This window comes from Bufo gargarizans, chromosome 2 (assembly GCF_014858855.1).
Source record: "Bufo gargarizans isolate SCDJY-AF-19 chromosome 2, ASM1485885v1, whole genome shotgun sequence".
NCBI classification, from domain to species: domain Eukaryota; kingdom Metazoa; phylum Chordata; class Amphibia; order Anura; family Bufonidae; genus Bufo; species Bufo gargarizans.
Window position 1 is genome coordinate 209,472,892 of NC_058081.1, and position 61,129 is coordinate 209,534,020.

At 43.1% G+C, this 61,129-nt stretch overlaps 1 protein-coding gene across 2 annotated transcripts; it reads right to left on the bottom strand.

Annotated features, from left to right (window-relative positions):
* Positions 1-10,122: 10,122 nt before the first annotated feature.
* Positions 10,123-47,649, bottom strand: RBM28 (RNA binding motif protein 28). 2 transcript variants are annotated; one of them, XM_044283422.1, is made up of 19 exons: positions 47,550-47,649; positions 41,415-41,573; positions 41,230-41,321; positions 40,212-40,287; positions 37,893-37,985; positions 36,764-36,832; positions 36,470-36,671; positions 35,485-35,666; positions 34,548-34,614; positions 33,425-33,534; positions 29,100-29,173; positions 25,399-25,534; positions 22,976-23,040; positions 22,535-22,693; positions 22,138-22,287; positions 20,748-20,822; positions 17,993-18,417; positions 15,432-15,531; positions 10,123-11,332 (listed from the first exon to the last, which is right to left on the bottom strand). In XM_044283422.1, exons 1-19 carry the CDS (start codon positions 47,584-47,586, stop codon positions 11,192-11,194), a joined length of 2,412 nt encoding a protein of 803 aa, XP_044139357.1. In that variant the 5' UTR covers positions 47,587-47,649; the 3' UTR covers positions 10,123-11,191. The 2 variants fall into 2 exon arrangements, with proteins under 2 accessions (XP_044139357.1, XP_044139356.1); XM_044283421.1 differs by lacking the exon at positions 47,550-47,649 and adding an exon at positions 42,899-43,074.
* Between the last annotated feature and the right edge of the window lie 13,480 nt (positions 47,650-61,129).

The following is a 61,129-nucleotide window of genomic DNA, read 5'->3' on the forward strand; positions in this document are numbered from 1 at the left end:
TGGACCCTATCCGCTATTCAGCTACACGATTCCCTATTACTATCTAACACTAACTATCAGGATTATATATTTCAGCTAACTATCTCTATAACCTACACTACACCCTGCACTGGACCCTATCCGCTATTCAGCTACGATTCCCTATTACTATCTAACACTAACTATCTGGATTATATATTTCAGCTATCTCTATAACTTACACTACACCCTGCACTGGACCCTATCCGCTATTCAGCTACGATTCCCTATTACTATCTAACACTAACTATCTGGATTATATATTTCAGCTAACTATCTCTATAACCTACACTACACCCTGCACTGGACCCTATCCGCTATTCAGCTACACGATTCCCTATTACTATCTAACACTAACTATATGGATTATATATTTCAGCTAACTATCTCTATAACCTACACCACACCCTGCACTGGACTCTATCCGCTATTCAGCTACACGATTCCCTATTACTATCTAACACTAACTATCTGGATTATATATTTCAGCTAACTATCTCTATAACCTACACTACACCCTGCACTGGACCTCTATCCGCTATTCAGCTACACGATTCCCTATTACTATCTAACACTAACTATCTGGATTATATATTTCAGCTAGCTATCTCTATAACCTACACTACACCCTGCACTGGACCCTATCCGCTATTCAGCTACACGATTCCCTATTACTATCTAACACTAACTATCTGGATTATATATTTCAGCTAACTATCTCTATAACCTACACTACACCCTGCACTGGACCCTATCCGCTATTCAGCTACGATTCCCTATTACTATCTAACACTAACTATCTGGATTATATATTTCAGCTAACTATCTCTATAACCTACACTACACCCTGCACTGGACCCTATCCGCTATTCAGCTACACGATTCCCTATTACTATCTAACACTAACTATCTGGATTATATATTTCAGCTAACTATCTCTATAACCTACACTACACCCTGCACTGGACCCTATCCGCTATTCAGCTACACGATTCCCTATTACTATCTAACACTAACTATCAGGATTATATATTTCAGCTAACTATCTCTATAACCTACACTACACCCTGCACTGGACCCTATCCGCTATTCAGCTACAATTCCCTATTACTATCTAACACTAACTATCAGGATTATATATTTCAGCTAACTATCTCTATAACCTACACTACACCCTGCACTGGACCCTATCCGCTATTCAGCTACACGATTCCCTATTACTATCTAACACTAACTATCTGGATTATATATTTCAGCTAACTATCTCTATAACTTACACTACACCCTGCACTGGACCCTATCCGCTATTCAGCTACAATTCCCTATTACTATCTAACACTAACTATCTGGATTATATATTTCAGCTAACTATCTCTATAACCTACACTACACCCTGCACTGGACCCTATCCGCTATTCAGCTACACGATTCCCTATTACTATCTAACACTAACTATATAGATTATATATTTCAGCTAACTATCTCTATAACCTACACTGCACCCTGCACTGGACCCTATCCGCTATTCAGCTACGATTCCATATTACTATCTAACACTAACAATATGGATTATATATTTCAGCTAACTATCTCTATAACCTACACTACACCCTGCACTGGACCCTATCCGCTATTCAGCTACGATTCCCTATTACTATCTAACACTAACTATCTGGATTATATATTTCAGCTATCTCTATAACTTACACTACACCCTGCACTGGACCCTATCCGCTATTCAGCTACGATTCCCTATTACTATCTAACACTAACTATCTGGATTATATATTTCAGCTAACTATCTCTATAACCTACACTACACCCTGCACTGGACCCTATCCGCTATTCAGATACACGATTCCCTATTACTATCTAACACTAACTATATGGATTATATATTTCAGCTAACTATCTCTATAACCTACACCACACCCTGCACTGGACTCTATCCGCTATTCAGCTACACGATTCCCTATTACTATCTAACACTAACTATCTCTATAACCTACACTACACCCTGCACTGGACCCTATCAGCTATTCACCTACACGATTCCCTATTACTATCTAACACTAACTATCTGGATTATATATTTCAGCTAACTATCTCTATAACCTACACTACACCCTGCACTGGACCCTATCCGCTATTCAGCTACACGATTCCCTATTACTATCTAACACTAACTATATGGATTATATATTTCAGCTAACTATCTCTATAACCTACACCACACCCTGCACTGGACTCTATCCGCTATTCAGCTACACGATTCCCTATTACTATCTAACACTAACTATCTGGATTATATATTTCAGCTAACTATCTCTATAACCTACACTACACCCTGCACTGGACCCTATCCGCTATTCAGCTACACGATTCCCTATTACTATCTAACACTAACTATCTGGATTATATATTTCAGCTAACTATCTCTATAACCTACACTACACCCTGCACTGGACCCTATCCGCTATTCAGCTACACGATTCCCTATTACTATCTAACACTAACTATCTGGATTATATATTTCAGCTAACTATCTCTATAACCTACACCACACCCTGCACTGGACCCTATCCGCTATTCAGCTACACGATTCCCTATTACTATCTAACACTAACTATCAGGATTATATATTTCAGCTAACTATCTCTATAACCTACACTACACCCTGCACTGGACCCTATCCGCTATTCAGCTACACGATTCCCTATTACTATCTAACACTAACTATCAGGATTATATATTTCAGCTAACTATCTCTATAACCTACACTACACCCTGCACTGGACCCTATCCGCTATTCAGCTACACGATTCCCTATTACTATCTAACACTAACTATCAGGATTATATATTTCAGCTAACTATCTCTATAACCTACACTGCACCCTGCACTGGACCCTATCCGCTATTCAGCTACAATTCCCTATTACTATCTAACACTAACTATATGGATTATATATTTCAGCTAACTATCTCTATAACCTACACCTACACCCTGCACTGGACTCTATCCGCTATTCAGCTACACGATTCCCTATTACTATCTAACACTAACTATCTCTATAACCTACACTACACCCTGCACTGGACCCTATCAGCTATTCACCTACACGATTCCCTATTACTATCTAACACTAACTATCTGGATTATATATTTCAGCTAACTATCTCTATAACCTACACTACACCCTGCACTGGACCCTATCCGCTATTCAGCTACACGATTCCCTATTACTATCTAACACTAACTATATGGATTATATATTTCAGCTAACTATCTCTATAACCTACACCACACCCTGCACTGGACTCTATCCGCTATTCAGCTACACGATTCCCTATTACTATCTAACACTAACTATCTGGATTATATATTTCAGCTAACTATCTCTATAACCTACACTACACCCTGCACTGGACCCTATCCGCTATTCAGCTACACGATTCCCTATTACTATCTAACACTAACTATCTGGATTATATATTTCAGCTAACTATCTCTATAACCTACACTACACCCTGCACTGGACCCTATCCGCTATTCAGCTACACGATTCCCTATTACTATCTAACACTAACTATCTGGATTATATATTTCAGCTAACTATCTCTATAACCTACACCACACCCTGCACTGGACCCTATCCGCTATTCAGCTACACGATTCCCTATTACTATCTAACACTAACTATCAGGATTATATATTTCAGCTAACTATCTCTATAACCTACACTACACCCTGCACTGGACCCTATCCGCTATTCAGCTACACGATTCCCTATTACTATCTAACACTAACTATCAGGATTATATATTTCAGCTATCTCTATAACCTACACTACACCCTGCACTGGACCCTATCCGCTATTCAGCTACACGATTCCCTATTACTATCTAACACTAACTATCAGGATTATATATTTCAGCTAACTATCTCTATAACCTACACTGCACCCTGCACTGGACCCTATCCGCTATTCAGCTACAATTCCCTATTACTATCTAACACTAACTATCTCTATAACCTACACTACACCCTGCACTGGACCCTATCCGCTATTCAGCTACACGATTCCCTATGACTATCTAACACTAACTATCTGGATTATATATTTCAGCTAACTATCTCTATAACCTACACTACACCCTGCACTGGACCCTATCCGCTATTCAGCTACACGATTCCCTATTACTATCTAACACTAACTATCTGGATTATATATTTCAGCTAACTATCTCTATAACCTACACTACACCCTGCACTGGACCCTATCCGCTATTCAGCTACACGATTCCCTATTACTATCTAACACTAACTATCTGGATTATATATTTCAGCTAACTATCTCTATAACCTACACTACACCCTGCACTGGACCCTATCCGCTATTCAGCTACACGATTCCCTATTACTATCTAACACTAACTATCAGGATTATATATTTCAGCTAACTATCTCTATAACCTACACTACACCCTGCACTGGACCCTATCCGCTATTCAGCTACACGATTCCCTATTACTATCTAACACTAACTATCAGGATTATATATTTCAGCTATCTCTATAACCTACACTACACCCTGCACTGGACCCTATCCGCTATTCAGCTACAATTCCCTATTACTATCTAACACTAACTATCTCTATAACCTACACTACACCCTGCACTGGACCCTATCCGCTATTCAGCTACACGATTCCCTATGACTATCTAACACTAACTATCTGGATTATATATTTCAGCTAACTATCTCTATAACCTACACTACACCCTGCACTGGACCCTATCAGCTATTCAGCTACGATTCCCTATTACTATCTAACACTAACTATCTCTATAACCTACACTACACCCTGCACTGGACCCTATCCGCTATTCAGCTACGATTCCCTATTACTATCTAACACTAACTATCTCTATAACCTACACTACACCCTGCACTGGACCCTATCAGCTATTCAGCTACGATTCCCTATTACTATCTAACACTAACTATCTGGATTATATATTTCAGCTAACTATCTCTATAACCTACACTACACCCTGCACTGGACCCTATCAGCTATTCAGCTACACGATTCCCTATGACTATCTAACACTAACTATATAGATTATATATTTCAGCTAACTATCTCTATAACCTACACTACACCCTGCACTGGACCTTATCCGCTATTCAGCTACACGATTCCCTATGACTATCTAACACTAACTATATAGATTATATATTTCAGCTAACTATCTCTATAACCTACACTACACCCTGCACTGGACCCTATCCGCTATTCAGCTACGATTCCCTATTACTATCTACCACTAACTATCTGGATTATATATTTCAGCTAACTGTCTCTATAACCTACACTACACCCTGCACTGGACCCTATCAGCTATTCAGCTACGATTCCCTATTACTATCTAACACTAACTATCAGGAATATTATGGTCATTTATATATGCGATTTGGAATGTAATTGGAAAAAGCACAACACAGTATTCCAGATCCTCTCTCTCACATGAAGCTCCACAAAATGGGGAGTGTCGTAACTTATATAGTGAAGGGGTAGGAAACTTTTCTATTGGTTGCTAGGGATGTTGCTAAGCTGTGACAAAGCCTTCTCATTGGCCCACAAGCTAGAAAAAGGGAGGAATGATCACCTGATGTGTACTGTGTTAAAAAAACAAAATAAAAAAAATGAATGTGTGTCATTACGAATCTATAGCACTATATTCTAAACATTCGCGAATTCTCGAAGTGCCGATATTCGCGCTCAACACTAATAATAATGTGACTTGACTGTGCATATACATGAAGGGGGATTGATAAAACCCTGCACTCCAGAGTCTGGCTTCAAAAAGGTTATAAAAGAGGGCTTTGCGACTTTTTGTGATTTCATACGACTCACTCCAGCTTTGAAAGTAGGCATGATCAACTAAGAAATAAAAAAAGTCTTACAAATGTTGCAAGTTCTCACCAAGGGGTGGGGGTGGCATAAAAACTGGAGTAACATCTCTAAACATATATAAAGCGGCACTGGATTTATCAAACTTGCAATGTTTGATAGAATTTGGTGTAAATAGTGTCTATGACTTCAAAATTTTCCTTTGTGATAAATTCAGAAAGTAAGTGGGCCGATAACCTTAATAGCCTGGCCCTGGGGGGACTCAATCAAGAAATAGAACGGTTTGCCTTCTAGATATGGATACATTTATGCCGAAATGATTTATTGGATAAAGATATAAAGGTTCAACATATAGGACAAGCCAGTAAGCGCCTGTTCCATGCAGGTCGCAGTAGAATGCAAGCGCTGGCAGGGGCCATTCACTTGTTGAGTGGAGCTGAAGACTTTACTTAGGATCTCTGGAATCTGTTTGACACATCGGGATACCGCTCTGTTAACTGAACTACGTGCAGGTAACTCAATCCGGTACTCCTAGTCGGCACACAGTGATTTTTTTTCTCCTTTTGTGTAATAATACTGGTTTGACCAGAGATATAGTAACTTATAGGCTATTGTGCAAAATAACTACTGATTATTTTATCATCAAAAATACTTTTAAAACATGCTAAAAATAAAAACGTGATAGGTCTATTTCTGATTACACGTTCCCTTTAACTTTTATTATATTGTTTGGGGATCTTTATGAGAGCTGTGTAGTACATGTGCTATATAGTGGTACATACAACTTTTTGATAATTTTTTATACCTTTATTTTCTGTAAACTGGATTTTTTTTTTTTTTTATGACTCTAGAGTGGTCCGTATGAATCAATTCACTCATCTCTAAATGGGAGTACTCTGGGATCCTGAATTTGTGAGCCCAACACTAGTGAGTTGTTGATGACTCCAGAGGCCATGAGGTTCACATTCCCCCCATTTGGTGCGGAAGTCACCAAAAACATCAGGATGAAGACACTGCTGTGCCGAGTTGACCTGATTCCTACTGAGGATGTTCACCATTCAACTGCCCAGACCTGGAATGTGGGGAGTTGGCATATGATCTTTTGCACACCTGAAGATGTGGGTAGTCTCCAGTATGGCCACAAGACTGCAAGTTTTACCATGAAGATTCAGGTAAGTGTCTACTGATGCACTGTCCATTTGGACTCCGAAAGACCAACTACCAAAGAGCCCAGTGGCTACAGGAAAGAAGTATAACCTGAAGTTCCAGAGTATTAGTTGGAAGGAAAGACACAAGGCGGGGTACATACACCCTGAACTTTTAGGTTCCAGGAGACGACTCCTTAGTACAGAAAACTGGTATCCATTTTTACAATGAGCCAGTGGAGAGGAAGAAAGGATCTTCTTATGGATACCATGCGGGCGCTTAGCCACCAGTTCAAGGGGTTATCCCACGCGTAATGTAACAAATGAAAATCAGACATCATATAGTACATGGCAATCGCTTTGACATAAATATAACCAGTCCCATATTTCAAAATGGCAGCTCAGGGGGCATGTCCTTTCTGCTGTAGCTCTCACACCTTTTAACAGAAGATATGGCTGGTGGCAGTTGAAGTTGGACCAACAGTTAGAGAAGAAGACCATTTATAATGGAATTTGGGCCTTAAAAACATATCATTCAGGGAAATTCCATTCTTTGGATATCTTCAGACAAAAAATTCTACAACGGAGCAGAGGTTAGAGAACTGCTTACCAACCAGGGCTAAATCAGAGACCTCTGCTCTTCTCCACATACATCCAATATAAGGTTCTCCTTATCAGAGGAATGTTCAGACCATATAGGACAGGGGTCAGCAATCTTAAGCCCTCCAGGTACTGTGAAACTACAACTCCCATCATGTACACTTACTCCGCTGTTCTTGTAACTCCTATAAAAGTAAAAGGAGGAGTCTGGAAGTTGTAGTTTCAGAACAGCTGGAGTCCCGGAGGTTGCTGATCCCTGATATAGGAGATGGTGGTGTAAAGGGAGAAGATACTGGGGATACAGAGGGTACCATAGGAACGTGAGGATCTGGTCCACTTGCAAATTCTGGTGAGTAGAGGGGGTGTTTAAGAGGACTCCAAAGTCTGAGGGTTCAGGAAGAGTCTAAAGTGATATGCAACCTAGTGATTCCAAAATGGATTTGGACTTATTGGTGATGTCAGAAACCTTGTTCAGGACCTAGTGGAAACTACGCTGATAGAACAGACTTGCTAACATGTTGTGTTGCTCCAAGACATGCATTTCAGAGAGGATCTGACTGCACCGAAATGTGGTTTTACAATGTAAGTGAGCAAAGTGTCTGACTATGGAGGGATCCAGGTTGGGAGCATGCTTTCTGGTATTCAATGACCTGGCTCACAGGAATGCCTCTGTATGTAGAGGTATTTAGGTAGGAAAGAAAAAAAACTGGAGAGAAAAGCTAGGCTGTAGGACAGTAGAGGTGCAGGAGCAATCCTGCCCAGGGTAGAGCTTACCACAGATCAGATATTCTGTGTGAACCCTGTGGGAAGAGAAGTTGATTGTGGCAGTGAACCAGTCATGATGCAAGTGTCTCCTGGAGCTGCTGTGCATCTCAAAGCAAGAGCAAAGAAGTCAAGGAGAAGCTGTGAGGTCACTACTGAGCATTCCCCTGCAGAACGGCACATTCAGGTGTTATTGGCTAAACTGATGGAGGTGATGAACAAGCACTGGAGCACACCCATAGAAAACAGTGTTCTGAATTTCAGCCAGGTGGATGCGGGAGACAGTGGTGGTGTCTTAGTGTTCAGGAGATGCAATGTATAAGGTACGTTGCCACTAAACTACTTGTACCACCAGTTGGATGGAAGAGGCTGTCTATGGGGAAGTTAAAACACTCGCACAGAATGCTGTAGCAATGCTCCCCACGGCTGACAACAGCAATAGCATGGGAAGTAAGATGTGTGACATAAACTGAGGATACAGGTAATGAAATAAAAAAACTAGTGCTCTTGTACGATGATAGGTGCACTAGGGAAAAAACACACCAGGCTCTGATGCACGGACAAGGACTGGGGGAGCATGGATTGGAAGGGAATAGAGTATGTATATACTTGACCTCCTTGGTCTTCTGTAAATGTCTAGGGCCCCTTCAGCATATGTTCCCTTGCGGTGGAAGATAAAGCTGGTATGGATGGATAGGTGAATGGATCACTGGTGGGTATAAGAAGAGGGAGGTTCTGCTGTGCCATCTTTTCTGCTGGCAGAAGACTACAGTAGGGCCGCCGCCTCGCTGTGTTCTCTTCTCGGGTTGATATAAGTCTACTTTCACACTGGCGTTTTGGCTTTTCGTTTGTGAGATCCATTCAAGGCTCTCACAAGCGGTCCAAAACGGATCCGCTCAGAATGCATCAGTTTGCCTCCGTTCCGTCTCCATTCTGCTTTGGAGGCGGACACCAAAAACGCTGCTTGCAGCGTATTGGTGTCTGTCTTCTGAAACTGGGCTAAACGGATCAGTTCGGACACACAATGTAAGTCAATGGGGACGGATCCATTTTCTATGACACAATCTGGCACAATAGAAAACGGATCCGTCCCCTATTGGCTATGTTAAAGATAATACAAACGGATCTGTTCTGAACAGATGCAAATGGTTGTATTAGCTGAACGTCTGTGTAGATCCATGACGGATCTGCACCAAAAGCGAGTGTGAAAATAGTGTGATTTTGATTACTCTGTATTTCCTGAAGACAACTGGTGCCGTGAAATGATGGGTCTGTCTCCTACAGATTCTAAATTGCAACTGATTTGGCTCAGAGCGCTGATATAGCTGTAGGAGGGGCTAACACCTTTTTCAAATCAGTACTGCTACGCTGTGGAAGTAGCAGTACCCACAGTCAAGCCTGTGTCACCCAATTCCATGAACAAGAAAATCTATGAAAGGGGTTGTCCAAGATATTTTTATTGATGACCTATCCTCAGGATAGGTCATCAATATCAGATTGGTGAGGGTCCGACAGCAGACACACCCGCCGATCAGCTGGTTGAAGAGAAGACCACGTGCTGTGCCACGACAGCCTTCCCTTCATTGTTTACCTGCTCGCCGTCTACATCGCAGCAGTGAGCAGGTGAAATTACGAGAAACCATCCCATTCACCGTTTAAATAAAAGATCACAGAAGGTGTGATGGTCAAGTGGCGGTTTGTATAATGGACAAATTACATACTGTATCACAATGTAATACATCAAAAGTTTCAATATAGATATGGTCATTAAAAACTGTATAAAACAATTAAAAATTAATCTTACATTGCTGTAAAACAAAAAAAATGAATTGACATAAACAGCTTCCTAAGCTTTGTACAGTCTCAAACAGTCTGCATACAACTAGTCAGGCATATACACGGGCCCACATGTACTAATCCTCTAATCTGTAGGCAGATTTATCATGATGGCTGATGATAGATTTGGTTCATCGTTAGACTCTCTGGTCACCTATTTGTTGGCTTAGCTCATGCCTATACATTTCTAAATACCCTGTCCAATGTGCCAAAATTCTGTGCCCCTGAAGCCCAAGGCACCAATATTCTGTCCACTAAGAACTTATCTGTACCACTTTTATGCACAGAATCATTGATTTCAGCTTCGTAAATGTATCAAAAGCTGGCCTCACCCACATTCTAGTTTAAAACCAAGAAATGTCAAGGATGTGAGGAAAAGTCATTCTTTTTGGCACATCTGAATAAAAAAATGTATCTAAAATAAGGTGCGCCACAATTTTGGCACAAACAATGCCAACAATAAAAAGTGGCCTTTTTATCCTACTAAATGTGGGCCAGTGTACCATAAACATCCGGCATGTGGAGGTCAGTCTGCCAGGACCCTTACGAATCCCAAGAATAGGCATTCTTTAGAAAAACATGGAAAAAAAAACAGTTCTCCCTCTCATTCTCTATAGACTTTTATGTGTGGTCACTTTTCCATCAAGACAGATACTGGGCCCTCCAGTTGTGACATTGGTGGGGATTCTCAGAAGTCACAACCCCGCTGGCTAGATCTTTGTGGCATATCGGGGGCATCTGCCAAGAGTTCTTAGCTGGAAACTCTCCATGTCAGGAGTACAGCAAGGAAAGACTCCACGTTCTTTTATTAAATAAGGATGTCACATAGATGTTCATGTTCTTATGAAGTCTTTACATCGAACTCCAAAGGACAACAATGTATAGATGTGATGTCCCCCACAGCAGTCAGACTCAGTCCTCGAACCACTTGCTTTTTTTCACAGGAGCAGTACTATTGGGCTTCCCAAGGATCTTGCGCTTGTACTGTTCTACTAGCTGATTGAAGTGAGTCTCTTGCTGGCTTCTTTGTGGTTTCCTCTTCTTTGCAGGTTCCTGAAATGGAGACAATATTTTAGATGAATGAAAATATACAGCGCTGCCATCTTCTCCTAGAACAAAAGCCAACCTCACCTCTCAATATTCATTAACTAATTCTGAATAAAACAAGCAGTCCGACATCCATTCGACTTGCTCCGATCAGTAGTCTCTTAGCAGGTCTTGGTTATAGTGAAAAATGTGCTAAACCTTCCTGGCAAGGAACTGATCTCTTTTAAAAAATTATGTTAATTTTAAAGCGTTTACATAATGACTGTGCCTCCTGCACGATCATAACTGTGAAGGAACACTTATGTTTGGGCTTCCCTACAGTTTTTTCAGCTAAACAGCTAGATGCATTTCACTCAGAAGCAGGGCAGGGGGAAGGGGGGGGGGGGTCCTTTCTGATAGCATTGTATTGTACTGCTCTGACATTTTTTTTCCTTACTTCCCACTATGTAGAACAGGATGGGGAAATCACACTTACAGACACAAAGAAGGGTCCTGATGTTCAGAAGCCGCGTAGAAGCGGTTCTTTTATCAGGTAGCTCTGACCACATCCCCCCTTCCTTTCTTTCTTTAAGCCATCTTCTGAGTCCCTGTTACTAGGGAGGGATCTTGCTTGACAACAGGCAGTGTACTGCAACGTAGGTGGAAGCAAGACCCCTAGTGGCCATGACTTTACAGCTTTTTTTTCAGATGGATGAAGGCATATTTTTTAAATGACGTGATTCAGAGATATCTTAGTTACACCATTCTCTTTTAAACCCCTTCATGACAGCCGCCCTACATGTATGGTGGATGTTCGGTCTGTAACCGCCTCCGGACCGCCTAAAGCAGGATCGCGGTCCGGAGGCGGGAGTCTTACGCAGAGTCACGCATATATGAGTCATCTCGCGAGACGTGAGATGACACTCACAGCCGGCCCGCGCATGCGCATCGCGGGCCAGAAATAGTTTGAGGGGGGTTGTTGTGCTCCTCTGCTGGTCCTTTTCGTCGGTTGGTCTCAGCAGAGGAGCACAGTTCACAGTGAGTACACCAAACACCACACTTAGCCCCCAGATCACCCCCATCACCCCAATTAACCCCTTGATCACCCCTGTCAATCACCTAGTGAAAGGGGAAAAAAGTGATCAGTGTAAACTGTAAATTATTTTTTTTTACTGGTATTGACTGATAGGTGTTAGGATAGTTTAGGCCCCTCGGTTAGGTAGTTCGCAATCGGTTAGCGCCCAGCTCACCACAGTCACTGATTCACTGATTAGCGTATTGCTAATCAGCATTTGTACTTTTATAGTATCTGTAAGTGATCAAAACTGATCACAGTCAGATCTATAATAGTATTAGTGCCACCTTAGCTCGCCCTCCACCCAAAACGCAGTGTTTGCCCGATCAGGCCTGATTGGTCGCCCACACGTGCGTTCACCCACGCCCGCCCCGTCGCAGTGACAATTTTTTTTTTATCACTGCGGCGATTAAAAAAAAATCCGTTTTGATATTTTTTTCAATCGCAGCGGCCTCCGGTACTTCGCTAGCCTCCCATTTGTAAGACAGGCTTTCTTTCTTTTCTTGGGTAGTCTTAGGGAATACCCCCTAAATTTAGTAGTCCAAATGTCAAACAAGGGGTATTCTTCTGAAGAGGCCTACAGGATTCTGACCCAGTCGGATGAGGAATGGGAACCCTCATTTGACAAATCCAGCGGGTCAGAATATGAACCTGTAGAAAGCAGTGGCTCTCTGACCCAAAGTTCGGACGAGGAGGTTGAGGTCCCTGAAACCTACAGGCGTACCCAGCCCCGTGTTGCTACACCACAGGTTGCGCAGGATCCGCTTCAAAGGCAGCAGAGTGGGGCTGGCGCTGTCGGATTACGTGGTGAGGCATACACCAGCAGCGCAGCCCACCCTGGACCTAGTACCAGCACTGCCGTACAACATGGTGAAGTGGCGAGCACCAGAAGGGCAGTTGAAGCTGGTACGGTGGCACATGCAATAGTTACCCCGTCGCAGCCACCGCACAGACAGGCCCGTAGATCCCCTAGAGTCCCTGAGGTGCTGGCAAACCCTGATTGGCAGTCCCCAACTTCAGCCGCACTATTAGTTCCCCCTTTCACCGCCCAGTCTGGAGTTCGGGTTGAGACAGCTCAGATCGGTTCGGCCCTGGGATTTTTTTTAGCTGTTCTTGACTGCGAAGACCCCTCAATGATCCCTCTAAGTGGGAGAACTTACAAAATCGCAGGGTGTTCAAATACTTCTGTTCGTCACTGCATCCTCTTGGTATGAAAGTACTAGAATATATTGATTATCTAGCTCCTGCAGTATCTCGTCTGTAGTCACGTTTTAATGCCAATATTAATAAGGCATATGTAGAGTATTCATACATGGTAACAGAAATATTGGTTATTTTACCACTCCTGGAACAGCAGAGATCTCACTGTGTCATATTGTAGCGGAGCAGCATCAGCCGCTCAATTCAGCTGGCTTGTGATTGTGGCGTCCCACATGATCATGGGACGGCTGCTTTGATCTTGCTGTGTTTAGGCCGAAGTATACAGAGCGCTTGAATCCCACATTGCAGGTACACAGCTGGAAGCGGACAGCCGAATTGCTGGGAATTCATTCGCTGGAGACTCAATATAGATGAATATATACTCCTGAGTTGACAGACAGAGGGGCGCTTTAAAGACTGACTGTAGTCAACTCGGGACGCCACGATCACAAGCCAGCTGAATTGCCGCTGCTACTCCGCTACAATATGACACAGTGAGATCTCTGCTGTTCCAGGAGTGGTAAAATACCAATATTTCTGTTACCATATATGAATACTCTACATATGCCTTATTAATATCGGCATTAAAACGTGACTACAGACGAGATACTGCAGGAGCTAGATAATATATAATAGTCCTTTTATACCAAGAGGATATATTTAATACTGAACTGTTTGGCCAATGTTATTCCAAGAGATTTTGAACATTATATGAATTTCTCTGGATAATCGAGCCGTGTCTACGCATCAATTATATATGAGAGTTATAATCAAATTGATTTATCACTATGTGTTTATGGTGAACATGATGTCCATTTTAGTGTCGCCTCCTTTAAGTGTCGCCTCCTTTAAGTGTCGCCTCCTTTAAGTGTCGCCTCCTTTAAGTGTCGCCTCCTTACAGGCAGTGTTTTATATAAAATCTGGAGTTCTCATATGAAATACAGGGGCAACGACTGATATATTATTGGTCTAACAGTACTAACACAACAACCAAGTGCCCTGGATATCTCATCGAACCCATTCCGATTTATTTACAGTTTTTAAACATTATTTGTTTTTGTTTTTAACATTATTTGTTTTTAACCTCATTTATTTTTAATTTGTGTGATTCAGAATGTAATGTGCATCGATCTACTGGTTTAATGGTATTCACAGCGATATGGGCAATTTGGATGCAGTTATATACCATATGACTGTGAATTTAGCAAATTAACCATTCGGTGGACCTAGGTCCATTTATGTCTTCTTTGTATTAATAAATTATTGTTTTTGAACCAACAATCTTGTCACCGGATAAGTGAGTGCCCTCCACCACATCTATTTTGTTATGTTAGCAAAAACTACACATCTCCATAGACATAACTATTAAAATGCAAGAAAACTATACAATTGTGGTATCACCGTAATCGTACTGACCCGGAGAATAAAGAGCACAAGTCAGTTTTACCATATAGTGAATGCTGTAAAAACAAAACCCATAAACGGTGGAGGAAAATGTATTTTCCAATTCCACCCCATCTGGAATTTCCAGCTTCCCTTTACATCGTATGCCATATTAAATGCTGGAATTAGAAAGTACAATGTGTCCCGCAAAAAACAAGCCCTCATACAGAAAGAAAAATAAAAAAATAAAAAAAAAAAAAGTTATGGCTCCAGGAAAACAGGGGGTGAAAAATGAAAAGGCAAAACAGAAAATAGCTGCGTCAGGAAGGGATTAAATGAAACATGTTAAGCATGTGTATGGGACAAGAGGAAAAGCCAGTGCCAGACACCTTTGGGGAGCAGCCCATTTCCCCAAGAACAAAGAAGCCTAAGGTGAAACGCTGTCTGCAACCTGTAAAGACCCCGCACCTGTTTTAGTGTGGACATCTGCCTTTGATGCTTTCGGGTCTGCTCCTGGGATTTGGGTCTCTTCGGTGGTAGCTGTTGAACTTTACCCTTGTCGCGTGCCCTGGGAGAAGAGAGGGGTTGTCAGTGAGAACATTTAACGACATTAGAGCACATGTACAGTATAAAATAAATATTAAACATACCAGCCCGCATTTACTAATCATGTCAGACAGCGTGAACTTAGAGCAGGAAACCCCGACAAGATCACATCTATCACAGTGCCACACGCTGTGTAATAGTTTTGACACTTTTCCCATTTTTAGTTGGCTTACTTTATCCTATGTTGTGCCAAAAAAAATGGTGCATGCCAAGCTGACTCGACAAATCCACAGCCCCTTTTCTAGACAGCTTAGCCATCTTTTCTTTTTGGCTCAATAAAAAAATTGGTCTAAACTGATCCATGCCAAAAGGGCACAACTTTAATTATGCTGGAATTCTGGAGTAAGGACCTTAACAAATGTGGGCCATTATATCTGAAGGTAAGGGCCTGCAATCCATGGAGTAAACCAACATTCAGACACTTTTTGTACTACAGTAATGATTATTTGCAAAAGATATCAGAATGGAAAAAAAAACTTTTTTAGCATAAAATTTCAATAGGTTAATATGTGAAATGAAAGCTGCACTGTGTCCAATTGTTATGGTTAAAGTCTCTCTTTTCAACAGATTCATAAATTCCAACATTGGCTGATTGGAACCAGCTTTGCTCGAATGTGTGGTAGGGTACAGCACAGGCTGTTTCCATTTAAAGACATAACTCCAGTAGAATTCCTGTCCCATCATGTTCAACCTTCCCACATCACCCCTATTAAAAGAAACTGCCATGGGGCAGCTTCTGGTGGGGTACCGCTATGTCCTAGTTCTTTCCAGATCATGGACTAGTCAATAATATTTTAAACTGGTATTATATGCCCGTACTCTGTCATCAACCGCCAAGTCTCTTTCCTAGTCCTCTTTATTTTGAGTGCTTTGGCCAAGTGAGCAACTAAACTAATCTTAGACAGAAGCCCTAAAAGAGGCTTTATGAGAAGGATGTAAAATGGGCGCCAGAAACCTGTCCTAGAATGTGAGGAGGACTGGTTGCCTCCACTTGTAGAGCTGCGTAGGAGATGGGGTCTCACTACATGCTACACTCTGGCACTGGCGTATACTACACATTGGTGAACGCTCCTGTCGGGCTGCTCAGTCATGATGACACACTGTATCATTGGCAGGATCAGATCATTAACATCTATTGTAGAGCAATGTAGTGAGGCCCTGTCCCCTCATCCCCTAGGCAGCTCTGCAGTCCCGGTAACATTCTAGAACAGGTTGCTGGTGTCCATTTTAAATAATTCCCAGAGAACCCATTAAAATTTTCCATACCCTGAGGGGTTGTTAAACAATTGTAATACATTTTTATTTTATTAAATTGGCAATAGTATGCAACACGTATTTAGATGTTCAATTTCTCTCTGACTTCCCAGACCTAAATGCCCTTAATTTTCTTCCTCTATTGCAGTGTACACTGATGTGCCTGAAAGGTGTGACTGGCATCTCTAGTTTGAGCCTTTATTAACTGGCCTTTCTGCTTGGACACATAGTCAACTGGTTACATCACAACACTAACCAGCAATGGATGAGTATGGAAGGATCTTTTATTCCCATGCCATTAAAATCTTTGAAGTGGGTGATGCTGAAAAAAAGACCACTTGGTTCTCCAACCTCACCCTTTGACACATTTTTGTTCTTCAAGATGTAAATAAGACTATTTTTATAAAATCTTGTATAATAATCACTCTCATTTGGTAACCCACACTTTCTGCCTGAAATCAGAAAATACCCATTTTTGGCATGGGAAGCATAAGGTGGGACAAGGTTGTGCCCAACGTTGACTGATACATCTTAACTTTCTTCTCTTGCCACAGTTCAGTAGACCCATTATGACAAATGCTCATGGCTGGAATTGCAAGCATCTCTCAGATCAGTTCTGCCATTGGAAAGTACGAATACTTTACCTACCAGATTCAATTCTTGTCAAGTTACAGAAGCCAGGTGGCATTACATCATTTTTACTCAGGGCAAGTTGTGGTGGCATTGGAACACAGAGGCTAGAATCATTTTACACAATTGGTGTATCTGCTTGGCTTTGTGAGGATTTTAGAAAGCCATGCTTGAGATATTTCACCAAGTCTCTAGGACCTAGGTGACTACCAGCCATCAGGTTACCGTTCTGCCTTTGATGCCTGGTTAGGAAGGATTCTTAGACAGAAGAACGTACAGTAATACCCAGATGCCAGACAATGGAAGACTCACCCTTGAGAGTGCTAACATTCATAACGCACTTTCCTGTATAAACCTCCTTTTCACATTTGTCAAAATTTCACAATTCTTTAAAAGGAAATTCAGCCAGGTAACCAAAATTCTTACTGATGGATGAAGCTACTCTATGGACTACTGATGGACTCAGAGCAGCTCTATTACATTAAAACAGTAAGACTAAAGAAAGATTTTCAAGGAATGGCTTTCCTGAGAAGTCCTACCTTATCTTGGAACCTGTATGAGAAGGCAGGGGTAGAACTTTCCTCCTCTTCTTGCCATCTGGGAGCTCTTGGTGCTCTATTTCTTCCTTAGTTTGGAAACCTAACCACTGAGGCTTAGCATTCAACCCCAAGTTTCCTTCTGTTTTTACAACTGCAGCATTAGCTGGATGCGGTCTTTTCACCGCTTTCGGAGGAGCTAAATCTGTTGGTTGAGACTTAATTGATGTTCCCTGCACTGTTGCTGCTGCTTTCTGTGCCTCCGTGCCCTTTTGAGTATTTGGGTCTATCTTTTTATCTGTGGCAGTCTGCATTGGTGGAGCGTTGGCTTTCTTGTTCTTAGATTTCTTTTTTGCATTAGTCAGTGAAGGCTGTGCCACACTGGTATCGGCAGCTTGCTCTTTAGCCTGCTTCTGTTTCAAGACCTCCTGCAAATTGAATGCATGAAAATGACTTACTGATACCATTTGGATTCATCAATGCATCACTACAGCATTTGTAACACAGAGACATAACAAGGGCTATCTTTTATGGATGAGAATTTATGTTAAGATTGTCTATACCGGGGATCAGCAACCTTCGGCACACCAGCTGCTGTGAAACTACAACTCCCAGCAAGCAAAACATGCTTGGCTGTTCTTCTAACTCCCACAGAAGTGAATGAAGCATTCTGGGAGTTTCTGAGCAGCTGGAGGTTGCTGATCCCCTGGTCTATACACATCATTTCAGTCTATCACAAAACAAGGGGAAATATACATCCAGCAAAAAGGATATTTAGTACTTGGTTACAGAAATGTCAAAATATAAATTGCCAGGAGATACATTTTTTTCACACCATTTAAGGACAGAAAGAACGTCTGTTGTACTCTTTAAAGAGGACTAGAGATGAGTGAATCCATTTGTCTCATCAAGCAGCGTTCCAAACCTGAGGACACTCTCCCCGCCGCTTGATTGACAAGGCCAGACATCCAAGCAGTGGTGTAAGAGCAGAGGGTCTACTTCTAGTTGCTACCCTTATGGGTTGTGGCACGTGAACAGTCACTGCTCCAGACGTGGAAGAAGAACCTGTGTGCTTGGCCTGCTTTTTGGAGCAACCAAAGCGGCAGTGGGAGCATCCTCACCCTCGGGGAAAGCCCATCGCAGGTGCAGAACTCTGCTTGACTAGACAAATCGATTTATACAAATCAGTTTGCTCCTCTCTAAAGAGGACCTGTCACCTCTCCTGACATGTCTGCTTTATCAGCTTCATGCATCCACATGTAATAATTCTGGAGCATCTATCCTTATGACTGTATGGTGTGTCATTCCTCTTTCATTTTAATGAAAAGTTGCAGCCTTTTGTCATATGGGTGGGTCCCTCCCTGGATGCAGTAGTTCCGGTGTGTCTATGTACAGCTGTCTCTTTCCATAGCCAATGTGAGATCGCCTTCTCCTAATGCTATCTGCCATGGGAACCCTCGGACCAGAAAAAGTTGTACAACCCTGCTTTAGTCCTATTCAACTCAAACTGAAAGCAAGTGAGAAATTACAAAGAAACTTAAAGAAAAAGATGTCAATTACCCAAATGTCCACAAAGCAATATATATCATCATAATATTGATTACATTTTAATCATATGGGAACCTGGCCTCACATTACACACAGGTCAAATCACAGCAAAATCATTGCTGTGTCTTTTAAAGCCCTCAGCCTCGGCATTTTGATGTAAATCCACTTGAAAATGTACCTTTCCATAGGAAAAATGTGGGTCATGGAGTCATCAGGACATCTTCCACTGCCCGAGTCACAGAGTCTTTGCCACAAGCTCGTCCATCTCAGAGTGACCGGCGTTCCGCTAACATCCTAGTGCATGTGCCATACTCTCTTCCTTCTCCGACATACATATACATGTCATCTTACTGTGCATGTCATGAGAATTATGGCGCAGCCTACTGGTGAATGTCAGTATAGCACTGACAAAATAGATTGCCGTACATGGACAGTGCAATATATTATAGAAGCGATCAAATGATCGCCTATTATAGTCCCTTCTCCACTTATTAGGCATCATCGCGTCTGTAACGGCCCGTACTACACAATTATCATAATTTTTCCCATCCAGTGAATGTAGTAAGAAAGAAAAAAAAATGCCAGAATTGGTGCTTTTTGCTTATTCGCCACCAAAAAAACGGAATAAAAAATTATAAAGTGTTACATGCCTCAAAATGATACCAATGAAAACTACAAGGCACTCTGCAAAAATCAAGCCCTCACAAAGAAAGAAAGAAAAAAAAAAAGTTCTGGGTCTCGGAATGCAAAAACATCTTTATTTTGCAAAAGTAGTAAAAAAATTTTTAAAAAAAAATATATATGTATTTGGTATCGCTGTAATCATACTGTCCCGGAGAGTAAAGTTATTATGTTATTTATGCCAAAAAATTAACACCAGAATTTTTTTAATGTAAATTCTCAGTGGCAGTGTTGCTGTTTTTTCCCATCCCCCTCCCAGAAAGATTTCATAAAAGTTAAGTAAGTTATGTGCACCTGAAAATGGCACCATTAAAACTACAACTTGTCCCCAAAAGAAACAAGCCCTCATACAACTACATAGATGGAAAAATAAATGGCACAGCAATAATTTGGCTTTTATGCAACCTACAGCTCCATACCTGTGCATATGGCAAATGTAAAGACAGGTTCCCTATAACAGTAGCAGAAATACTGAACCTGGGCAAACAGTAACGGTGCAAAACCAGAAACCTAAGAAATTGTTGCTTACTAGACTGCGTTGTGCTCTTCTCTCCTTAATCTTCAGTTTATTCAGATCCTCCAAGGAGAATTCCACAATTGGCCTCTGAAAATTTCAAAAATAAAATCTAAAGCTTAAGATGCACGTGACTTATGTAACAGACAAAATGCCATGTAAAATGATTGAGGTAGACATGGGCATCACAAAGGAACATGATTGCAAATTATGTCCTGTCTACACCTATCAGTCTAAAGACATCACTTTTGGTTTCGGTGACAAACTAACGGTTGTGGTCACAGACAAGGTTGCTAAATGTAGGTCTGAAGGAGATGAGGGCATGGATACTCTATCCATAAAGCCGGAAGTAGTTATGGAAGATGGCTTACAGTTAGAAAAGAGATAAAACAGGCATAGAACATGGAGTTGGGTTAGATTGTGGTTATATCTGCGGGGGTCTTAAACTTGAAGTTTATGGCGGTGTAACACTGTGGGCAAGCTCCCGCATAAATGCATGTTTTTCACGTGGTCAGCATGGGTTTCTAGAAGCAGAATTCTTGAGGTTATATACTACATCCAGTGTTTTTCTGAAAAAGGACACGTGGTTGGCACATTGTGAGGAAAACTCATTTAAGCTGATTTCACATGCGTTTAAAAACACACTAAAAATATTAGACATGTATTTGGACAGGAACTCTCAAATTCCTGCTGCAAATCCAACTGCCATGTTTTCTGCATGGAAAAAAAGAGGACATGTCATGTAAGGAGGCAAATTTAAAATCTGCAAGGAAAAAATCTGGGGCGTACGAATCGTAACACAAATTCCCCATAGAAACAATGGCACGTGGATACCCAACTAATTCCAAAACTTTGTGAACATATCATTTGACTCTCTTACAATTGACAATTTATATTACATGAATGAATGTTAAAGGGGTATTCAGGTTACAGAAAGTTACCTATCAGATGGTTGGGAGTCCTACCGCTGGGACCTTCCCATATCATGAGAACGAGGGCCCTATAGAGCCCCCCAAAATGGATGGAGCATTTGGTTGGAAAAGCACACCACTGCGCCATTCATTTCTATGCGAGTTCTAGACATGCTATCTCCAGATCTCCCATAGAAGAAGTGAATGGAGCAGCAGTGCACCTTTCTGACCAGCCGCTCCATCCATTTCAGGGAGCTCCACCGAGTACGGTAGGACTCCCATCAATCTGATAGGGGATAACCTTCTATACCCCTGTCATACTCAGCCTACACATCCTAGGTTAGTTCTATGCCACTAGCTATATGTCTGTACTAGAGAACTCCATTCCTGTACAAACATTACATTTGGCGCAAGTTCTATATTTTTACATTAATACCAAATGGCTTTTATGATAATCTGTGAGCATTAAGACATTATAATGGAGAAAATCTCACCTTTTTTGGCCCAAACAGATCTGGATTGTTGTTCACCTGCCTCAGTGCTGTCAGTGCATGTTCATGTTCGGCAAATTCCAGAAAGGCATAGCCCAGAGACTGGCCCTTAATGTTTCCTCCCACGCCCTTCATGTCTCTCATTACACGACACTGTATAGGAAACCACAATATGAGCTAAATCTGAGTAGCTAAAGGTCATCTCTGACTTACCCCATTATCTGCAGTCTTAGATCAATGGGGGACATTTGGCCGAGTGAAGCCATTCTATAAGACATGCACAAACTCAAAGAAAAACTGCTCATCTGCCAACATACACCGACTATCAGACATCACATTGCTGAGGCTCTCTTCTTGTTTGGGGCATGTCCTTGTTGTACAGGGTCATGGATCTTCTTACCTCTTTGATTTTTACTGAGCGACCCCCACCGGCTGCATTCAAAAACACCTGGCGTAATTTTTTGTCATCCACCGATTTTGGGATGTTGTGAACACACAGACGAGTCCTGGAGACAAAAATGTTCTGATTCTTCAACTTTAGTCGTTTTAGCTCTAAAAACTGGAGAGAAAAAAAAAAAAATCAAACAAAATATGAGGCCCTCATCTAATGAAGCTACTGAACATTGGACAGCCACCCCTACAAAATTATGTTCTGCGCATGGGGTGGGGCAAAGGATTTCAGTGTATTACAGCTCGATTCTTGTTGGGATACAAATACAAATTTAAATAAGTGATATTTAACCATGGAAACATACAATATGCAGCAGGAAAGCAGAATTTAGTTTCATAGTTTTCCTCTAGCAACCCCGATAGTTCCCAACTATAATTACAGTATAGTTACCCGAGCTCTTTTTGCCAAATCTTCCGGACTCAGTCCTTCCGCAGGTTTTGTTCCTTCCCGAATGACTATGGCAAGACAGAGGAAATCAATAAAACTAGCTCAAATATGTATACAGATGACAAATGAATACTTCAGAAACTTCAACCTGTTTGATAAAAAAAAAAAAAATGCCAAATGCAACATGGCGATAGTCCTTCAGTAGGATGGCATTCGTGTATCTGCATGTGGGGGAACCACACAAACACTGCTGCTCTTAACAGAAAACAGCCAATGGGCCTATACATACTCAAGGAGGGTGAATGTTTTTAGGTTTGAAGCTTTGACACAAAATTTTTGGCAGTGTCAGCCAGTTTCATAGCTACAAATCTGCTGACAAATGCCATTTAAAAAGTTATTTTTCTTGAGGCTTTTACATATATACCCTATCTTTGGGATATGCCATCAATGTACTAGAAACCATGAGACCCTGGTAAATGTGTGGCTATATGCGCTGCATTTATTTACAATTAGCCTTCTGGCTATTAGTCGGCCATTTTCCCATTCGCCACTATTGTAGCTTAAAACTCAACTTTTATTACAATATACAAATGTAAAATTCAAGGGGATCAGTTTAAAAGTACTGAGCGTCTAGTGTTCTAGCTACTTAGTTATGTACTTTATCTATCTGCACTCTCACCTTAAACTTCACTCTTTTATTAGCTATGTACCGTCAGATTTGTATTGCTCTATTATTTATTAATAAAGCACCAATCAATCAATGGCGCTGTACATATAATAAGGGGTGTACATACAGAATACAAACAATTGCAATAAGCATGACGAGTTACAGACTGGTACAGCAGGAGAGAGGACCGTGCTCGCGAGGGCTTACAATCTACAAGAATATTGCGTTATAGCTCACTTAAAAACCGCACACACTCACTCTCTGCCCCTATGTATAAATTTAGGATACCTGCATTTTATTGTATACATAACTCCAGTAGTTTGACAGTTAATATACTGAATAATCCTGTAGTTTTTCCCTTCAAATAGACTAGTGAACTCCTTTGTCACTGACATATGTACAAAAACGGCATAGATATTGATCCTTTTCATGGTTACAAAGGTTAGTTTGATTTATTTTATTACTTTGAAAATGGCTGTGTACCAATTCCTCTCAGAATTTTCTGGCCCTTCTATATTGTTGTTTTTTCTTTAATTACTTCTCTACAAGACCATTGTCCATTTTTAGCCCATGCCAGTGGCATTGTAAAATTGGTTGTACTAATTTACGTTGGACATCAAATGTTTTTATACATGTTATGATTTCTAAGACCATTGTCCATTTTTAGCCCATGCCAGTGGCATTGTAAAATTGGTTGTACTAATTTACGTTGGACATCAAATGTTTTTATACATGTTATGATTTCTAAATTCTCTATTCTGTCCTCTCAGCTGCCCAGGCCCTGGCATAGTTCTGTGTAATTATTTTATTTTATTTTTAGGGTTTCCTCTTGCAGTTAATCTCCTGTACAGTAAATGTTGCTCGACTAGAAGAGTTTCTCAAAAGTCAATGCTCGACCCTTTAAAGAGGCCTTGAGACATGACTTGGATAATAAAAAAAAAGCCAGCATCTCATCTGCAGACAGCTGTTTCAGGGTGATTGCCCCTCATCAGTGCAGAGCAGAGAATACTGGCTTAACTGGGTGAGAGGCCTAAGGCATAATGCACACATCCGTGGAGCATGGTCCATAAAATCCCGGCCTGCCGTCCTGTTGAGTGCATGAGCACACGGCGTCATTGGTTGCTAAGATGCCGTGCACTTCATGGACTCAGCAGGCCGGGATCTCACGGACCGTGTTCCACGGATGTGTGCATGACGCCCAAGTCAGGATTTGGGGGGGGGTTAGACCAGTACTCTTTGCTCTGCACCTCAGTGAGGTCAACATAAAGTTGATGACAGGTTCCCTTTTATGACCGACGTTTTAGATGCCAGTCTTATTAAAGCCCTAAACTGGAGGTGGATCTGCCGTAGTTATGATGAGGTACCGGCCTCTCCATAACGTTAGCGCATCTAGTGCCAGTTGTAAATGTAAGACAGCTTTCTTGCTGTCTTACATTTAGACTTTTTTTGATGCCTAAAACAGGCGTAGGAAATGGTGAATAAGACAGGCCCTGCCTACTCCACGCCCACAATTTTAGACCTGGCGTGAGGGGGAAAAAGTTGCAGATAGCGGCGCAACCTAACCTAATTTAGGCTTATTTCTGCTAGTAAATGACCCCAAGTCTCTTTTATTAACCTGCAATGTAAAACATAGATTTTCATGGACTAAACACCACAAAAGATCAAACAACCCAGTTCTAAAGGAAAACCTGAAGACAACTGAATAAATAAATTCAATATAGGTATGTGTACTTTGATACACCCATAGTACTATACTCACATCCTTCCCTCGCTAGGTACAGGTTTCTGGTTCCTGTAGGCTTCTTTACTTTCTTTTGGCATAGCTTTCCAGCTTCCTCCCGACTCACGGCCAGGTCCACAAACAGCTTCCTTCCAGCAAGTTTTAAACCACCATTCTACACCAAAAATGAAATGGGTTAGGAGTTAAAATGGTCCTCGAGGAACTATTTTAAATTACTGCAAGCAACCTGTCCTAGAATGTGACCAGGATTGGCTGCCACCACTTGCAGAGCTGCCTAGGGAGTGAGAGAGCGGTGTCTCACTACACTGCCCTACAATGGAAGGCAATGATGAGATCCTGACTACAATATGCCATTATGGCTGAGCAGCCTGAAAGGAACGCTCACCAATGTGTAGTATACTCAAGTGCCAGAGCGTAGTTTGTCATGAGGCCCTGCACATCGTACCTTAGACAGCTAAGCAAGTGGATGAAACTATTCCTGCTCACATTCAAGGACAGGATGCTTGTGTCCATTTTAAATCATTCCTAAAGATCCCCTTTCAGTAAAGGCAAATCTCTAAACCTAGGGATTATCACTGCAAGACTGGCCTACATTACAATAATGGGTCTCCAAGATATTTTACAAATAGCTAACATAGTATGAATGGAAGAAAAACTTAAAATAATTTGAATAAAAGCTCTGAAGGAGAAAGGGCAGTTGTACAGGTAGGCAATGAAAAGGTATGGCCAACTGTATGTATGCACGCACATCACTATTAAAAAGGAAAACCAAGCACCACATGTGATCCACCTGCAATAAAGAATAGATTTACCCGACAGCTCCCACACCGGTCCTCCCAGCATGGCTCAGTTCACCTAGATGCAACGGTGACATCACATCAACAACATGCTACAGCCAGGTAAAAGGAGCCCTGCCGGGCAACCCAGAGCGATGGCGCAGGATCTGTTGGGTAGGTAAAGGTCTATTCTTTACTACAGGTGGATCAAATGAGCTGTCCAGTTTCATCCTGAAACAAGACAAAACCTTTAAACGGACTCAGTCACTGAAAAATGTAATGCAATATCGGGGCAGGCAGCGTGTTATACAGCAGTAGGAGGAGAGCGGAGTGATACGGAGTGGCAAAAGATTCAATAAAACTTTTTAACTTAGGGTACTTTCACACTAGCGTGGCTGGATTCCGTCGCCGAAACTGCCTGCCGGATCCAGCAATCTGTATGCAAACGGATAGCATTTGTAGACTGATCCGGATGCGGATCCGGATCCGTCTCACAAATGTATTGCAATACTGGATCAGTCTCTCCGCTTGACATCCAGAAAAACGGATCCGGTATTTATCTTTTTCACATTTTTAAAGGTCTGCGCATGCGCAGAATGCAAAACCGGATCCGTTTTTTCCAGAACACATAGGGCCGGATCGGCATTAATGCATTGCAATGTAAAATAATGACGGATCCGGCTTGTGTTCCGGAATTTTGGACGGAGAAAATACTGCAGCATGCTGCGGTATTTTCTCCATCCAAAAACCGTACAGTGACTGAACTGAAGACATCCTGATGCATCCTGAACGGATTTCGCTCCATTCAGAATGCATTAGGATAAAACTGATCAGGATTCTTCCGGCATAGAGCCCCGACGACGGAACTCAATACTGGAAAAGAAAAAAGCTAGTGTGAAAGCACCCTTATGCACTTAAATCTCTGCTCTGAGCTCAAGAGGGGCCATTTAGCTGTTATTAGTGATTGATAGTATTCTCTGTGTAAGTATGTATACAGGGATAGCTGTCAGTCACTGATAAATTACAAGTATTACTGAATATTTTCCCTCAAAACTGTATAATCTTCTCAGCTCATTCTGATCTAGAACATGCTGTCTACAGATTGCACTGCATATCGTAGGGACAGGTTCTCTTTAAGAAAAAAACAGGTGGTCATTAATGACATAACTAATATTAATTCACTAGTAAATGTAACCCCAAACGAATCAATAGAATTAAGTGGCAGTGGCACTTAGAAATGTATGACCAAACTGTCCCTGTAGAAACGACTAAAGCTGAATGGTCACTTTCCTAGAGATTCTGCCATATTATTCTATTTTTCTACCTACTGGCAGGGTCACATTTATGGTATATTTTAGCAATAACTTAAAAGAACACTTCCATCAGAAAGGAATACTTGTTTTATAAATTCAATATGCATACCAAACTATATATATATTTTTTTTTTTGAATTATTGACTATTCATTTCAGCAGTTTTAGGTCTCTGACATTAAATACTAAATATCGTCCTTCTTTAGCAGTAAAAACATGTAAGACCTCCTATAAGCCGTGTCAGTTTACTGCTGCTATAAGGGGGGAGAGATAATCTGCAAAGTAATCCAGTATGACGGCTGCATTATTCTCTTGATAGCTTTATCTACCAAATTTGGCAAATAGGTAAATCAGGTGCTCTAAGGGTACTTTCACACTAGCAGCAGGACGGATCCGACAGGCTGTTCACCCTGTTGGCGGAGCTCCGGCGCAGCACTGCAGTACGTGGTGAGAGGCCACCGGACTAAAAAGTCGAACATGCAGTACTTTTAGTCCGGCGGCCTTTCGCCGTGCACTACCAAGCTGCGCCGGAGCTCCCCCCCTATTCCCATTATAGTCAATGGGGACGGAGTGGTGGTCCGGCGAAATAGCGACAGGACGGATCCGACAGGGTGAACAGCCTGTCGGATCCGTCCTGCTGCTAGTGTGAAAATAGCCTTATAGGTAAATCAGCTCTCTATCCACAATAAAAATCAACTATGTTATCACATGGCCCATATTGGTCAATAGAAGCTCACAGGTCCTTCCGTCTTTGTCTCACTGACATGCACAGTTTTACACCAGGTTTCCATAACGACCCAGCCATTTTTCTTCATTATTATGGGGGTGCCGTGCATTTCCCCATTATGGGGGCACCGTGCCTGTCCCCGTTATAGAGGCGCTGTGAATGAAACTGTTATGGGGGACACTGGATATCTTTTAACCACACACACACAAACCTGTGTGAAGCCGGGTAATTCTGCTAGTCTATTACATATATTAAATATAATTTTTCTTGTCTGTCTGTTCATTATAGACAGCCCAACAACTGGACTGATCTATTTGGCTCATATGTAAATCAGGTTTTAGCTCTCTAGCACATATGGTTCTTCAGATATTCACACAAAAAAAGCTAATACGGCACCATCACATGACCCCTGTTGGTCACTAGAAGCCCCTAGGTCCTTCATTGGGCCTCACTGACAGACACAGTTTTACCCTGGTTTCCATAACAAACCAGCCATTTGTCTTCACTGTTATAGGGTCCTATGACGGCACTTTCAATGTCACTGCTATGGGGGCTAACTGACATACACACAGTCAAATGACCCATATTGGCTCACGGGGCCGGAAGGAGTTAAGTGAGCCTCTTTGCAGTGCTAAAAATCCAAAGAGGAAATTAGCTACTTTCACACCTGCTATATCCAGAAAACCATCCTCCATTTTATTACAAAATTACAGAGTTTTCACATTAATTTGTGATAACTTTTTATGCAGATGATTCTTTACAGCAGTAGTCAGGCAGGCTATAAACTCCACAGCAAAAAAGATACAATGTAGTTTGATTATTGATAATGAATTCTAAAGAAAAAAAATGGAGACGCATCTGCCCTAACAGTTATTTTGGCGTATTTCGGATACAATAATCATACCTCCGAGTCATCCTTGGCAGCTGCTAGGCATTTCTCCGCAGACTCTCTATCCACAAACTGCACAAAGGCACAGCCTTAAAGATGAAAGCAAAAGGGCGGCGTTATATGGCAAGAGGTCAAAGTACACCAAATTGTTAAAAGATAAAATTTGTCTGACGACTGGAATCCCAGCCATTCAACAGAATTGCATGTGTGGAAGAATTCGCCAAACTATGAACAAAAGGCACACAAGCCCCTTTATTTCAGCAATTTGTGAGTCCCAGTACATGGACACACAGGCATTCTGTAAGCTAATGAAAAACACAACTGCATTTTTCCTTTAACTACAGCAATGTTGTAGATCAGTGGTCCTCAACTCCGGTCCTCGGGACCTACCAGTCATGTTTTCCAGATTTCCTTAGTATTGAGCAGGTGATATAATTAGTGTCCCTGCATCAGGATTTACCACAGGAATTTATTCTATGGGATATTCCCAAATCCTGACCGGTAGGTGTGTCCTGAGGACTGGAGTTGCGGAACCCTGTTGTAGATGATCAATCAACCATGGTTTTAAGAAGTATCAAGAACAGATTACTGCATTTCATGGACTATAACCGTGTTCCCCAACTCCACTTCTCGGGGCCCACCTGCCGGTCAGGATTTGAGAATATCCCACAGAATGAATACCTGGGGTAAGTCCTGATGCATGGACACTAATTATGGCTACTTTCACATCAGCTGTGTTTTATTCAGGTTTAGAGATGCGGCACAGGATCTCAAAACCTGAGGAAAACACTTAAGTTTCATTTAATACATCCAGGGGAAACCCTTTCGTTCGGATCAGGTTATATTAAATAGAAACTGAACAAACCTGATCCGGCATTAAAATCACTGCATCCTGATCTGTTTTGTCCCCACTGACAATGAATGGGGACAAAACTGAGCCGTTTTGACGCAGTTTTGAGATCTTTTGCCAGATCTCAAAACGAAAAAACTAAAAATGATGATGTGAAAGTAGCCTATATCAGCTGCTCAATACTAAGAAAGTCCCAAAAACAGGACAGACAGGTGGACCTGAGGAACACTGGACTATAACACAATTTTTAGTAGTGTTGAGTAAACTTGTGGCTTCAAGTTCAGCGTACAAGGTTCGGATTATCTAAGAATTCCGGTATGGATTCCGCTACTACAGACCATATGATCACTGCAGGCAGGAGAGGATAGGACACTGCCCACTCCATCCTGAAGGTCCCCCAGCTGCAGTGAAGGAGATGATAGCTTCAAGTACCTGCAGCTGAAGGACCTTTGAAGATGTCATCAGTGGGAGGAGCCAGAAGAGGAGACGTGTGTTTTTATTAAGGATGTATGTGCAGCAGAGCCGTGTGTTCAGCACACTGTGTGTGTATAATGTGTTTTTGTGTCCGTATAACGTGAGCTGCGTGTATAATGTGTGTGCCGCAGAGTCGTGTGTATAATGTGTGTGCCGCAGAGTCGTGTGTATAATGTGTGTGCCGCAGAGTCGTGTGTATAATGTGTGTGCCGCAGAGTCGTGTGTATAATGTGTGTGCCGCAGAGTCGTGTGTATAATGTGTGTGCCGCAGAGTCGTGTGTATAATGTGTGTGCTGCAGAGTCGTGTGTATAATGTGTGTGCTGCAGAGTCGTGTGTATAATGTGTGTGCTGCAGAGTCGTGTGTATAATGTGTGTGCTGCAGAGTCATGTGTATAATGCAGGTACTGCACTGCTGTGTATAATGTGTGTGCTGTAGAGTCATGTGTATAATGTGTGTGCTGTAGAGTCATGTGTATAATGTGTGTGCTGTAGAGTCATGTGTATAATGTGTGTGCTGTAGAGTCATGTGTATAATGTGTGTGCTGCAGAGCTGTGTGTATAATGCAGGTACTGCACTGCTGTGTATAATGTGTGTGCTGCAGAGCTGTGTGTATAATGCAGGTACTGCACTGCTGTGTATAATGTGTGTGCTGCAGAGCTGTGTGTATAATGCAGGTACTGCACTGCTGTGTATAATGTGTGTGCTGCAGAGCTGTGTGTATAATGCAGGTACTGCACTGCTGTGTATAATGTGTGCTGCAGAGCTGTGTGTATAATGCAGGTACTGCACTGCTGTGTATAATGTGTGGGCTGCAGAGCTGTGTGCATAATGCAGGTACTGCACTGCTGTGTATAATGTGTGCTGCAGAGCTGTGTGCATAATGCAGGTACTGCACTGCTGTGTATAATGTGTGTGCTGCAGAGCTGTGTGCATAATGCAGGTACTGCACTGCTGTGTATAATGTGTGCTGTAGAGTCATGTGTATAATGTGTGCTGCAGAGCTGTGTGTATAATGCAGGTACTGCACTGCTGTGTATAATGTGTGGGCTGCAGAGCTGTGTGCATAATGCAGGTACTGCACTGTTGTGTATAATGTGTGCTGCAGAGCTGTGTGCATAATGCAGGTACTGCACTGCTGTGTATAATGTGTGTGCTGCAGAGCTGTGTGCATAATGCAGGTACTGCACTGCTGTGTATAATGTGTGTGCTGCAGAGCTGTGTGCATAATGCAGGTACTGCACTGCTGTGTATAATGTGTGTGCTGCAGAGCTGTGTGTATAATGCAGGTACTGCACTGCTGTGTATAATGTGTGTGCTGCAGAGCTGTGTGCATAATGCAGGTACTGCACTGCTGTGTATCATGTGTGCTGTAGAGTCATGTGTATAATGTGTGTGCTGCAGAGCTGTGTGTATAATGCAGGTACTGCACTGCTGTGTATAATGTGTGTGCTGCAGAGCTGTGTGCATAATGCAGGTACTGCACTGCTGTGTATAATGTGTGCTGCAGAGCTGTGTGCATAATGCAGGTACTGCACTGCTGTGTAAAATGTGTGTGCTGCAGAGCTGTGTGTATAATGCAGGTACTGCACTGCTGTGTATAATGTGTGTGCTGCAGAGCTGTGTGCATAATGCAGGTACTGCACTGCTGTGTATCATGTGTGCTGTAGAGTCATGTGTATAATGTGTGTGCTGCAGAGCTGTGTGTATAATGCAGGTACTGCACTGCTGTGTATAATGTGTGTGCTGCAGAGCTGTGTGCATAATGCAGGTACTGCACTGCTGTGTATAATGTGTGCTGCAGAGCTGTGTGCATAATGCAGGTACTGCACTGCTGTGTAAAATGTGTGTGCCGCAGAGCTGTGTGCATAATGCAGGTACTGCACTGCTGTGTATAATGTGTGTGCTGCAGAGCTGTGTGCATAATGCAGGTACTGCACTGCTGTGTATAATGTGTGTGCTGCAGAGCTGTGTGCATAATGCAGGTACTGCACTGCTGTGTATAATGTGTGTGCTGCAGAGCTGTGTGCATAATGCAGGTACTGCACTGCTGTGTATAATGTGTGTGCTGCAGAGCTGTGTGCATAATGCAGGTACTGCACTGCTGTGTATAATGTGTGCTGCAGAGCTGTGTGCATAATGCAGGTACTGCACTGCTGTGTAAAATGTGTGTGCCGCAGAGCTGTGTGCATAATGCAGGTACTGCACTGCTGTGTATAATGTGTGTGCTGCAGAGCTGTGTGCATAATGCAGGTACTGCACTGCTGTGTATAATGTGTGTGCTGCAGAGCTGTGTGCATAATGCAGGTACTGCACTGCTGTGTATAATGTGTGCTGTAGAGTCAAAAATCTAGAAAAATAATCCTGGGAGGAACAAGCGCTGCAGAGCAATGACAGGAGACACATTTAACGAGGTGAGCACACCGCACCATAGCTGGTACCATGACAGGAGCTGACCAAACCCCCTCTACACTAGACCTCAGAGTTAGTGACCCTAACCCCGCCACTTCATTATACCACTAGGGAAGGTTTGATAAGTAGAAAACTTTTTCTTCTAATTTTCTGTTGTTTAAACCTGGGCTGCATGTTATAGCCGAGTGTGTACAATTTGACACCCACCAATCATAACCCTCAGGATCTAATAGTGCCCCGTAGGCTGACATATGTGTGCAGATGGTCTTACTAGATCATTACACATTCTGTTAACAGTTATGTGCACCTACCCAATCCAAGCTCAAAAGAAGTCATACATGACATTGGACAATACAGTCAAAGCACAATCCATACAGGCCGCAGGGAGACAAACTACAGACACTGCCTTTTCAACCATACTAGGTCACCGGTGATTCATCATACTGACAAGTAGTTCTCTCCACCCTTAATTAATGGCTGGAACTTACAAGTTTGCGAAAAGCGATCACCATAAAATGAGTATGTTTAATTACAGAGAATATGTCCTCGTTCCAGGATTAATTAACACTTGGTGAAACGCCCTACTCACTCAATGTCGGGCATACCTTTAGAGTGCTCTGTATCAGGGTGTAACACTATCCGCACATAATTAATGCTTCCGTATTTCAGCAACAACTCTTCTAGATCATCTTCTTCAGAGTTAAAAGACAGATTCCTACAACACCAAAGGAAAAAAGTGAACACACAGAACGGCTTTTAGATTTGGCCCATTTCTTGTATGTGCTTTAGACCCAAAAAGAAGTTTATCTTTAAAAGTACAGTAAATTGGAAGTAAGCCAAAATGCAGTCTTGTACAGTGTGAAGTTAAGGTCCACCTGAAGTTCGACATCAATTTTACTAAAAACCTTTTGTAAATGTGATGAAATGATTATTTGCAATATGCTTTATTTCTCTTACTTTTCCTAGCAAAATGGGCAAATGAAGTTCAGGTGCCTAGTGCGCTTCGGAGTCCATATCCTTACACCGCTGACATGTCAGTTGTCTACATGTGTACAGATATTCCACCGACAGCTGTACTGGTAGGAGAACATGTCGCTGCACCAGCTCCGTTCACCAATGTGCTATACCCAGGCTTTAGTAGGGTAGCAATGTGGTAGGTCAGCTCCTGCCCTGTGCTCGCTCTTCTTGCCTGCAGGATGTGGTAGGCAAGGCTTTAGCAGAGCAGAGCGAGCACAAGGCACTGCCCCTGTCGCCACACACTCCACTAATGCCTGGCAGAGCACATGGGTGATGTGCTATGCAGAGCTTTTAGTGACAGGCAGGACGGAGCTCAGCGCAGCCCCAATGGAATCCGTATACTGTCGATATATCAGCAGTATATGAGTGTACGGATTGCAAAGCGCTATAGGCACCTGTTCTTCAGGTGCTTATTTTGCTAGGAAAAGAAAAAAATTAAAGTATATTACAAATATTCTTGTCATCACATTTACAACAGGTAAATCAAGTTTATGTCGAAGCTTAGGTACACTTAAATATTGAAGACATGGTTAGGTTTGGGGGGGATGCTCAATATCAGACAGGCAGGGCTACTCCTGGCTTTCTGGCTTCTATTCTAGTGCACGACTCATTGTAGAACAGTTTATTTATGGAGTGCTGATATTTTTCATCTGGATTTGCATAGGTAATTATGCTTCTGACAAAGTCACTTTATCGGAGCTCAAGCTTTACCTAATGAACAATGTTCTTCCCTCTTTGACATCTGACGGCAATAGCTTTTTCTTCACTTTAGTTTTATCTAAAATACAAATAAAACACATGTTTAGGCAGGTCACGTTAGCAAGTGTAATCCCCCCTTTACATCATACGATCAGGCGGGGCACTTCTTACAAGGATTATGGCACATCATATAAGTAAAAATAATATCATTTATCTAGCTAGGTTGAGCACTGAGCAGCATGGCTAGGTTTTTCCTGTCCGATGCTTGAGCTTCTGTTCTCTCTCACTGACTAAGGTCTCTTGCACACGGCCGTTGTGCCAATGCACGGGCACCATCCGTGCAGTGACAGATCCAGACCCATTCAACTTGAATGGGTCCGTGAACAGTCCGCACCGCAAAAATAAAAAAAATTTGAACTTTTTCTATTTAAGTGCAGAGGTACGGAGAGGAACCCCACAGAAGCACTCCGGAGTTCTTCTGTGGGGTTCCATGCTTCCGTTCCTCACCTCCGGATTGTGGACCCATTCAAGTGAATGGATCTGCATCCGTGATGCGGGGAGCACGCAGCTGGTGCCCGCATATTGTGAACTCGCTGTTTGTGGGCCTCAATACGGGCCACGGCCATGTGCATGAGGCCTGAACCAGAGGAGTGAGCAGCACACTTTATATAAGCAGGAAGGGCCAGCATGTACAGCCACGTTTATTGGCCAGATATGCTGGCAACCCAAAAGGAGCGGCCACAGAGCTGCTCGGCAAGGGGAAAAAACTGTGAAGGGGGTGAACCGCTGCACCAGCACTTCATCTTCTTCAATCTCGGGGAATAATAAAGTGATTGCATATCCTAGCAATAGGCCATAATTTTAAAAGATGGGAAACCCTTTTTAGGTTTTTATTTAAATATGATCGTTGTACTGGTCTGGAACAAACCTATTAAATAATCAGACGTACCTATCTTTTCACTCTCAGAGTCAGAATCTCCCGAATCATCTTCTGTATCACTGTCCTGACCAGAGTCTGCAGATTCATCATCGTCCTCATTATCTTCATCATCACTACTCTTCTCCTGATCATCTTCGCTTTCCTCTTCCTTCAGCACTTTGTTTCTAGTAGCCTGAGACTTCTTAATAGGCCTACAAGAAACATGAAACATTTAAAAAGTCTATACAGACGAGGTAACAGACACATATACCAACTGGTCCATTACAGTGGTCCCTCAAGACACAATATTAATTGGTTCCAGGACGACCATTGTATGTTGAAACCATTGTAAGTTGAGTAATCGGTTCCAAAGCCCCAAGATGAGAGAAAATTAAGATATAAGAAAAATAAGCAGATAACTAACACATATAAAACAAGTCCTTCCATATAATACTCATTATATACATGTATACAGCTATTTTACCAGAGAAGTGGCTTTGATTGGTTGGATCTGAGTCTCAGGCATTGTATGTTGAGTCTGGATTCAACTTACGTTGGGCCAGAAAAGACCATTGTATGTGGAAAATATTGTATCCTGAGGCCATTGTATCTTGAGGGATCACTGTACATTCACAAAGCAATATAAGCAGCAATAAGAGAAACCATAGCATATTAAATATTTAAAAGCATACTCATCTGGCCTGTCACCAGAGAGTACCATAAGTATATTGCAGATGTTAGATTGTGAGCCCCATTGGGGACAGCTTGATGCTATTGGCTGTAAAGCGCTGCGGAATATGTCAGAGCTATACAAGTGCATCAAATAAATAAAATGTTGGTTATATTGAATAATCGGTGTGCGAGTTCTTGATGATTAGCAAAACTGTTCATTTAATAGTGGAACGACGTACCAAAGGAAAAAAGCAAAACAAGCAGCAGAAGTGGTGTGAAGAATTACCCTAACAGGAGAGGGAATAATGCCTATCGTTTTTCATGGCAATTACCTATTACTTACACTTTACTGCCTTTAGTTTTCGGTTGTGAAGTTTCCTGCTCATACTCTGACTCCTCTTTCTGAGTGCTATCATCCTCACTTAAATCATCTTCGTCCCCTTCGTCTGCATCTTTCAGTGAAGTGTCATCTTTGTCATCTGATGAATCTTCAGCATCTGCTAAAGCTTCGGTCTGTGACAACTTCCCGCTACTTTTCTTGGTTTCTGGAATAAGTGTTAAAATGTAATAATTATTTGGATCTATCCAGTATTTTTTTAACCCCAGAACCTAGAAAAGAAAACCAGAGTAAACTTACCACTTGCTCCTCCCTGAGTTGCTGTGTATTTATCCTTTGCAACGGCCCAGTCAACAGCAACAGTCCGTCCTATGATACAAGAAGAAAATAAAAACTACATAAAAAAAATGTATTCCCATATAGACCTTACAAATATTGCAGAGTTTCCAACACGGGAATCATCAAAGTCACACTACAACAATGAGGCGACATTGTGTCTCTGTGTAGACCAGAAGTCAGTAAATGACCGATACTGGCACTAACACCGCAACTATCGCTATGTCAGGGACATCGCATGCTCCCAATTATTGCTGATCCACGAGTATACAGAACACCATCTTTCTTGCTTAAAATTGGGGTTTGAGCGGATGCCTCATGCCCACAGTCTATAATTCACATGTTTTGGGAGTGGGATGAGCCCTCGAGCTCCTGGGCAGGGGTGATAAAAAGTATTTAAGATGCATACAGAATTGGAGTGCAGTTTGGTCCTACAGCCTGCCTACTGGGGGTGGTGGACATTGCGGGCTATGATGTGCAGCGACTATTATTCCAAGCTCGGAAGCTAAAAGCTTGGTACTGGATTCGTCCACAGCCTCCCTCTGTAGCTGAATTCCTTAATAGGATGAATGATATACTCCGTCTTGAAAGGGGGGTGTGTGGAAAGAGGAAGTGCAAAGCCAAATCTACAACAATATGAGATAAGTGGTTCTCCACCAGGGCCGGGGCCAGGTCCTCCTCCCCTGGGCTTGTCTAGACTTCCCTTGCGTTGGTGGGGGGCAGACCGGGCTGCGTGACTGGATATGGCAGGAGTCTGAACAAGTTGGGCTGGAGAATAATTGAGGCGCCCTGACTGAGTAATTAGTTATGGATATGATTTTATTGATTATGAGATGATAAGTGTGATGAGGTGTGATACTTTTGGTACAAACGGTGGACCGTCTCTTTGATAGGAAATGGGGGGGGATTTGGGGGCTTACTTAATGACTGTATATCATTTTTATACCTTGTTACAATATTACTTGTAATGAAGAAGTCCCTATTGTTCATACAATTTTTAAAAATGTGCTTAATAAAAAATTTCTGATTTAAAAAAAAAAAAAAAAAGTAAAGGACAGTGCACCGACGTCCGTTCCATGTGGGAGTCGCTCACCTTTTATGCTCTTCATATTTGTTCCTTTTAAAGCCTTGCTGGCTTCCAGCATGTTCTTAAACTGCACAAAGGCAAACCCCCTCATGTTCCCATCTGTTGGACAAAGCAGAATCATTACTGGCGATCTTGTAAAGCTAAGCGACTATCCTAAGAAAGAGATAACTGAACAGAAAATGAAGAGCAGAAGGGGCCTATTCTGCCTGCAAACAGGGCGAAGGCCAACTGATTGCATCTGCAGAATGTAGACGGATAAAAATTACAATATTTACCAGGAGGTTGTTAAAGGGGTTTTCCAGGACTTTTATATTGATCCTTAAGGAGAAGTCATCAATATCTGATAAGGGGGAAAGCAAGTCTGGAGTTACTGAAAATCAGCTGAATGGGGTGGGGTGCAAGGAGTCTGACCACCACTGATCAGATATTGATGATGCATCCTAAAGATTGGCCAGGAAAGTCCTGGAAAATGCCTTCAAATTATTGAAACCTCTTTGAAGGTGTTATCCCATGAGTAATGTAAAACATGAAAATCAGACATCACATGGATCCAGAGATCTCCTCATTCATTGCTCTTCTAGATTTAAATAATGCCTCTTGCACAGGACCATATGGCTTTTTCAGTATTTTGCAGTCCGCAAAAAACAGATCCGCAAAAAACCCGGATGACGTCAGTGTGCATTCTTTTTTTTTTTTTACGGAACAGCTGGCCCCTGATAGAACAGTAGTATCCTTGTCCTTTATGCGGACAATAATAGGATATGTTCTATCTTTGAATGGAACAACAGAAACAGAAGGCATACGGAGTACGGACCGTAAACGGAAAAAAAACAAAAACGCTTGTGTTCAAGAGGCCTAAAGCTGACAGATCCAGGTGCTGGTTTGAAAACTGTAGAATAATTTTAGTGGGACAACCCCTTTAAATTCTGCAGTCACAATGTGGGATCTGTTTTTCAGCACTGTCTTGAAAGGAGTAGATTATCGTTAATTTCTAACGATAATTTGTTTTCCCTTAGTCCTAACAGCAGCACAGATGGGGGGGGGGGGGGGGGGTTTCACCCCCCAGCCCACCGTGTCTATAACAAGAATGTACTTAGGGCAGGAAAATTTGTGTGCTGCTGTTAGGACTAAGGGAAAACAAATTATCGTTAGAAATGAACGAACGATTCCCTTACGTCCTACTAGCAGCACAGATGGGGAGATAGCAAGGAGAACCCCTGAGGGTCTTCATGCCTGGCAGAAGTAAGAACTGTCTGCCCAAAGGCCTGAAAAATCTGCTACCTTAGCATCTATTCTATAATGAGAGATGAAGGTTGATTCAGAGCTCCAGGAAGCCGCCTTACAGATCAACTCTAAGGGGAGAAGGCTTCTCTCTGTGACAGAGGTTGCTACGGCCATAGTAGAATGGGCCCTAAAAAACTCCGGAGGATCTAAAGAGTGGGACATAAAAGCTTCCCTAATGGCTTCCTTGACCCAGCGACTAATAGTAGTTTTAGACGCTTTACGGCCTTTAGACTTACCGGCAAACAGGATGAAGAGGTTCTCATCTATCCTGAACTCTCTGGATCTATCCACACGATGCACTACGGCACCATGTGAACCCAATCTTATAGTCATACTAATCTCTGTAATAGCTTCCACTAAACAAACCCTCCAAAGAGGTGGAATTTAAAAAAATGACTTACTAGTTCTGTGCAGTCACATGGTGTGCCACACGATCTACCAGGGATCCCTCCGCAGCTCTAAATCGGGGAATGTGACATACACTCCCATTATTGGTCAGAGGCAGGGGACACGGACTGCATCACATGACCCCTTCCAGAGCAGAGGCTGATCAAGAGGGATCATGTAATACATCATCACACTCATTCTTCGGTCTGTCACAGTGACAGCTTCTCTTATTTGTATCCTCTACAGCAGGCATGCTCAACCTGCGGCCCTCCAGCTGTTGTAAAACTACAACTCCCACAATGCCCTGCTGTAGGCCGATAGCTGTAGACTGTTCAGGCATGCTGGGAGTTGTAGTTTTGCAACAGCTGGAGGGCCGCAGGTTGAGCATGACTGCTCTACAGATTTAACTCCTTGTAAAATATAATACTGACATAGAGATTATTGATCCAGGGATCGGGAAGGAAATGTGTTCTCCCTTTCTGGTGAACCGGGTCTCTGCCTTACTCTGGATCCACAGGGGTTTGGCGAGTAGAAAATGGTTGAACACGATGGACAATCCACTAAACATGCAACTACTAAAAATCTACAATTATGCAGCAATGAAGAGTTTTCTTTAACTTTTATTTTTTTAAGGGCAATCAACACCAATCAAACCTGGCTTTTTGGGGATGTTGACCTCCATCACAGACCCAAAGGTAGAAAAATGTGTCTTGAGTTCTTCTTCAGAGCTCTGTTATGGGAAATAATGTCAGCCGATTAGCACAACATATTTAATCCAGACATAAAAAGTGCACACGTAAGTACAAAGTGTGGTTAAAGGGGTTGTCCGGGTTCAGAGCTGAACCTGGACATATCTCCCTTTTCACCCAGGCAGCCCCCCTGACATTAGCATTTCATGCTCCGCTGCTCTCCTTTGCCCTGCACTGAATCGTGCAGGGCAAAGGCATTTCTGGAGATCCGGTGACGTACCGGGCTCTCCATGGGGAAAGTTAAGTGGAGACTTTCATCTAGCAGTAAGCCCGGCACTAATGGGTGGGCTTTAGCGCTGCCCTATCCTGTAAAAGGGCTAGGGCAGCGTTAAAGCCAACCCATCAGTGCCAGTGACGTCTCCGGGAAAGCTGCTAGGCGGAAGCCTACACCTAGCAGCTCCTATGGAAAGCCCGGTACATCACTCGATCTCCAGAAATGCCTTTTCCCTGCGCAATTCTGCGCAGGGCAAAGGAGAGCATCGGAGCACTCCGTGTGCTGTCCGCATCTGTTGCTCCGTTCCGTGGTCCGCCAAAAAAATATGACCTGTCCTATTCTTGATCGCGCTTTGCGGACAAGAATAGGCAGTTATATTAAAGGCAGTCCTTGCCGTTCTGCAAAATTGTGGAACGCACATGGAAGCAATCCGTGTTTTGCGGACCGTAAAACAAACAATGGTCATGTGCATGAGGCCTAATGGGAATACCCCTTTAAGCCACACACCTTTTCCTGCAAAGTCACGTCCCCTTGTAAAGCTAGATGCAGAGGATTTCCAGGTTCACTATAATTAGTAAATGTGGCCGCTGTGTGTGAAGCTTGGGTAAAATATAACCCCAGTAATATATTATTGCATGAAAACTGCATTACACTGACTGCCAACGCTAAAGGACGCTTCACATTAAAACGCAGCCGACCACCACTGTACCTTAAAGCTCAGGTTCCGGATGATCAGTCTGGCTTTCTTGGGTGGCACTTTGACATCTTTAGGCTTGCTTTGCTTTGCTTGCTCAGTTGCATCTGGAACCAGAAGGATTATATTGGTTCTTTTTACCTTTGCTTACAGAAGAAACCATTGCTGCTTTCTATTTCTAACCCAACACCCAGAGGTACCTTTCGCTTTAGCCTTTTTATCTTTTTCATGCAACTTTTTCTTGGCCACCATCACCTCAATTTTCTTCCCATCGTACTCCTTGATTTCCTTCATTGCTTTCTGTGCATCCTCCAACATAGAAAACGTGACATAGCCAAGACCACGACATTTTTCCGCCCCTGAAAGTACAAGTTAGCGTACTGTGAAGTCCGCAGTCATATTAGTGCACTGGATAAAAGTCAAATCCTGCTTCGATCATGGTAAGGGCAAGGACCAAGCAGCTAAAAGGGGCCGTCAGACTTGGCACCCCCTCCTATCAGCTGTTTGGATTAGAGGTGGCGCTCCTACAAGCACTGTTTCCTCTTCAGGATTACACTGTGCGTCCTCTCGGAGGTGCAGTGTAATTCACTTGAATCAGACGGGACCGCTGCTGTAGGCGAGACCATGTGCAGCGTGATCTTCAAGTTGAACCAAAAGCACCATCTCCTCTTCAAACAGCTGACCGGTAGCGGTGCCGGTATTCGGACCTCGGGCGATCAGATATGGAGGATAGGTCATCAATAGGTACCCAATGCACAACCCCTTGCTACTTTCACACTCGTGTTTTGGCTTCCGTTTGTGAGATCCGTCAGGGGCTTTCACAAGCGGTCCAAAACGGATCAGTTTTGCCCTAATGATTTCCGAATGGATAAGGATCTGCTCAGAATGCATCCGTTTGCTTCTGTTCAGTCTCCATTCCGCTCTGGAGGCGGACACCAGAACGCTGCTTGGAGGTGTCCGTCTGATGAAACTGAGCCAAACGGATCCGTCCTGACACACAATGTAAGTCAATGGGGACGGATCCGTGTTCTATGACACAATCTGTCACAATAGAAAACAGATCCGTCCTCCATTGACTTTCAATGGTGTTCAAGACGGATCCGTCTTCACTATGTTAAAGCTAATACAAACTGATCCGTTCTGTACGGATGCAGTCGGTTGTATTATCTGAACGGATCCGCACCAAACGCGAGTGGGAAAGTAGCCTAAAAGTGTTTGCGAGGGAATGGAGAAAAGACATAGAAAAGCCTTTATTGTAGGAAGATGGGGCAGGGTCATTCACTGGATTTCAGTAATAAAGTTGAAATGCTTTTCAATCACTGAGCGCACACGTGACTAGGGGTCCCAGGCGACATCATCAGCTGGAACTTTTACAGTGGCCGATCTTCTATATCGATGACCTATCCTCAGGATCAGTGGGAGTCTGACTACTGGCACCCCCATTATCAGCTGTTGGTAGTCATATCACTAGAACAGGACTCAGCTGCACATACTGACTATATCCTGATGATGTGTCATCAATAGGTAAATCCTAGAAAACCAATATAATATATATCTGATGGCTATGGACCCCCAATGTCCTATAGAAACGGACATGGTTCTGATCAGGGGTAGGCAGCACAAGAAGGCCCTGACGGCTGCAGTGCTGCCCTCCGGTACGGCGTAGAACAGCTCTGCTCATTACCCTTTTCTCGGACCACGAAGCACTGGCGGAGGGGTCCACTCTCCCCAAAGATCTCCTCCAACCGCTCACTGGTAGCATTTTCCGGGAGGCCCCGGACAAAAAGCGTGAGCCCCGCCATCCCTGTGTACACCTCAGGCTAAACCACGCGTCTGCTGGGCGCCGCCATTTTCCCCGGAAGTCCGTGTCGGTAATCATTCCCTGTGCCCTCCGCTGTCCCTGCGCCTGTGGTTCCGGCACCGCGATAGTTCCCTGTTGACCTGATTAATAATAGGGCAATGCTTGTCGCTGAATACACTACCCGTAATACCCAGATATGAACTAGTCCCTGAGATTTGGAAGCGGTATTGGTGCGGTAGTGGGATGACAGGAGTGGGTATAAAATGATCAGTTCCGGGTGAGCACAAAATGGCTGACTGACTGAACAATATATGTATGAAGAGGATAGCAGCATGCACATTAGGACATCTCTCACAGGGAAGATGTAACTGCAAACCATTACACAGAATAGCATGCCAGTATATCCCATTATACCAAAACGTCATCCGGTATAATGACAATACGGGTGGGGACACGTGGGAACGTAACTACACAAACTGGTTGGGCAGTTGTGACAGGGTGTACTCCCTCAGGCCGGGGGTCAGTGCAGTGGAAAGGTGATTTAAACTTTTAATATAACTTACAGGGTGGAGTGAATCGAGTTCGCAATGCTGTAGCCAAACCTGATTCTTTTAAAAACGACCTGTCACCTGGATTTTGTGTCTAGAGCTGAGGACATGGGATACTAGATGGCCGCTAGCACATCCACAATACTCAGTCCCCATAGCTCTGTGTGCTTTTATTGTGTAAAAAAACAAATTGATAGATATGCAAATTAACCTTAGAGGAGTCCAGCGTGAAGGAGCCTAGCACCGCCCCGCATCCTCAGAATCTCCTCCTTGCTCCCCGACGTCAGAAAGCCAGAGCGCCGTAATCTTGCGATGCACAAGGTAGTGCAAGCGCAGTTTATTCCCTGAGGCTGATGCCAGCACAGGGAAGGAACACTATGCCGACACTGCGCATGTGCTAGCTCGCACATCGCAAGATTACGGCGCTTTAACTTTGTGACCTCGGGGAGCAAGGAGAAGATGCGGGGCGGTGCTGGGCTCCTTTACGTTGGACTCATCTCAGGGATAGTGTCTCATCTAAGATTAATTTGCATATCTATCAAATCGGGTTTTTTACACAATAAAAGCACCGCAAGCTATGGGGACTGGGTTCCCTTTAAGAATATCAGCCCCGTCCTACTGTAAAATGTATGGCCTCAGAGGTCTTTCTGAAGCTCAGGAATATCGCAAGACTTACTTCCTCTCGCCTCTATCACGTGTCACTTTGTTTACTTGCATCAATTACTGTATCAAAATCGGCTTCTTTAATGAGGCACAAAGCAGAGTTTGGCTTAGTATTGTGATTCAGTAATTTCTGCAAATAAACGAAATGATGCATGATAGAGGCGAGACAAAGTAATTCCTGCGATATTTGCTGAAGGCCATACATTTAAAGGGAACCTGTCACCTGGATTTTGGGTATAGAGCTGAGGACATGGGTTGCTAGATGGCCGCTAGCACATCCGCAATACCCAGTCCCCATAGCTCTGTGTGCTTTTATTGTGTAAAATAAACGATTTGAAACATATGCAAATTAACCTGAGATGAGTCCTGTATGTGAGATGAATCAGGGACAGGACTCATCTCAGGTTAATTTGCATATGTATCAAATCGTTTTTTTTACACAATAAAAGCACACAGAGCTATGGGGACTGGGTATTGCGGATGTGCTAGCGGCCATCTAGCATCCCATGTCCTCAGCTCTATACACAAAATCCCGGTGACAGGTTCCCTTTAAGGGCTCTTTCACACTTGCGTTCTTTTCTTCCGGCATAGAGTTCTGTCGTCGGGGCTCTATGCCGGAAGAATCCTGATCAGGATTATCCTAATGCATTCTGAATGGAGAGAAATCCGTTCAGGATGCATCAGGATGTCTTCAGTTCCGGAACGGAACGTTTTTTGGCCGGAGAAAATACAGCAGCATGCTGCGCTTTTTGCTCCGGCCAAAAATCCTGAAGACTTGCCGCAAGGCCGGATCCAGAATTAATGCCCATTGAAAGGCATTGATCCGGATCCGGCCTTAAGCTAAACGTTGTTTCGGCGCATTGCCGGATCCGACGTTTAGCTTTTTCTGAATGGTTACCATGGCTGCCATGGTAAAGTTGAGCGGGGGAGCAGCATACTTACCGTCCGTGCGGCTCCCGGGGCGCTCCAGAGTGACGTCAGAGCGCCCCAAGCGCATGGATCACGTGATCGCATGGCACGTCATCCATGCGCATGGGGCGCTCTGACGTCACTCTGGAGCACCCCGGGAGCCGCGCGGACTGTAAGTATACCGCTCCCCGCTCCTACTATGGCAACAAAGACTTTAATAGCGTCCTGGCTGCCATAGTAACACTGAAAGCATTTTGAAGACGGATCCGTCTTCAAATGCTTTCAGTACACTTGCGTTTTTCCGGATCCGGCGTGTAATTCCGGCAAGTGGAGTACACGCCGGATCCGGACAACGCAAGTGTGAAAGAGGCCTTAGAGTAGTACAGAGCCAATATTGTTAATGAAGTTTTCAAATGAATCAGGTTCAGATAGAGCAACACAAATCCGATTCGCTCAATCATAATAACTTGTCCAGCAGAAGTTTGTACAATGTGCAGTTTCTATCCCCAGACGATGAGGCATGGTGAGGTGAGGTACCTCCAGTGTGCTATCTTGCTGATGACTCTCCCTAGAACCTCTGGCTAACATCTGTATGCTGGAACTTGTGGATATAAGTGTCCACTGTGTAATGCAGGCTTTCAGTTGATCTGGCCTGGATGTTATCTAGGGTGTCTGAGCCATATCCCCTCACCTACAGCAGGGTCTCTAAAGATGTGGCTTGCTGGCCACTCTGCTGACTATATAACGCTGTCGCTTTTGAGAAAGTCATATCTTTTCAGGTTTCTTGGTGTTCTTGCAGTCTCTGTGGAGTAGTGGTCTCACAGGAGAATAAGATCTCTTCCTGGTCCCTAGGAGTAGGAGCAATTGGACATGCTTTCCTCCTCTTCAGTGACCTAGCTAGAACTCCCTCTCCTGGTAGGAAGCAGGATCAGCCCACTCCTACTAAGAGGGGAGGAACATAACAGAACATTTTCAGATCCCCCCAGGTCTGTGGTACAGCACAAGGAAGTTCCCCCTTATTACATTACTAGCCCATAGCAGATAATATCCATGGGCGTGTACCCATATACTGTATCTATACACAAGTTCTGCATGCAATATTTGGAGGTCCTTGATGAGTGAACACCAGAGGTGCCAAGGGCAGATCAGAGGAATATGGCAAGCTCTCCACAATAATCCAAGACGATAGCACCACCCAGGCGTTATGATGTTAGATTCGTAATTATGAATCAAGACTCAGATGACACGGTGGACTTTACATCAAGGACAAAAGTAGTAGTGGTCTTGCTGAAACCATATTTTTCGATTAGATGTTCTATCTTTTTGCGGAACGGAATTCCGGAACGAAACCCCACAGAAGCTGTCACAGGAAGCCGACGAGGCGCTCGCTCTCCTCAGCGCCGTCAGCGTCCCGCCTCTGTGCAGGAGCGAGGTCACCCTCCTAGGTGATAGGGGACACTGAGGAGACGTGCGCGGCCGGCGTTCTCAGTTCCCCTGGCACTCAGCTGTATTCAGCAGCGTGGGTCATGTGGCGCTGGCCACGTCACATGACCCCAGCTCGTCAGTATTTGACAGGCAGCCTGCTGGCCACAGGTTGCCTGTTAATTAGGTTCATTTGCGATTCTGTTACCTGACATACTTACCTGTTCCTGTGTTCCCTGACGATCCTCTGCCTGCTTCTCCTGTACTGTGCTGCTCTCCTGGTATTCCGACCCCGGCTTCCGCCTGACGATTCTCTGTGGACTCCTGTGGTACTTTATTACTCTCCTGGTATTTGACCCCGGCTTCTCCTGACTATTCTCTGCTTTATCCCTTTGTACTGCATTGCTCTCTTGGTATTGACTCGGTCCGTTCACTATCCGTTGTTTGTCTTGTCTGTCCTCCCAGCACAAATTCTAAGCTAGGGACTGCCGTCCAGTTGTCCCCTGTCATCAGGACTTGCGAGGCAAGTAGGCAGGGCCAGGGGTGAGGGTGGAGCGCAGTGGTCACTATCCTCCCCCCCGTGTGTGTGTGTGTATGTACGTGACCGTTACAGAAGCACTCCGTAGGGTTCCGTTCCGTTCAATGGGTTCGCATCCGTGATGCAGAATGCACAGGGAATGGTGCCCGTGTATTGCGTATCTTCAATATGGCAACAGGACACCTACGGTCGTGCGCAGGAGGCCTTATACTTTACATCTGTGGAGGCTCCAATCCTGGTTTTGGCGCACAATCACTGACCAAACTCTGACCATGTGAATAAGCGCTTATGCTGGATCTTTTCCCATAGAACTCTTAATCAGTCTGCTCAGCTCCTTCTGCTCTATAACATGTCGCCTTCAGATTGCACTTCTCTTTATGATGACTGGTTCCTTTTAACCCCAGTTTTATTCTGACCTGGGCAGCGCCATACCTAAATGAAAAAATATACCTACTCTCCGTTACGGTTCCAGTGCAGCTCTTTCCGAACATAGTCCAGACAGCCTGTAACTTGCCTTGGCACTGACATGTCCCCAAGTAGCACAAGACCCAACAGTGACGTGCCTCCGAGACCAGTGACTGCCCATGACCCCAGCTGTAATAAAGAAATCACCGGTTACCGCTTTTACATAAGCCGGTAAATAATAACCAGGCAGAACATGCAGCTTTCTGTTTGCTTTGTGTCACAGCGACCTGGACCAGTCTTGTGATCTAAGATAAGTTTATAATAACCCCTGGCAAGCCAAGGAAACTCTCTGTACTTTGCACTGGTTAAATATAGTTCAGTAGAATGAAACACTGGCGGTGATTACTGTACGGTATTTATCAGATGATTCCTTCTGCAATAAGCAGCTTTTTGCTATTTGTATGGCTACATTCCTATTATGACTATCATCCTGAAAACAAGCAGGCATAACATACAACTGAACACATTCAATACATTTGGAATTATTTTTTAATTATTAATACTTGAAATCACCCCGGTATGAATGGCACCATTGAGACAAGCTTCATGCCAGCCCTTTTATTCTGGATTGGTCTGGTCAGGTATTACTGATGACTGCGTAGAGAACGCTGCCATGCAGCAGCGATCACAGTGGCTAAAAAGGTCACCACATCATTACTTTTTGATGGGGAACCTTATTATAAGGGTGAACTTGCATGTCCTATACATCTGAATAATGGCACATGCAGATGTCCGTTCCCATATCGCGGCCCGTAAACAGCGGGTCCACAATATACAGGCCCCAGCCGTTTGTGCACCATCACGGATGCGGACCCATTCACTTGAGTGCTTCCGAGGGGTTTCTTTCCGTGCCTCCGCACCGCAAAAAATAGAACACGCTCTATATTTTGCATTGTGGACGGATCAACTGTAATGTGTCCGGATCCATCCACAGCAGCCGCACGGATGGTGTCCATGCACTGAGGACTGCCAATTATGGTCCCCAATGCACGTTCCGTCTGCATACAGAGCCATCTGTATGAGCCCTAAGGCTTGTCGAACCACGTGCCCAAGAACTGCGACATGTAATTTACCCCTAATCAATGAAAAGTTCTTTCTTCTAGCATATATTGCCATTTTTAAAGGCTATGGACACCTTTGGGACAATTTTTTATTATTTGCATTTCACTCATTATGTGCTAAAAAATATATTTTTTAATTGGTCTTTATTAAAAATGTTCAGCTGATTTTGACAGACAAGGGTTAAAAAAAAATATCAGTCTGTTTGCAGAATATCACTTCTGAGTCCTGTCAGGTGACAGCTCATGTGAAGCCCTTATCTCTGACCACCTGATCTCATAAACACTCATTATAGCTACACTCTTATCAAACTAGTAAGATTATGGTCTAAGGCTAGGTCTACACGACGACATTTGTCGTGCGACAAAAGTCGCGTGACAGATAGGGCGCAACAGTTGTCGCGCGACATTTTGTTGCACCAATGTCGCGCAACAATTTTTATAATGGCAGTCTATGGTGTCGCACTGCAACATGCGACATGTTGCGACTGCGACGCGACAGTCGCAGAAAAATCCATCTCGAATGGATTTTCTGCGACTGTCGCGTCGCAGTCGCAGCATGTCGCATGTTGCAGTGCGACACCATAGACTGCCATTATAAAAATTGTCGCGCGACATTGGTGCAACAAAATGTCGCGCGACAAATGTCGTCGTGTAGACCTAGCCTAAATGAGTGTTTAGGACAGGCATCCTCGAACTGCGGCCCTCCAGCTGTTGCAAAACTACAACTCCCAGCATGCCTGAACAGCCTACAGGTATCAGCCTCCAGGAGGGCATTGTGGGAGTTGTAGTTTTACAACAGCTGGAGGGCCGGAGTTTGAGGATGCCTGGTTTAGGAGGTCAGGTGATCAGAAATAAGGCTTCACATGAGCAGTCAGAGAAACAACATTCTGCAGACTGATTTTTTTTAACCCTTGTCTGTCAAAAACAGCTGAACATTTTTAATAAAGATAAATTGAAAAAAAAAATTTTTAGCCCAAAATGAGTAAAATGCAATCATAACAAAAATAAGTAACATTTGGTTGACAACCTCTAATTTATTATACCCAGTGGTTTACCGTTATTGCACATTTTGCATAGTGGTTTAATGCACTGGTTAATCCGTTGGTTTGATGTGCGAGATTCTCAGCTAAGGCTGTAAGCCATAATCATCTAAATTATAACAAATAAAGGCTTTAAATATCTCGCTTTGCATGTAATGAGTCTTATATATTAGTTTCACCTTTTAAGTTGCATTACTGAAATAAATGAACTTTGCACAATATTCAGATTTTTCGAGTTTCACATGTATGTGTGCTAGATATGGAACTCCCACAAGCGGAACTTACGGGAGGCAGCGCTGGGGCATCAAGCTCCATCGGACCTTGCAGCTCAGGGACCGACATGCTGAGATAGACAACCGAACAGTATTACTTACTCAGACCTCAGATCAGCGTCTATCAATGGCTTCCCGCTGTTATACCTGCTGCCTCTTCCTTCCATCCAGAGAACTTCCGGATTGCATATTTATTGTGCCATCATTTCAGGATTCTGGCTTCACAAAGTCGTAAGATAGTGCTTTTGTGGCTTTTTGCGTGGAAATTTTGCGACTTTTAGAATTTTTACACCACTCACTTCAATCTTGTTAATTGCTCTGCAGAATTCCTCCAGTCTGTCAGCTCCTGTGCCCAGCATTTGTCTCTTCACTGCCTGCAGCTGCCCTGCAAAGCTTCCAGCCCCGAGTCTGTGCTGCTGAAGGGGTTAATCTTTCCTGAAGAATCCAGTGGGAGGGAGACACAGGGCAGACAGCAGCAGCTCGGCAATGCGGGGGCATGGCCAGCACAGTGGCATCTCGTGTACAGACACAGACTAGGCTTGTGTACAAGATATCATCAGAGCAGGGAGAGAAGCTGACATCACAGGTCATGTGGACCTCAGTGAAATCTAAGAAAGGAGCCACTGCAGATGAAGGAAGTGCATTGTAAACCCCTTACATTTGATCAGTTAGAAACATACAAAGTACAAAAAAATTAACTCGGACAACACCTTTAAGGATAAGATAAATTTATCAAACAGCATGTGACATTCGATAAATGTGGTATAAAGTACGCAATGCAGACTTAAACAAACCTGACTTCATATAGTCTCCTCATGATAAATTTCCGACATAGACTATGACTAGTGACTCTACTCACTCTTGCTTTAGGAGTCCAGTGGGCATTTTACTCAGGGATTGATAGCCACCTCTTTATGCACAATTAGGGCTCATTCACACGAATGTGCACCGCCCATTCCATGCATTGGGGGCTGCAAGTTGCGGTCCCCAATGCACATGCACCATCCATGTGGCTGGTGCAGATGGATGCAACACATTCAACTTGAATGGGTCCGGAACACAAAAAAAAAAATGTGAATGGGTTGACATTCGTACACTGCAGACCTGCTGTGGGCCACAATATGGGCATTGGCCAACAACAGTCGTGTGCATGAGCCCATATATAGGGAAGACCATTCACTGACTGTGGCCACCCACTGGGCTCCTAAGGCCAAAATGAGCAGGGATTTCCAGAAATAAATTGCAAATCTTACTAAATCTTTTCACACAAAACTGTATCAATCCGCTCAGCTCCCCCTGTTGCTTAATACTGTATAATGGCTGTAGATTGGATAGCATTTTCATGGTGACGGGTTCCTTTTCAAATTTCTAGACTAACTATGTGCAAAAGTATCCCCAGTATTAAACATGCAAAATACTAAGGGGGGCATATTTCTGAAATGTTTCCCAGTAATAATATATTTGATGGACGTGTAATGCACTGTACTCCCGTGTCTGTAAAAGTACACCAGGGGCTGCCTGGCATTGAGATGCAACTTATTTGTGACCTTTCAAAATGAGACAGAGGTGCTCTAATCTGAAATCCTGTTCACTGCACTTCTAAAAGTGGCAGGGTTCTACCAAATGTTGCAAAATGTTACTAAATGTCACAAAAATCCGCACAAAATGTCTATTCTAGTAACTACTTCTATTACTATGTTAGGGCTCATGCAAACGAACGTGTGCCACCCGCAAATTGCAGCCCCCGATGCATGGGCACCGTCCTTGTGGCTGGCGCAGACGGATTCAGACCCTGTGGGCGTCTAGGCAGGCAGGGCCTTCTCTGCGGGCAGGAGGAGGTCCCAGAGTGATGACGTCAGGACGCGGTGACGTTTGGGCGTCATGCACGCTTGCGCAGGGAGGCGCTATAGAGCAGAAGATTTAAAAATTGAAATGGTGCCTGGCAGCATCGGTGGCGTTCTCCTCCTTCTGCATGATGTCAGCTCCCCAGGATGATGCGGCCCGCAAGCCTGTGGATCCAGGAAGTGCCCTCAGCCCAGTAAACCTCCTCTCCTGCTATGTTATGCATAGGATTGAGTCATTAGGTCATCCTCATCAGGACACTATAGGGGTGTTTTGGTGGTGGAGGTAAAAGGCATTGGACAAAGGCCTCAAGCCCTCTACCTTAAGAGTCCAGGTTTCAGCCCTGAGTGTTTTCCTGGATGTAAAACTTGCAGAAAATACTCTAATATTTTTTTTTTTAAAGGTGCAGTAAGAATTTCACCAACTGTTCGTCCAACCATTCCTCCGTGGGATTTAAAGTATGTAGATAAGATATCCCAGGGCGCAAAAATCCAATCCAGTAGGTGATGGTAAGGAGATACTTTTATTGCAGCAGTGCAACGCGTTTCGGGGAATAATTCCCCTTCATCAGGTACATAACACAGCATATAATATACACAAACATTTTTTTTAAAAAAAGCCAAAAACACAAAGTAGGCGGGGCTAAAGGGGGGAGTGGTTAATGTGGAGAAGGCCCCAGCAAATGTGAACTAATGTTAATAATCAAAAGATAAAAGTTTTGGACATGTTGCAGAAGTCGTTGGTGGCGTGGTGAGGCCAGGGTTATATGAAAAATATATACCAATCAAGAGAACTGCTCCTAGGCACGGAGCGCTCATACTGGAAGAGAGATCACATGATCGGAGCCCGATCACGACTCGCCGGCAACACATAGCGAGCCTTGGGATTTAAACCTGGTTCTTACAGTCCTAATGGACTCTCCTTTTGAGCCTATCGAGACCATTCCCATGAAGCTTCTGTCTCTAAAAACCGCCTTTCTTTTTCCAATAACAACTGCAAAGAAAGTAGGCGAGATTCAGGCCTTTTCTTGTCGTGCACCATTCCTGAGGATTCTCATAATCCTTAAGCACTGGCCAGCTTTTTTTCCAAAGGTAGTGTCTGAATTCCATTGCAATCTTGAAGTAGTCTTACCGTCTTTTTGTGCTTCACCCTCCACAGACAAAGAAAGGAGATTCCATAATCTAGATGTGAGGCGCTGCTTGCTTATTTATCTAGAAAGAGCAAAGGACCTTAGGCGGTCGGATCATCTCCTCCTCCAGTTCCAATTACTATTGCTCGGTGGATAAGAGACACCATCTCCTTGTGTTATTCCAGCAAGAACTTAGCATCTCCGCCAGGACTTAGAGCCCACTCAACTAGGGCTGTGTCGACGTCTTGGGCAGAGAACTCTGCTATATCTATTGAACAGATTTGCAAAGCAGCTGCCTGGGCCAGCCCTATGACCTTTTCCAAGCATGACATTACATTGACTTGTCCTTTGAGGCGTAGAATCCTTTCTACAGTATTCCCCCCCCCTAATATGTAACTATTCTCTGTTATTCCTCCCGTCAGTGCCGTTGGGAAGGCGAAGGGGAAAAAGGTTAATTACTCTTACCGGTAATTGGTATTTCCAATAGCCTCCCCAACGGCACTGGGAGTTCCCTCCCTTAAATTCTTTTTTGGATTTGGTAAGAATGTTACCAGGTTATACTGTACTAAAAGTTGATTAATAATATTAATAATTTTTTCTTGCATCATTCCGTGTCCTCGGTTATTGACTGGTTTAGGTAAGGAGAGCTCCAGTGTTGTTTCCTGTCCAGGGGGCAGGGATACCCTCCTGTCAGTGCCATTGGGGAGGCTATTGGAAAAACCAATTACCGATAAGAGTAATTAACCCCTTTTTTTGCAGTGCGGAGGCATGGACCGAAATGCCACAGACGCACCCCATAGTGCTCCTGTGGCCTTCCACTCTGTATCATCCAGATTGCGGACACATGCGCACATGGCCAATGCCCGTATAGTCCGCAAGCCACAATACGGAGCCCCAGTTGTCAACGGCCTTGTGCATGAGCCCTAACTTTTAAAAAAAAATAGCCATTCCTCTACTATTCCTACAAATAAATTGCCAGAAGTCTGCAATAGATCCAGCTGAGTGTTACCAGTTGAGGGGGGTGTCCCTCCCCATCGCGACACTATCAAATCATGGGGAATGCAAGTAGTTACTAAAACAGACATGTCAAGGGAGGCCACGGGTCCTCTTTAATACACCAGGCTTTATTTTACAGTGTGCATTATTCCCTGAGTTAATGCAGGTTTTTTTCAACAGGAAAAAAAATTAAGAATTATATTGCATGCCACGGTTAGTGCCTTAACCTTTTAATGACCAAGTCTGAAAATGATTGAAGGTGTTATCCGGTTATATTTTTGTTCATCTCATCCACAATTAGGATGACCCTAATTTTTTTTTTATCCTTAGTGTGCCGAGCACTGCACTCCAGGTGGAGTTCTGCAGCAAGCATTTCCCAGATCACGTGCCGTAGATTGGGCACACGACTTATCCCCATTTAAGAATTACACCGGGAGCGCAGCGTTCACCCGGTAATAATAAAATAAAATAAAAATTATAGACATCCTATTCTTGTTAGACTCACCACTATGGGCAAGATGAGATGAAAAAATATAACTGGATAATAACCGCATGTGGTGGTTTAACAGACTACAAAAAAATAAATAAAAAAAAATTCATGATACACAGGGCTTTTTATTAATATATTTTTTGTGATTATTTTATGTTTAAGAAAAACTGCAAAACATTTTTTTTAAAGTCTTTATTTCAAATAGCTCTTTATTCTTTAAATATACAAAGTTTTGTAGGTTGTTTTGATATAGAATATGTACAGTTTCTCTGTGACGGTTAGCGAGGGTGCTTTTGGCATTTTATTATTTTTAATATATTTTTGGCACATAATATATCCTGTCCAGTTACAAAGGTGCCCCAGGTACAGGGGAAAACAGAGAGCTCATCTGGGTCTGCCCAAGAACACATGGTGATCACATGATTGCCAGGGTCCAAAAGAGACAGGGACATAGGCTATTGCTTTATTCACTGCATATCACTCATTGAGGAGTCTAGCACCAAGCGTCCTACAGTGCTTGATCGTTATCAGGTTAATGACCAGACACTTTTTTGGTGATGTATCGCACACAATGGTTTAACCACTTAGTGAAGACCAATACACCTTTTTACGGCGGTCACTAAGGGGCCTTAGGCTGGGCCGCCATGAGAGCCGCACTCCTGCTCTATTAGCCCAGACGGCAGGAGCATCAATATACCCCTTACATGCTGGGAGCAATGGTGACTGCCATATGTAAGCAGTGATAGAGGGAACGGACTCCTTTTGTCTACCATCGGCATCCCGCAAGTGCCATTTCAGGGTGCCGATGTATGTATAGGCTGGCTGGGACCTGATCTTGGACGGAGCACTGGCCAACATAAACGAAGAAACGTGCACAGATAAATTAGATAATACACACAACATTGTATAATGTATATAGAATACAAGTCCATATTCCTGATATCTTCCAAGTCCTTTAGTCATTTCTCCATCTTGTCTATTTACTAGATTTCCTGAGGTAGAATATTATATATATATATATATATATATATATATATATATATACACACACACACATATATACATACATACATACATATATATATATACATACACACACATACATACATACATACATACATACACACAAACACATATACATACACACCCCTGTTAAAATGTCAGGTTGCTGCGCTGTAAAAAAAGGAGACAAAGATAAATCATTTCAGAACTTTTTCCACCTGTAATGTGACCTATAAACTGTACAACTCAATTGAAAAACAAACTGAAATCTTTTAAGTGGAGGGAAGAAAAAATATAAAAATTAAATATGGTTGCATAAGTGTGCACACCCTCTTATAACTGGGGCTGTAGCTGTGTTCAGAATTAAGCAATCACATTCAAAATCATGTTAAATAGGAGTCAGCATACACCTGCCATCATTTAAAGTGCCTCTGATTAACCCCAAGTAAAAGTTCAGCTGCTCTAGTTGGTCTTTCCTGACATTTTCTTAGTCGCATCCCACAGCAAAAGCCATGGTCCACAGAGAGCTTCCAAAGCATCAGAGGGATCTCATTGTTAAAAGGTATCAGTCAGGAGAAGAGTGCAAAAGATTTTCCAAGGCATTAGATATACCATGGAACACAGTGAAGACAGGCATCATGGAGAAAATATGGCACAACAGTGACATTACCAAGAACTGGACGTCCCTCCAAAATTGATGAAAAGACGAGAAGAAAACTGGTCTGGGAGGCTACCAAGAGGCCTACAGCAACATTAACACCTTCAGGACCATGGACGAGTATACTCGTCCTGGAGCCAGGGTACTTAGCGCACCGTCCTGGCATTAAACTGTCACCATGTCTGCAGACATGGTGACAGCGCTGAGTGCCGGCTGTTACACACAGCCAGGCACCCAGGGTCAATGCCTAGGGGGGTCCTGTGACCCTCCCCCCATATCGGCGATCGCTGCAAACCGCAGGTCAATTCAGACCTGCGGTTTGCAGCGCTTTATGTAGTTTCTGATCCCTGCAGTCCCTCACTTAAAAATGGCCAAAGTAAAACATTTTTAACCCCCCCCCTGCACCCCTGAATGCATTTATGTCAGCGGGGTGCAGGGGGGGGCGGTTTGTGGGCGTTTGCGGGCGGTGCGGCAGTTGCAGGAGGCGGGCGGTGCAGCAGGTGGGATCGCGATCCCCCGCCCGCCTCCCGCTGAATTTTCATCGGTGGTCAGTGGTATACCAGAGTGTCAGCACATTGCTGACACTCTGGTATAAACGGCTGACATCGCTGCGATGTCAGCCGTTTCACCCTTTCCATACCGTGGTCTGTACGGACCGCAGTATGGAAAGGGTTAAGTCAGAGAGCTCCCTCCCTTTGCCATTGGGGGGCTGCTGTGCCTTTGCAGCCCCCAGATGGATGGGGGGACAGAGGGAGGGAGCTCTCCTCCTTCCCCTTCCCCGTCTGCTCAGTTGTGGCAGACGGGGAAGGCTCCCATGGCAACAGGACGCCTTCTCAGGCGTCCTGCTGTCCATGGTGCTGAACAGATCTATGCTAAAAGCATAGATCTGTTCAGTGTAAGTAAAATACAGTACAGTACAATATATATTGTACTGTACTGTATTATACAGACATCAGACCCACTGGATCTTCAAGAACCAAGTGGGTCTGGGTCCCAAAAATGTAAAATAAAAGTGAAAAAAAGATAAAGATAATAAAAACACATTTATCACTGAATAAAAAAAAATAAAAATACACTACACATATTAGCTATCGCCGCATCCGTAACGACCTGATCCATAAAACGGTCATGTTACTTTTCCCGCACGGAGAACGCCATAAAAATAAAAACTATCAGGAAATTGAAATTTTGCCCACCTTACTTCCCAAAAAAGGTAATAAAGTGATCAAAAATCAAACTGCCACCTCATCCCGCAAAAAATGAGCCCCTACATGAGACAATGGCCCAAAAAATAAAAAAACTATGGGGACACTATAACATGATTTTTTTTTTGTTTCAAAAATGATATTATTGTGTAAAACTTACATAAATAAAAAAGTATACAAATTAGGTATCGCCGCGTCCTTATCGACCAGCTCTATAATAATATCACATGAGCTAACCCCTCAGATGAACACCGTAAAAAATATAAAATTTAAACTGTGCTAAATAAACAATTTTTTGTCACCTTACATCACAAAAAGTGTAATAGCAAGCGATCAAAAAGTCATATGCACCCCAAAATAGCGCCAATCAAACAGTCATCTCATCCCGCAAAAATCATACCCTACCCAAGATAATCGCCCAAAAACTGAAAAAACTATGGCTCTTAGACTATGGAAACACTAAAACATGATTTTTTTTTCAGTTTCAGTTTCAAAAAAAATATACATATTAGGTATCGCTGCGTCTGTATCGACCGGCTCTATAAAAATATCACATGACCTAACCCCTCAGATGAACACCGTAAAAAAATAAAAATAAAAACGGTGTAAAAAAAGCCATTTTTTGTCATCTTATGTCACAAAAAGTGTAATAGCAAGCAATCAAAAAGTCATATGCACCCCAAAATAGTGCCAATAAAACAGTCATCTCATCACACAAAAAAATGAGACCCTACTTTAGATAATCGCCCAAAAACTGAAAAAACTATGGCTCTTAGACAATGGAAACACTAAAACATATTTTGTTTGTTTCAAAAATGAAATCATTGTGTAAAACTTACATAAATAAAAAAATTGTATACATATTAGGTATCGCCGCGTCCATGACTACCTGCTCTATAAAAATACCACATGATCTAACCTGTCAGATGAATGTTGTAAATAACAAAAAAAAAAGTGCCAAAAAAGCTATTTCTTGTTACCTTGCCTCACAAAAAGTGTAATATAGAGCAACCAAAAATCATATGTACCCTAAACTAGTACCAACAAAACTTCCACCCTATCCCGTAGTTTCTAAAATGGGGTAACTTTTTGGGAGTTTCTACTCTAGGGGTGCATCAGGGGGGCTTCAAATGGGACATGGTGTCCAAAAAAACTGTCTAGCAAAATCTGCCTTTCAAAAACGTATGGTATTCCTTTCCTTCTGCGCCCTGCCGTGTGCCCGTACAGTGGTTTACAACCACATATGGGGTGCTTCTGTAAACTACAGAATCAGAGCCATAAATATTGAGTCTTGTTTGCTGTTAACCCTTGCTTTGTAACTGGAAAAAAATGTATCTGTATTTTCCATTAATTCTTGTGGAACACCTAAAGGGTTAACAAAGTTTGTAAAATCAGTTTTGAATACCTTGAGGGGTGTAGTTTCTAGAATGGTGTCATTTTTGGGTGGTTTCTATTATATAAGCCTCACAAAGTGACTTCAGACCTGAACTGGTCCCTAAAAATTGGGTTTTTGAAAAGTTCAGAACAATTTCAAGATTTGCTTCCAAACTTCTAAGCCTTGTAACATCCCCAAAATATAAAATATCATTTCCAAAATGATGCAAACATGAAGTAGACATATGGGGAATGTAAAGTAATAAATATGTTTGGAGGTATTACTATGTATTATAGAAGTAGAGAAATTTAAACTTTGAAATTCTTTACAAATTTTTGGTAAATTTGGTAATTTTTTATAAATAAAAAATTTTTTTTTTACTTCATTTTACCAGTGTCATGAAGTACAATATGTGCTGGAAAAAAATAAAAAATAAAAATCGCAGAATGGCCTGGATAAGTCAAAGCCTTTTAAAGTTATCACCACATAAAGTGACACTGCTCAGATTAGCAAAAAATGAGCCGGGTCCTTAAGGTGTTAAAGGAGCTGCCGGAATATCTGGCAAGTACCTGCTGCGTGGTACATGTGACAACAATCTCCTGTATTCTTCATATGTCTGTGCTATGGGGTAGAGTGGCAAGACGAAAGCCTTTTCTTACGTAGAAAAACATCCAAGCCAGGCTACATTTTGCAAAAACACATCTGAAGTCTCCCAAAAGCATGTGGGAAAAGGTATTATGGTCTGATGAAACCAAGGTTGACCTTTTTGGACATAATTCCAAAAAGATATGTTTGGTGCAAAACCAACACTGCACGTCACCAAAATAACACCATACCCACAGTGAAGCATGGTGGTGGCAGCATCATGTTTTGGGGCTGTTTTTCTTCAGTTGGAACTGGGGCCTTAGTTAAGCTAGAGGGAATTATGAACAGTTCCAAATACCAGTCAATATTAGCACAAAACCTTCAGGCTTCTGCTAGAAGGAACTTCATCTTTCAGCATGACAACGACCCAAAGCATACATCCAAATCAACAAAGGAATGGCTTCACCTGAAGAAGATTAAAGTTTTGGAATGGCCCAGCCAGAACCAAGACCTGAATCCGATTGAAAATCGTGATCTGAAGAGGGCTGTGCACAGGAGATGCCCTCGCAATCTGACAGATTTGGAGTGTTTTTGCAAAGAAGAGTGGGCAAATCTCTCCAAGTCAAAATGTGCCATGCTGATTTGACTGAGTGCTGTAATAAAATCAAAAGGTGCTTCAACAAAGTATTAGTTTAAGGCCTCTTGCACACTGCCGTGTTTCACGGCCGTATGCGGGCCGTGGAACCGCGGCCTGGATCCCTCCTGAGAGCAGGAGCGCACGGCGTCACTGGTTGCTATGACGCCGTGCGCTCCCTGCTGCCGGCACAGTACAGTAATACACTGGTATGATCTATACCAGTGTATTACTGTACTGTGCCGGCAGCAGGGAGCGCACGGCGTCATAGCAACCAGTGACGCCGTGCGCTCCTGCTCTCAGGAGGGATCCAGGCCGCGGTTCCACGGCCCGCATACGGCCGTGAAACACGGCAGTGTGCAAGAGGCCTAAGGGTGTGCACACTTACGCAACCATATTATTTTATTTTTATATTTATTCTTCCCTCTACCTAAAAGATTTCAGTTTGTTTTTCAATTGAGTTGTACAGTTTATAGGACACATTAAAGGTGGAAAAAGTTCTGAAATTATTTATCTTTGTCTAATTTTTTTTTACATCACAGAAACCTGACATTTTTAACAGGGGTGTGTGTGTGTGTGTGTGTGTATATATGTATATAAAGAAGGACGTATATGTATGTTCCGCGATCCACATACACATGGTTTTACTCCAGGTTTCCATAACAACCCAGCCATTTTTCTTCACTGCTGTAGGTCAGCTTTAGGCTAGGGCGACACATAGGGCACAATTACACTGTTACATGTGTCACGCAACAATTTTTATAATGATAGTCTATGGTGTCGCACTGCAACATGTGACATGCGGCAACAGTCGCAGAAAAATCCATCTTGGATGGATTTTTTGCAACTGTTGTAGTCGCAGTATGTCACATGTCGCAGTGCGACACCATAGACTATCATTATAAAAATTGTTGAGACAAAATGTCACGCGACCCATGTCGTCATGTAGCCCTAGCATTAAAGGGGCAGGGCACTGTGGAGGTCACTGTTAAAGGGGAGTTCACTGTGGATATTACTGTTAAGGAGGCGGAGTGGGGTGCTGTGAAACTCACTGTTAGGCCTCTTGAACATGACCGTATTGCGGACCGCATACGGCGGGTCCGCAATACACGAAGCAACGGCCATATGCATTCCGCATCATGGATGCAAATCAGGAGATGCAGTGTGGAACGGAACCACGGAATGGAAGCACTACGGAGTGCTTCTGTGGGGTTCCGTTATGCAAAAAGATAGAACGGACCCCATTCAAGTAAAAGGGTCTGCCATCCACATACGGCGGC

Excerpts from the sequence above, each read along its gene's own strand:
- RBM28 (XM_044283421.1), bottom strand. The coding sequence starts at position 43,016 with ATGGCGGGGCTCACGCTTTTTGTCCGGGGCCTCCCGGAAAATGCTACC. Across the intron at positions 37,986-40,211 it reads CAACATCCCCAAAAAGCCAG|ATGGGAACATGAGGGGGTTT; the intron begins GTTTGATTGGTG and ends TTTGTCCAACAG. Across the intron at positions 36,833-37,892 it reads AAATATGAAGAGCATAAAAG|GACGGACTGTTGCTGTTGAC; the intron begins GTGAGCGACTCC and ends CTTGTATCATAG.